This window comes from Pelophylax lessonae (genome assembly GCF_965119305.1).
Source record: "Pelophylax lessonae genome assembly, chromosome: 4".
Lineage (NCBI taxonomy): Eukaryota > Metazoa > Chordata > Amphibia > Anura > Ranidae > Pelophylax > Pelophylax lessonae.
This window is the reverse complement of record NC_138771.1, coordinates 92,041,113-92,113,201: the sequence shown is the minus strand read 5'-3', so window position 1 is coordinate 92,113,201 and position 72,089 is coordinate 92,041,113. Positions and strand designations below refer to the sequence as shown.

Genomic DNA, 72,089 nt, shown 5'->3' with positions numbered 1-72,089 from the left:
GCTTTCAGCGCTGTCGCACTTTGCATGATAATTGTGCGGTCATGCAACACTGTACCCAAATGGAATTTTCATCATTTTTTTTAAACAAACAGAGCTTTCTTTTGGTGGTATTTAATCACTACTGGGGTTTTTATTTTTTGCTGAACAAACAAAAAAAACCTGAAAATTTTGAAAAAAACAAAACTGTTTTTATAGTTTGTTATAAAATTTTGCAAACCAGTCATTTTTCTCCTTTGATGTGCGCTGATGAGGCGGCACTGATAGGCTGCACTGATAAGTGGCAGTGATGGGTGGCACTGATGAGTGGCAGTGATGGGTGGCACTGATAGGTGACACTGAGGGGTAGCACAGATTGGCACTGGTAGGTGGTAGCGGTGGGCACAGATACTCCTCCTCTTCAGGACTGATGTCCCTCTGACAGCAGCTGGCGATCGGCTTTTTGCGTGAGAAGAAAAAAAAAAGCTGATCGCCGGCTGCTGTTTACATCACGTGATCAGCTGTCATTGGCTGACAGCTGATCACGTGGTAATGGACGCCCTCCTGGCAATTAAGGTCCGCGCTGTAGTTGTCTTTCGGTTATAGTGCAGACAGGAAGAAGTTAATCTGTATAAAAATATTACATTTCCTGTAGTGATCTTGCTTATAAGTGCAAAAGAATTTGGTATGGTGACTGGTGAAATAAAGAAATATTTCTAAATATTCATATATATTAACAATTTGAAGGCATTTTCTCTTTCGCTCATCGCCTGACACAGCGCTCCATAAATCATAACTACTGGGTTATATTGCCTCCCCCAGGAATATGAATAGGCAGAACAAAAAACTTGGCTACGCCCATGGCCTGTCCTCAGCTGATATATAACTGATATATCTGCTCTAGATATTCAGTTTTAATCTGTCTAGTCAGGAGTAAAGACTTAAGCTCCTTGCTGGGATCTCTTGGTCCTAGAAATGTTTTCTCCTTCCATGCATCTTTTGTTTTTCCTCTTGGGAGAATCTACAATCAAATGCCGGGCTGGGCAATGGACTGGATAATCTAGACTGGATAATCTAGATCCTGTACCCCCCCCCCCCCAGCCTGCTAGTGCGTGCAGACCACAGCTATGCGCTAGGTCGGCCACGACATAGCCTCACGAACAGAGGCTGGCCCGTGAGTTAAACAACTGGCAGGGTCGCATATGACCGGGCGCTTTTCCAAGTCACAGCGTTCCCTTGGCCGACCGCTCCCCTGCTTTGGTGGTGAGGAGTTCTGTCTGGAGCGGCACCCACCACCATTGATCGGTAAGTACAGTCTCCCCTCTCCCCCTATGTGCGGTTTGGGGTGGATGCGGGTAACCTCCAGGTATGGTTGGAACTGACTGCAGGTTCCCTCCTCCCATCCTAAAATCCCTCGGTGAACTGGGCTTCCCCCCAACCCCCCGGCCAACTGGTGGGGGTCCCGGGGCAGAGGACGCAGCGGAGAATAGGATGGTGTCCATGGTGTTGCTGGGTCCGAATTGCGGCACTCCTCTGGCTGGTAGGGTGAGTCCTTGGGGGTCCCTGTGTATCTCTCTCACACTCTCTCTCTGCTGATAGGTACCCTGAGTATTGGGGGATCCTTTATTGGTGCCAAAAAATCTTTTGTACTGCAAGGTCTTCCTTTTCCCTATGGAGCCTCAGGGTCACATCTCCTCCACTGACCCCCCTCATGGAGGTTGCAGGTCCCTCGGAACCCCAGCTTTGGGCTGAGGACGGCCTACAGGCCTTAGTATCCCGGTGGAAGTGGCCTGTGGGCAAAGGCCCAGGAGATGGCGCTCCCTGCCTTCCCCTGCTTAGTCTGCCTCAGCTGATTCTGAGCCTGATGCGTCGTGGACGCCCCCCGATCTGTCCAATAGTGAGGATGATTCCTCCACGGGCACAGCATAGAATGAGAGAGCTGAAAGATGCACATATTACTGCAGTGCGTGAAACTTTAAAAATGGAAGATGCAGCTGATGTGGCCACGGACGTGGCTGTGTCATTTGGTACGCATAAGTCACATCGCACACCAAGGGTGTTTCCTTATCTGCCTTATTTTGACAGGTTTATCTGTAAGGAATGGGAACAACCAAAGTTACCCTTTGTAGTCCCCAATCTTTTTGCAGTACGTTACCCTTTTGAGGAGTCCCTTTTAAAAAAACAAGTCCACCAGTGGTGGACCCTTCGGTTTCCAGGTTGAATAAAGCAACCATGATTCCAGTAGAGGAATCCCCGTCCTTTAAAGACCCAGTTGACAGGAAAGCAGAGGCTGTGGCATGTTTACTATGCTGTTTGGCATTGCGTCCAGTCTTTGCCTCAGCCCTGCTGTCTCAAACCCTCACTAAATGGGCCAAGATTTTTCAGCAGGGCCCATTTGGATTCTGTTATGGGCATTGTGTCCTCTCTAGAAGGAAAGTGCAATGAGTTCTGGTTTTTCTGGACATGGTTTAACTGACACATTGTAAGAGAACTTTGTTGCTTCACGGCTCTTTGAATAAAGCTGGATGCACACAATACAACTTTTTGTTGTTTGATTTCCTTTAGATTTACCTTTAACTATTTAGTACAAGGGCCTGCCTGTTTGCATACAAATTGAAAGTGTTTAGGTTTGACCTCAAATGTTATGGTTTTGGTAAATCTAAAGGAAAAAATCTAAAGAAAACTATAAAGTGTGGGCTTTCTATGCAATGTTAGAAATTTTGCATTTTTTTTTTTAGATTGTCTCTTTTGGTGATTGTGGAATCATTATGTTGGTACTATCCTATTTTTTGTTTTTCATCCAGGGTTACATTACACTGGAGTCTCTTGGCAAGAGGGGTTATCGCATACCTCCTTCTGGAACCATACAAGTGGTAAGTACTGTATATTCCTATTTGTTAAAGTAGTAAGTGGCCTTGTCCAATTAGGAGACCCCTCCACAATGTAGAAAAAGTATTCAACTCAATGACCAGCTCTTATCTTGCCGAATAACATGTTAGAAATTTTAAATAGCAACAATAGGAGAAAGATGAGATGCAATCCTGCACTCTACTATTACAATTTCCAGGCTTTATTTAAAATGTATTTTTGGTACAGAGTTTCCCCCAGCCATTAACAATCATTTCACATGTAAAACCAATTACTCATGCGGCACACCCTCGTACTGGGTGTTTGGATTTGAAGTGTGTGTGTGTGTGTGTGCTTAACCGGTTGCCGACCGCCGCACGACTATATACTGCGGCGGTCAGCCCCGGCCAGGCAGAGTGACGTATCGGTACGTCACTCGCCTGTCACTGACTTGCGAGCCTATCGCAGGCGGGCGCGCGCCCGCCGAGGCTCGTTCACAGACAAGTCAGTGCGTGTGACCGGCGGACTCGATGTCCGCCAGTCACACTGCGATCGCTGCTGTGAAGGGAGAAAGACAGAGCAGCTTGTGTAAACAAGCTGCCTGTCAGTTCTCCCTGTGTAAAAGTGAAGATCTGTCCGTTCTACTATGTAGAACGGTTGATCTTTGCTTTTACACCAATAGGAATCTCCCTACACAGTAGAAAGCACGCCCCTAGGACACACTTAACCCCTCCCTGTCCAATAAAGTTAACCCCTTCCCTGCCAGTGTCATTTTTGCAGTAACAGTGCATATGTATAGCACTGATTACTGCAGTAATGTTACTGGTACCCCCAAAAGTGTCAAAAATGTCAGTCAAGGGTCCGATCTGTCCGCCGCAATGTCGCAGTACCGAAAAAAAATCGCAGATCGCCGCCATTACGCGTTAAAAAAAAAACACCAAAAATGACAAAAATCTTTCCCTTTGTTAGTAAACGCGATAACTTTTGCGCAAACCAATCAAAATATGCTTTTTGCGATTTTTTTTTTTACCAAACATAGGTAGCATAAAACAAATTGGCCGAAAAATGTTAAAACATTTTGATTTTTACTTTTTTTTTTTGGGGAATTTCATATAAAAAAATGTGAAAAATATTGTTATTTTTGCAAAATTTACGCTTTTTTTTTGTTTATAGCGCGTGATCAAAAAATCGCACAGGTGATCAAATACCACCAAAAGAAAGCTCTGTTTGTGGGAAAAAAAGGACGTCAAATTCGTTTAGGTACAGCGTCGCACGACCGCGCAATTGTCCGTTAAAGTCACGCAGTAAAAAATCGCAAAAAAACCCCTGGTCCTTTAGCAGCCAAATCCTCCGGGGCTTAAGTGGTTAAGTTTGAGACACGTCTGTGGACGCAGTCAGGCTTCAGAGAGAGAGATTTTTACATTTTTGTTCTAATTGTCCTGGTTGTATTTAACTGTTCTTTGGAAGTTCAGAGAAATACCTACTTAACCAAGTTCCAGCGCAACATTTGCAGCTCAACTCGAAATATAGTCACACTTAGGCTAGCCATGCATTATACAATTTTCTTATACAATTTTCCTTTAGACTTACCAAAACCATACAATATGAGGTCAAACCTAAACACTTTCAATTTGTATGCAATCAGGCAGGCCCTTGCACTACATAGTTGAAGGTAAATCCTAAAGGAAATTAATTAAGAAAATTATATAATGTATGGCTGGCTTAAATTTAAAGTGTTTATTTTATTATTTCAGTGTTTTCAGCTTCAAAGAACTGCTTTTACCCATTTTGCTGTGTGACGGGTCATTGTTGTGGATGAAAATTGCAGACTGATTGGGTGATGAATGCAGGGAAGAAATCGCATGTTGTTGAGGAAAGTTCTGATAAACATTTGCATTCACTCCGCCATGTAGCTTTATAAGAGGCCCAACTCCTGCTGCAGAAAACTTCCCCCAAACAACGACGCTTCCCCCTCCACCTTTCACTGACTTCTTTACACACTTTGGGATCAGTCTTTTCCCAGTTTGACAAGAAACATAATGTTTCCCATCAGACCCAAATAAATTAAACTTGCTTTCATCACTAAAGTGAACTTTGGACCAGTTCTCCTCTGTCCACACAACATGCTCCTCAGCAAAGGTTAGTCTAGCCTTTTGATTCTTTCTGCTAATGAGAGGTTTGGTCACTGCAGAGTGGGCTTTCAGTCCAAATTCTCTTAAACAGTGGGACACTGCATGAAGAGACCGATCTTATTTACTGGCGAGTAATCGCAGCTGCCGTGTAGAACTGATTGTCCATTGAGATTCTCCGCATTATCCTATCCTCTCTTGCATTTGTCTTTCGTGGATGACCAGCATTCTTGACTTGAATGAGTTTGTGACGTTGTAAAGAAGCAATGTTCTAGAAACTTTTCTTGCTATGGCTGAAAGGGTCATTCCTTTGGCCTTCATCTGGACAACCTGCTGCCGGAGGGTTTCAGTCACTTTAGAACGGCTCACCATCTTGCAAAGTCATTATAAACTGGAAAGTTAGGCTGCCAATTAAATAGGATTTGACCGATAATAACAGAAATTAGCACAAGGTGCTAGATTAACGCCAATAACTGGGAGGTATCTAAAAGTGTTCTATAATTTTAATCAAGGTTCTTTTTCAAATCTCATTGAAGTGTTTCAAAATATAGTATATGTAACTCTTAAAATCTGCTTTAAACTGCTCCTTTACTCCTGTTTAGATCATTTCAAAAAGGACTAAGCAGTGACCTTGAAATTTAGGAAATTGTAGGTTGTTCTCTAATTTTGATTTCGGGTGTGTGTGTGTGTGTATATATGTGTGTGTGTGTGTGTGTATATGTGTATGTGTATATATATATATATATATATATATATATATGTGTGTGTGTGTGTGTGTGTGTGTGTGTATATATATATATATGTATATGTATATATATATATGTGTGGCGGCACAGTGGTGTAGTGGTTAGCACTTTCACCTAGCAGCAAGAGGGTCGCTGGTTCGAATCCCAACCACGACACTACCTGCCTGGAGTTTGCATGTTCTCCCTGTGCCTGCGTGGGTTTCCTCTGGGTACTCCGGTTTCCTCCCACACTCCTAAGACATGCTGGTAGGTTAATTGGATCCTGTATAAAAAAAATTGGCCCTACTGTGTATGTATGTGAGTAAGGGACCTTAGATTGTAAGCTCCTTGATGGCAGGGACTGATGTGAATGTACAATGTATATGTAAAGCGCTGCGTAAATTGACAGCGCTATATAAATACCTGAAATAAATAAAAAAAAAAAAAAAATATATATATATATATATATATATATATATATATATATATATATATGTATGTGTGTATATATATATATATATATATATATATATATGTGTGTGTATATATATATATATATATATATATATATATATATATATATATATATATATATATATATATATATATTTTTTTAAATTTATTTCAGGTATTTATATAGCGCTGTCAATTTACGCAGCGCTTTACATATACACACATGCAGATCACAGCTACAGGGTATCCAGAGGCTGAGAGAGGACTGAAGATTTCAACTTACCACAACAGCCACCAGTGCATTCATTCATGAAAAGTGCTGTTTCTGGTGTTTGGGGGTTTATTTTATTTTTTTTAAACTTCAAATTTAAACAATACAATATTTATTTAAGCAATCCTTGACCCTTCTGTTTTTTTTTTTTAAATTTTTGTTATTTTGTATGCATTTTAGACCTTATTTAATCCAAACAAGACTGTGGTGAAGATGTTTGTGGTGAAATATGACTTGCAAGATATGCCAGCCAGTCACCAGACATTCCTCAGACAAAGAACATTTTCTGTTCCTGTAAATCGTGATAAGGGGACACACCCTGAGAACAACATAAAGACAGAGCGGACATTACGTTATCTCATCCACCTGAGGTATTTTACTTTATTTACATTGTATGTATGTTTTTTTGAGAAAACCTATTACATATTTCCAATTGCTACCAAATGTTAAATAATGAAACTGGGTTCACATACGAGCAGGGCCATTTGAAATTACACCTAAACCAGACTGAAAATTGTACTGGACACTTTTTAAAAACGCAATGCAGCCAGCCTGAACATATGTGAATCTGCTTCATAGAAAGGCGTTGGATTTTCATGTCCTGTGCATTGGATGCGGTTCAAAACGCATTTCAATTCGCATATATGTGAACTGGGGGGCTGAGGGTTTATTGTCGTCGTTGACCGCCGGAGTAGACTGCTAAGTCCAGCTGGAGAAGTTTTCACAATCACACTTTATTTTCTAATGTCGCTTTTTTTTTGCGACAAAATGAATGGCCTCCCAATGCTATGTTCATTAACAAAATGCAGTAGAACTAGGCGGTTTGAAGGGAAGAGTAAGAAACCTGTTTAAGTCATTTTGTAGAGAACACACTGTAGGACACGGGTTACAAATCCTGGAAGTCACAAGCACCTTATTGATGTCTAGTTTACGACATTTACTCTTTTCTTCGTAGACCAGATTTTCCATGGTACATTAGGATTCTTTCAGACGTTGTTAGTGGTTCCTTGAGCAGTTATTGCCTCTTAAGAAGGTAACCACTGACACCAATGATCCTTTTAGCTGTCTGAAGGGAGGGATTCTTCCCAACCACTGCAAATGTAAGGAGTAATCTTCCCAGTTCCCATCACACTAATGTATTGTGATCTTTAGATCTAGTAATTATTAGCAGGGGTTCCCTGAGACCAGTAAGTTATTTCAAGGGTTCCTCCGTGATAAAAAAAGGTTGAGACAGGCTGCTCTAGACAGTTGCTTGATAATTTGAATTGTTTCATTTTGCCATTCAGGTTCCATAGTTCTAAGTCGGGAAAGATCTACCTCCATAGAGATGTGCGGCTTCTCTTCTCTCGAAAGTCCATGGAAGTTGACAGCGGGGCAGCATATGAACTGAAATCTTACATAGAAACTCCAACAAACCCTCAGTTTTCACCCAGATGCTGAGCTATCGGCCAAGAAGATCTTTGGCTAAATTCAAAGAAGGAAAAGGCTTTGATTACACATTGAGCAGAGACTTTGGTGTGAATGAACATGACGAAAGACATGGACAAGCTCCAGAGATTTTCCTTCAGTATGTTCTGTGTATTTCATGTAGACTGGAAACAAATAGAACGTCCTAATCCATTTTTTTTCTACTATAATACATCTTGATTAGGTGTGTGCTGCATTAGCAATCCATGTTAGTTTAGTGTTTACACATTTTATTTTATTTTGTTTATTTAATATTTAATGTTTCAGTTACTACACAGTGATTGTTTGTCTTTGTGTTCTAATGTAGCACAAGGCCTATGTAAAATCATATAATGTATTTTTGACAGTAATATTGAAATCTAAAAATATATACAAATCTTTAATTCAGTGTGAGATTTTCTTAAGCATCATTAGACTTTATAAAATGAACCTATTCTGTAGTTTGGGAGAAGCGTTGATCGAGCGTTATCGCTAGCTTGAGTCGTACATGTCGTTAAAGTGGTAGTAAAGTTGTGAATGAATAAAAGAAAACTTTCCCCCCGCAAGTTAATGCCATGTCACAACGTGCTGCCGCACGGCATACCAGCACATTTTGAAGGACTTGCCCTAAAATAAAGCCCACCTGCCCCGTTGCACCGGCTATCATCTTCACCTGGTCTTCTACTGGGTTTGAGGGTGCCAAACCGCGATGACGTCACTCCTGCACATGATTGTGGAACTGCACTCTGAATGGACGGCACAGGCTGCTACAAATTGGAATATCTCCTAAACTGTAAATGTTTAGGAGATATTCCTTGTACCTACAGGTAAGCTTTGTTATAAGGCCTGTAGGTACTAGTGATCAAGCCGTGTTTAATACCGCTTTAATGAAACTTGAAGAGTTAACCCCAGCATCCTTCATGTATCATAGATGTTACCAACAATATGCAGGTGTGGAAATACCATCATGCATGTGTGATTCGTCACTGAAGGTCAGGATTCTGTAAAATGTTCCATACCTAAACGTCAGCTTTAAGGATAAGTGAACATGTATATCAAAAACCGTGCCGTGCAGTACTATGTAAAATATTAATAAACTAAATTATTATGAATGGGAGTTGTCACCAGTATGAATAAATATATAAAAAATAAGGGCACACCATACTATGCATAAATAATATTGTGTCAAACGATCTACATCCTAAAAAAAAAAAATATATATCTTTATACATATAAAACTAATCGTCCCTTTTGTCCCTATATCCTTCTTAAAAACTAATCTCAAGTGTGAATATGCGTGATACTATAATCTCCAAATGTGCCAGATCCTTTCTGAATTTTTCACTGTGTGAACAAATCTCTAAAGTGTTTCATTGCTTGTGCACATCAATTCACCAACACTTGTATGCTCTCACTTTATTCTGTGAACTAACAAATATTAGGTCACATGCACTTTCCCCTTTAAGTGGGGTCTTCAATACCAAGGCTGTAAATCGTCTCTTCAGCAAACTGATGTTCAACAATCCATCTCCATCCTCTGGGATCCTCCAGTCAATGTCAATTTGAAACTCAAAAAGAAGAAGGAAATATAGTGCTCTCTGTATAAAATATACTTTTGTTTTATTAAAAAGGTATGTACTTAACTTAAAAAGTTCACTATATCTGGTGCACAACAGTAAATAAGCATTCCAACCAGTAAAACCACCCACAAAAAGGCCTATCGTACACATACAACGTGACATCCCTGGCTCCTCCCAACGTGTTGCGTCACCTAATCACGTGACTTCATCACGTGATTAAATGACCTGATGAAGTACTGTGCGGCACTGTGTTTGATGTATATTTTTGCTGATACTTGTGGGAACACAGGAGGTGTGGACCGCAGTACTAACTATTGCATATTGTTAAGGATGATGTATATATATATATATATGGGTAGGGATTGGTGCAAGTAGAGTGTACCCTTTCCCCTATAGTGATCGTGCTTTTGTTTGTTTACAGTTAAGTGAACTAATAAAAAAACAAAATGTCCACATATCCTTTTAGCACCCCTTCCCTGACCCGACCTAACCCACCCTCCCCAGAAACCGATTTACCACAATGGAACAGCCACAGCCTCTGCTGTTTTTTGTTTTACAATTCAACTTTGCAAGTCTTCAGCATCGTGGACACTCCTGCACATTACAGCTGCATAGACATTTATAGGGGCAATGTACCAAGCATCTCTAGCTCCTGGAGAGGGCCTCGTAGAAGTCTGTTGGACATTTTTGCACAGGCTGGGAGACTTGTAGTACTGGAAGTAAACGGTGGAGGTTATGGCAGGCAGATCAAGAGAAGTATGTATCTGAGGGAGGATTAGGTTAGGTCAGGAAAAGGGGGCAAAAAGGATAAGTTCACTTATCCTCAACTTTTCCAGTAATAATGAAATGTGTCCTCTCCTGTCTCCTCAACCGTCACATTAAGGCCCCTTTCACACTTGTGCAACTTGTCATGTAACTTTGGACATCAGAGTTGCACGACATGTCATTCCCCCTGTGTTCCAATTATAACCACTTAAAGTTGCAGCAACTTCAAAGTCATTCATGCACTACTTTTGGTCTGACTTCCACGCAACTTGAGGGCCATAGACTTCAAAGTTAACTCTCAGAAGTTGCATTAAAGTCATACCTGAATGTTATACAATGCAACTTGTGTGCAACAGCTGTTTATTAAAACTGGTCAAAGCCAAAGTTGCACTCCAAATTTGCATTAAAGTTGCACTCCGAAGTGCAATTTTGGAGTCCTACAACTGTGAAAGGGGCCTAAAAGCCCATTGGGAATGGGGCAGGGCCAAGTTCCACTTTTACAACAAATGCCAAGATTTGCACAAAAATGTAGTTGCCTGCATCTCTAGCTATTTTGAATGTTCTGGCACGCAATTTCCACTAAAGGCAAGGTGCTTATGTTTATATTCCATCATGTGCTTAATTTAAATTGCACATGTTTTTGATGGGTTTACTGTAAGGCATCATTCACACTGTTGGATGTATATGCAAGGTGTCAAGAATCCAGTGTACAGTATTCCTGTGGCTTCATTCATACATATACAAAGAAATGACAGGCTGACAGTGATAGCAATGTCCATTGGCATTCAGATGTAGTTGGAAATGGAGTGGTTAGGGACATATAATCACCTCAGGACACAAGTTGTTTGCATCCAAGGGAGATTTTCTGTTCATAACCACACGTGGTCTTTCCAGGTTCAATTACATCCAAAACCACTTGGCCGCTGTTAGCCAGTCATTTGCTTTTAACAAGTGGAGGGGCCGCAGCTATCCATGTCCAACTGTAAATCCCGCCACAGGATTCTTGCTGCACCTCGCACATAAAATCCCCCATGTCAATGAGGCATAAAACTCCAGCATTTACCAAACTTTTAGGTTGTGTGACTCCTGAAGGGTCACCTAAACTTTATAATCTATCCAGAGGTTTCCTAGATCTCTCCAGTACTGCTGTGCAGAGGTCTTTGCTGGGTTTTGTAAGGAAGACCATAGATGAATGGATTTTCGGTGGTGAAAGGAAAGAAAAGCACTTGATTCCCCATCAACGCATTCAGTGTTGATGGGGAAATGCATCCCACAGTGCTAATGTATTCTACCAGCACGGGGTGCGGGGAACCTTCCTGGCCAGCAGAATAAAATTATTACTGCTAGCGGCTATAGTCCCTGGCAGTAATTGTATGTAGAAAAAAACCAACAGGCTGGTTGCACCCGATAGATTGAATTTGGTACAATTCGTCTTGCTCATCTAAATACGGCCAGTCCCTGCTGAACTAGCCAGATATATGTATGGCCAGGTTTAGTCTTCTGATGACTGAAGCCATAGGCCTTTCAAAATGTATGCATGGTAGCCTTTCACCTTCCATGCTTTTTATTTAAATAAAGCAAAATGAGGTACAATTATAATATTTTGTAGTACACTATTAAATAACAAATAGGTATTTCTCTTTCGTTCATTGACAGACACAGCTCCTGGTATTCATAACCATTGGGTTATTTATACTGCCCCCTACAGGAGTAGGACACTAACCAGAAAATAATTCTGGCTACACCCATGGGCACTCCCTGGGGGTATACTCCCTCTCTGCTATAGTGACTCAATTTTTTTTTTCTGTCTAGCCTGGAGTAAGGACCTAGTTCTTTGCTGGGATCTTTGGTCTTTTTTTTTTTAGATCTACAATCAACTGCCGGGCTGGATAATCTAGATCCAGTGGTCACCCCAGTCTGGCCAGCGAGCTGGCGCAGACCTCAGCTCCGCACTAGGTTACAACATAGCCCCACTGGACGGGGGCTGGCCTGCGAGATAAACACCTCATGAGGTCGCATACGACTGGGTCTCAGCCTGAGCGGCAGCGTTCCTCCTGGCGGATGGCACACCATTTTGATGGAAAGGGGTTTTGTCTGGAGAGATGCTTGCCCGGTTCCTGGTATGGTGAGTAGCTGCCTCCCCCTTGGGGGTTCTGGGTTGGACGTGGGCCCTTACTTGGGACGGTCGGACCCCTGGGTTCCCCTGCCCCCCCTCCCTTCCACATATGCTGGGGCTGTTTGGGGGGTCTGGCCACTGTTCCTGGGGTGGCCTTTTTGGTGGCTATCACCCCTGCGCGCAGGGTGTCGGAACTGGCGGCGTTATTCTGTTATTCACAGGGATAAGGTGGATCTTTGCCCCTGTTCGTCTTTCCTTCCAAAGGTTGTCTTTGATTTTAATTTGAATGAAGACAGCTACGGAGTCTTTCAGGAAGTCAGACTCTATTTGTGCTCATGGACAGACCTCAAAGGGTTTTCCGCTTCCTCTTTGACCATTTCCAGAAGGTTCACGCCTAATCCATTAGGGGTCAGGTTCCTCTTTTCCCTGTCCAGGCACACTCTACTAGGGCGCTTGGTGCCTGCTGGGCCTTTCGTCATCAGGCGTCAGTGACGCAGTTATGCAAGGCGGCCACCTGGTTGTCGGTGCACACTTTTACACAGTTTTATAAAGTGGATGTGTTGGCATCTGTGGATGCTTCCTTTGGCTGCATGGTTTTGCAGGCTGCTGTTTAAGAGGACCTGATCCTCTTTGAGGGTGTATTGTTTTTTTTTTTTCAGGTAGGCTCCAGTTGTTTTGGTTTAGCTCCTGTTGCCTGGTTGGCCTTGGAAATTTTTTTTTTGGTTGTTCCAGCCCCCCCCCATGTTTAATACTCTTTTGGGATGTCCCAATGTTTAAGAAGACCAGTAGCTCTGTCTGTCAATGAACAAAAGAGAAAATGGGATTTTTGACTTACCGTAAAATCCGTTTCTCTGATGTTCATTGATGGTCATTCTGACACTGCTTGTAACAAAACTGAGTGGCTATAGCAGAGAGAGGGAGTATACCCTCTGGGACTGCCCTTGGGTGTAGCCAGAATTCTTTTCTGCCTAGTGTCCTATTCCTGTAGGGGGCAGTATAACCCAATGGTTATGAATACCAGGAGCTGTGTCTGTCAATGAACATCAGAGAAATGGATTTTACGTTAAGTCGAAAATCCAATTTTTTTTTAAACATTCTGTTTAGAGCTGAATAATATCACCACAGTAAGACTTTACAAAGAATTCTTACATACATATGTAATATACCAGGCAGGTCTCCGTATGTAGGTGTTTTTAACATTAAGTAAACACAATAGTATCTTACAAGACTATAGGTACTTTATTTGCTGTAATTGTGGTGGAATCGCAAATCTAGGAAAACCCCCTATTGTTTCAACTAGGAAGTTACAGGGCATACTGTATACTAAATAGATTAACTCCATTAGGAAATACACAAACACTGGTCCTCTAAATGCAGTTCTCCCTTTTCTGTGTTTGCTGTGAGTTAATCGCAGTGATCTAATATGGGTGACTGCAGCTAGCCAGAATACTCTTCCATGGCTTTTAATGGCAAAGCTACATAGATTTCTAAATATAGTCTATGAACAATATTAAATCAGTTTCTGAAGCTGGGAGGGTTAGTAACTAGATCTAAATTGGACACAGAATAATTTAGTGTGTGCCTGCCTAGCTAAAGACCCTTATTTATAGAGGTTTAAGTTTTGCTTATGATGTGTTGGGAAATCATTTAGGTATCTCGAACTCCTTGTTGGAGTTTCTATTGGATCTTTTTTGGAGCTGTATTCAGGGTTATTGCTGTTTTCTTGATACGTATTTCTGATTCGCCACATGGTCAGTTCAGGTCCCGTAATTCAGAGCCAAGCAATGCCATCTGCAAAGTGGCAGTAGGATTGGCTGGCTCCTCCGAAGACAACTACTTGACCGTAACCAGGACTGTAGCCCAAAAGTGCTTCATAAACCAAGGCAGACATTTGCAAGGTAGTTTTTTTTTTTTTTTTGCTATTCTGGGAGTAGCACACTTCCAGATGAAGGAGATGACAATACTATCTAGTCTCCTGAAAAATGCATTTGGTATACATTACCGTTCAAAATTTTGGGATAATCTGGGCAACATCATGTTTTCCATTAAAACTCAAACTTTTTTTCATCAAATAAGTTGCAAAATGAATAGAAAATATAGTCAAGGCATTGACGAGGTTATTTTTATTTTAAATAATAATTTTCATCCTTCAAACTTTGCTTTCATCAAAGAATTCTCCATTTGCAACAATTACAGCCTTGCAGACCTTTGGCATTCTAGCTGTCAATTTGTTGAGGTAATTTGAAGAAATTTCACCCCACGCTTCCTCAAGCACCTCCCACAAGTTGGATTGGCTTGATGGGCACTTCTTACTTACGATACGTCAAGCTGCTCCCAATACAGCTCAATAGGGTTGAGATCTGGTGACAGCCCTGGCCACTCCATTACAGACAGAAAACCAGCTGACTGCTTCTTCCCTAAATAATTCTTGCATAGTTTGGAGGTGTGCTTTGGGTCATTGTCCTGTTGGAGGAAATTGGCTCCAATCAAGCACTGTCCACAGGGTATGGCGTGACGTTGCAAAATGGTGTGATAGCCTTCATGAATCAAAATCCCTTTTAACTTGTACAAATCTCCCACTTTACCAGCACTAAAGCAGCTCTGCACCATCACATTACCTCCACCATGCTTAACAGATGGCGTCAGGCAATTCTTCAACATCTGTTCACTTGTCCCGTGTCTCACAAACTTAGATTCTTCTGTCCATAACAATTTTTCCAATCTTCCCCTGTTCAATGTCTGTTCTTTTGCCCATCTTAATATTTTCCTGTTATTGGCCAGTCTCAGATATGGCTTTTTCTTTGCCACTGTGCCTAGAAGGCCAGCATTCCGGAGTTGCCTCTGCACTGTGAACGTTGAGACTGGCCTTTTGCTGGTACCATTTAATGAAACTGCCAGTTGAGGACCTGTGAGATGTCTATTTCTCAAACTTGATACTCTAATGTACTTGTCCTCTTGCTTAGTTGTGCATCGGGGCCTCCCACTTCTCTTTCTATTCTGGTTAGAGCCCGTTTGTGTTGTTCTCTGAAGGGAGTAGTACACACCGTTGTAGAAAATCTTCAGTGTCTTGGAAATTTCTCATATGGAATAGCCTTAATTTCTCAGAATAAGAATAGACTGTCGAGTTTCAGAAGAAAGTTCTCTTTTTCTGGCCATTTTGAGAGTATAATCAAAACCACAAACGCGATTGCTCCAGATACTCAACTAGCTCAAAGAAAGGCCAGTTTTATAGCTTCTCTAATCAGCACAACAGTTTTCAGCTGTGCTAACATAATCGCCCAAGGGTTTTGTACTCATGAATTTGCCTTTTAACCACTTGCCGACTGCCTAACGCCGATCTACGTCGGCAGTCAGCCCCTCACAGGCAAAGTGACGTAGGGCTACGTCACTAGCTTGTGAGGGTCTAGGGAGCGAGCGCGCGCCCCCGCTCCCGCGTGGTCACGGACCCCCCCCCCCCGCGCGTGTGACCAGCGGACCCGATGTCCGCCGGTCACTCGGCGATCGGCGGGGGAGAGGGAGAATGTCAGGCAGCTTGTGTAAACAAGCTGCCTGTCATTCTACTCGCTGTAAAGACACTGATAAAACGGATCTAGTATGTAGATCCGTTGATCAGTGTCCTTACAGCTCAAGCCACAGCCAATCACAGTAGAAAGCACGCCCCTAGGGATACACACAGCCCCTCCCTTCCAAATAAAGTTAACCCCTTCACAACCAGTGTATTTTTACAGTAACAGTGCATATGTATAGCACTGATTACTGTAGAAATGTCACTGGTAACCCCAAAAGTGTCACAAATGTCAGTCAAGGGTCTGATCTGTCCGCCCCAATGTCGCAGTACCGCAAAAAAAATCGCAGATCGCCGCCATTACGCGTTAAAAAAAAAACAACAAAAATGACAAAAATCTTTCCCTTTGTTAGTAAACGCGATAACTTTTGCGCAAACCAATCAAAATACGCTTTTTGCGATTTTTTTTTTTTTACCAAACATATGTAGCATAAAACAAATTGGCCGAAAATTTTAAAAAATTTTGATTTTTACTTTTTTTTGGGGGGGAATTTCATATAAAAAAATGTGAAAAATATTGTTATTTTTGCAAAATTTACGCTCTTTTTTTTGTTTATAGCGCGTGATCAAAAAATCGCACAGGTGATCAAATACCACCAAAAGAAAGCTCTGTTTGTGGGAAAAAAAGGACGTCAAATTCGTTTAGGTACAGCGTCGCACGACCGCGCAATTGTCCGTTAAAGTCACGCAGTGCCGAATCGCAAAATACCCCCTGGTCAGGGAGGGGGTAAAATCTTCCGGGGCTTAAGTGGTTAACATGATTAGCTAACACATTGTACCATTAGAACACAGGAGTGATGGTTGCTGGAAATGGGCCTCTGTACACCTATGTAGATATTCCATTAAAAATCAGCCGTTTCCAGCTAGAATAGTAATTTACCACATTAACAATGTCTGCACTGTATTTTTTAATTAATTTAATGTTCTCTGCATTGAAAAAAATAAAAAAAGTGTTTTTATTTCAAAAATAAGGATATTTCTAAGTGAACCCAAACATTTGAATGGTAGTGTAGGTATTGGTGTTTGCTTAAAAAGATATGTAAACCTAGGTACGATGGACATCTTAATAAGGTTAGCACGTCCTACTGGGTTTAGATGTAAGGACTTTCAGACTGCGCATCTTTGAGACAGGAGGGAGACCACCGGGTCCAAATTGAGAGAAATAAACTGCATGAGATCACAATGGATTTCAACACCCAGATAGCTGAACTGAAATACTCTGCAGCAGGACACTTGCCAGTGAAGGGACAGCTAGGGGATGGAGAGGAAACAAAACAGATTTCCCTCATTTGATACAGATACCTGAATATCGCCCAAAGAGCCGCCCTGAAGGAGTCATTCTCGTCCCTAAGATACAATCGCCAGAAAGAATTTTACAGGATCCATAACTGTGGCCTTAAGAGTTACAATGGGCAGTATTTGTTCTATGCAGCCCCCCTCATTATGATAGGTTGGGTTCCCAGAAGCCATTTGTCAATGTGGGTTGGAATAGGTTAGGGAGAGTTAATTGCTATTATATGCTAAGTAACTGTAGATTGCAGTATGGTGGGCTACATCTGCTGTGGTATTGCCACATTAGACTGAGAGCAATAATGCTAGCACAAGTCCTCCTCTGTAATTCTAAACTGGTAACATGTAAAAGATGTTAAAGCGTAGCCTATGGAGATTAATTACCGAAGTTTGGCGCCATTCCATGAGTCTGCGCAATTTTAAAGCATGACATGTTAGTTATCTATTTAATTGACGTAACATCATCCTTCACATTTTACAAAAAAACTGGGCTAACCTAATGGGTTTTTTTTCCAAACAAATTGCGTTTAAAAAATTGCTGCGCAAATACCGTGTGACATAAAAAAATTGCAAATACCACTATTTTATTTCCTAGGGTCTCTGCTAAAATAAATATATATGTAGCACTACCCCCGTGAGGGTTGCTGGTTGATGGGTGTTCGTCAGCACTCCTATGACCCTGTAACCGTCCAGCCCATCTGACATTTTAGGTCCTGACATTTGCAAATATGCCTTTAAGAACACACTGACCCAATATAAATGATTTTTGCCCTTTTACTTAGTGAAAGACAGGTATAATTATGTCAGTCAGCTGAATCCCACCTTAACCAGCAGGATTCAGCAGGACTGACGCAAAACAACTAGAACAATGAGTTGCAATATCAAAGAACAATGATCTAGAATGGTAACTGAAGATCTCTATGATAATGCTGCAATACTCAAATTAAAGAAGAACTCTGGACTATTTTCATACTCTTAATGTCCTAACTAGCAATACTTCAACATAATAAAGCGTGTCCCCTTTAGGAAGTAGTATTATCCATCAATGCCCCTCCTGTAGCAAGGCCTCGCTATATCTTCACCAGCAGTTGGAGCTCTTAAAGACTTTCCAGGGTGATTATAAAATAGCAGGAGGATCAGTTGTTCATTTGTAATCCCATAGGAAGTGATGTATATTGCTGTGTCTGCAGTCAGTATGTAGATGAAAAGGTTATACTTGTGGTCAGAACCCGACACAGGCACCCTCTCCCTCGGATGTCCACCGGTGAAGGCCCGTTAAGATACAGTGCCTTGCGAAAGTATTCGACCCCCTTGAACTTTGCGACCTTTTGCCACATTTCAGGCTTCAAACATAAAGATATAAAACTAATTTTTTTGTGAAGAATCAACAACAAGTGGGACACAATCATGAAGTGGAATGAAATTTATTGGATATTTCAAACTTTGTTAAGAAATAAAAAGCTGAAAAATTGGGTGTGCAAAATTATTCAGCCCCTTTACTTTCAGTGCAGCAAACTCTCTCCAGAAGTTCAGTGAGGATCTCTGAATGATCCAATGTTGACCTAAATGACTAATGATGATAAATAGAATCCACCTGTGTGTAATCAAGTCTCAGTATAAATGCACCTGCACTGTGATAGTCTCAGAGGTCCGTTTAAAGTGCAGAGAGCATCATGAAGAACAAGGAACACACCAGGCAGGTCCGAGATACTGTTGTGGAGAAGTTTAAAGCTGGATTTGGATACAAAAAGATTTCCCAAGCTTTTAACATCCCAAAGAGCACTGTGCAAGCGATAATATTGAAATCGAAGGAGTATCAGACCACTGCAAATCTACGAAGACCTGGCCGTCCCTCTAAACTTTCAGCTCATACAAGGAAAAGACTGATCAGAGATGCAGCCAAGAGGCCCATGATCACTCTGGATGAACTGCAGAGATCTACAGCTGAGGTGGGAGACTCTGTCCATAGAACAACAATCAGTCGTATACTGCACAAATCTGGCCTTTAGGAAGAGTGGCAAGAAGAAAGCCATTTCTTAAAGATATCCATAAAAAGTGTTGTTTAAAGTTTGCCACAAGCCACCTGGGAGACACACCAAACATGTGGAAGAAGGTGCTCTGGTCAGATGAAACCAAAATCCAACTTTTTGGCAACAATGAAAAACGTTATGTTTGGCGTAAAAGCAACACAGCTCATCACCCTGAACACACCATCCCCACTGTCAAACATGGTGGTGGCAGCATCATGGTTTGGGCCTGCTTTTCTTCAGCAGGGACAGGGAAGATGGATGGAGCCAAATACAGGACCATTCTGGAAGAAAACCTGATGGAGTCTGCAAAAGACCTGAGACTGGGATGGAGATTTGACTTCCAACAAGACAATGATCCAAAACATAAAGCAAAATCTACAATGGAATGGTTCACAGATAAACATATCCAGGTGTTAGAATGGCCAAGTCAAAGTCCAGACCTGAATCCAAACGCTCTCCATCCAATCTCACTGAGCTCGAGCTGTTTTGCAAGGAGGAATGGGCAAAAATTTCAGTCTCTCGATGTGCAAAACTGATAGAGACATACCCCAAGCGACTTACAGCTGTAATCGCAGCAAAAGGTGGCGCTACAAAGTATTAACTTAAAGCGGAGTTCCGGCCACAAAATCAACATAATCGATTTTGGGCCATCTGCTTGCTTTTGGTCAACTGAAAAAGAAATGGATAGTTACGATTTTTATTTTTTGTTTACTTACCTTGTTATTGAAGAAAAATATACTCACCTTTCTTCCACTTCCTCCCTCTGCGGCCCCGGCCCGCGCCATCACTTCCTCTTTGCATTGATTCCTGGGAGCTGAACGTCATCGCTCCCAGGAATCAATGCGCCTGCACCGGCCCCGCTCGTCACTTCTGATGCAGCGCCTCATTCCCTGCTAAACAGCTTCTGGGCATGCCCAGAAGCTGTGGAGGGATGATGCGCCCGCACCGGAAGTGACGAGCGGGGCCGGTGCAGGCGCATTCTGGGAGAAGAGGACACGCTGGCTTCAGCTGCCCACATCCGAGATGGCAGCGCTGGAGAAGAATTTTCAAGGTAAGTATTTCTTCTAAAAGGTAAGTGCGACCCGGGACAGTACAGAGGCTATACATTTTGGAATGTACTAGCCCTGACTGTCCCGGGGGTATATTTATTGAAAAAACTTTTTCGTGGCTGGAACTCCTCTTTAAGGGGGCTGAATAATTTTGCCCAATTTTTCAGTTTTTTATTTGTTAAAAAAGTTTGAAATATCCAATAAATTTCATTCCACTTCAGGATTGTGTCCCACTTGTTGTTGATTCTTCACAAAAAATTACAGTTTTATATCTTTATGTTTGAAGCCTGAAATGTGGCAAAAGGTTGCAAAGTTCAAGGGGGCTGAATACTTTCGCAAAACACTGTAGGCGATGTGCTCTCCCACACTCCGGCGTCTGGGAACCGGTGGCGCTCTGCCTTCTCAGGATGTCCGGCCGACCTCCATCCTCTTCCTCTTCAGCTATACTGTGACAGCGTCCACAGTATAGCTATTGGCATCCGCTCCGTTGAGGCTGGGTTCCGTGGGCAGGTCAGACCTCATGCACTAGGCCGCAGCTGAAGCCGGTCCTTCACACACAGCAAGTTGATGTGCACTTGCTGGGTCCCGGAAGCAAGAGAGCCTTCAAGCTGTGGAGCAGATAGGTTTATACTCCCTCCCATGGTCCTCGGCTCCCCCACTGCTCCTTGGGAAAATATTCCCCCCCCAGCAATCCAGATAATGATCTGCTATCTGTCCAGAACTATATCACCCACAATCATGTTCTTCCACTTCCTGTGAGAGAGGCCGATCTCTTCTGAAAGCAGTCTTAAAGAGGCACAGAGACCGCTGCAACAATACCGATAAGTATACATACATATTTTGGTAGTCCGATCTCGGCTACACATATATATATATATATATATATACACAGTAAACCCCCTTCCATCGCGGGGGTTACGTTCCGGACCCACCCGCGAAAAGTGAAAATCCACGAAATAGGAAAACCCTGATAAAATGCATTGTAGGCATGTTTTTTTTACTGTCACTGTACGTGTAATAGCATTTTAAGGTCTTTAAACACACTTTTAAAACAAGAGAAACTCATTTAAACACACAAAAGATACTGAGAGACAGAGCAAGAGCTATGAAAAACACAAAAATATTTCATTTTTAATGATTTATATATAAAATAACATTACAAAATAACATTACAGAAAAAAACGCAATTTACCAGGACCGCACAAACTGAACCGCGATGGAGCGGGGGTTTACTGTATATATATATATATTGTTTTGGGATTCTGAGTAATTTTCTAGCAACAAAATTATGATTTTTACATTTAGGAGAGGAGTGCCAGAATAGTCCTGGGCTTGAATTGGTTAAAATGTATGTGAAAAATAAAAACATTGCCCTGGTAGGCAAGTGGTTAATGTAAACCTATCAGCCCTGTGGTGCCTGTTGAGGCTGCTCAACCAGAGGATTAATTTTTCATTTAAGCAGTGTTAAACCCAAAACAAACATTTTAATACACTGTAGCTTACCAATCATGAGATGTGGTGGCTGCATTCGTTTTCTTTTTTAGGCTTTTTTCCCCTCTGTTTCACCTAGTGATCTGGCCAGTAACACACTACCTGTATTAGAGTGGATGAAGGAGCACAGGAGGCACCTTTGGACAGCAGAATTATCAGTCTGAGGAGAGGGGCGTATTAGATGGACTAGCAGATTTAGATACACTAACAAATTAAAGCAGAACTCTAACTATAACTTTATAAGCAGTTACAGCAATTTTTTTTCCTTTTGCGATAAAGGTTTACATAAAATTTAAAAAAGCTGATCGTTGTAAGCATCCCTGTCAGTCGTAAGGCCACACTCACATCTTGTGTAATAGGAATGCATAATTCTGCTTGTGACTTTCTTGCGATTTACACGTTTACGCGTGTCGCGATTAGGGCAGCCTATTCACTTGGATGGGCTACCTTATGCGTGTTTGTCATGCAGCAAAGCTCATGCACCTTTTGGGTGACAAGGTTCACGGAATTTTGTCAACAATCACAGCAAAATTGCACCCTCTTTCAGGCACCCAAACCTTAATGAATGGAACCCTAAGGGCTCTTTCACACGGGCGTTCCTTTTTTTTTTGCCCGATCAGGTCCTTTTTTTTTTTTTTTTTTGTAACGGACACGGATGACACTTGTGTCATCCGGTCCGTATGTCCGTTTTTCATCCCATCCGTTTGCGGATGAAAAACTGACATAATGCATGTCTATGTAAATACGGATGTCTGCGGATGACACCACTGACATCCGTTTTTGCTTCCGTTCCGTTTTTTGAAAGGAAGAAAAAATAGGGTTCTCCTCCGTTCAAAAAAACTGAACTGAACTGAACTGACAAAAAACGGATGTCAGAGGATGATCATCCGATGACATCCGTATTTACATAGAGATACATTATGTCCGTTTTTCATCCGCAAACGGATGGGATGAAGAACGGACATACGGAACGCCCGTGTGAAAGAGCCCTAACTCGAGTGTCGATTGTTTTGCCGCCATTTCAGCGTGATTTGAATTTGGGGCCTAAATGCAGGACAGCTTGTTCTTTTGAAAAACAACAGATTTACTGGCCACATCAGCTGGTGACAATAAAGGAAAGAAAGTCTAAAAAAGAAAACGAATGCAGCCATCACATCTAAGAATTGGTAAGCTGCAATATAATAAAAGTTTGCTTTTGGGTCTAATACTGCTTAAGGATCACTACTGGTGGCTGTGTGTTCTCCCTCAACAAGTCAGGCAGGCTTGTGTTATCAGACATACCCTATTAAAAAAGCATTGCTGGAGCACAGGGGTTGTCATTTCTGCATCTACTGACAGTAAAGTGATGACTAATGTGCCTTCATTCAGTGCCAAAATCATTTGTTATTCATTTTAGTCACAGACAATGCATTTTTTTTTCAGTTTATTTAACTCTCTGTGTTCTATCATTTTATAAAGAAGGCACAGCAAGTATACCAGTGTATGTATACTCAATAGGAGTCGGGCGCGCTCCCGCCCCCGCTCGTTCACGGGCATCCCTGCGCGAGTGACCGGCGGTTCCGATGTCCGTGGTCACTCGCGATCTCCCAATGGAGAGGAAGAAAGGCAGGCGGCTGATGTAAACAAAGCCGCCTGTTATTCTCCCTGATGAAACAGCAGAGATCATACGATCCTGCTATGTAGGATCGTATGTCTCTGTGGTTACATCAAAAGCCACACCTCTTTACAGTTAGAAGCACACCCCTAGGGACACATTTAACTCTTTGCTCTCTTTCCTGCCAGTGTCATTTTTACAGTAACAGTGCATATGTATAGCACTGATTACTGTAGTAATGTCACTGGTACCCCCAAAAGTGTCAAAAATGTCAGTCAAGGGTCCGATCTGTCTGCCGCAATGTCGCAGTCCCGCAAAAAAAAATCGCAGATCGCTGCCATTACTAGTTTAGGAAAAAAACAATAAAAATGACATAAATCTTTCCCGTAGTTAGTAAACGCAATAACTTTTGCGCAAACCATTTAAAATATGCTTATTGCGATTTTTTCACCAAATATATGTAGCGCAAAACAAATTGGCCTAAAATGTTAAAAAATTTTGATTTTTACATTTTTTGGGGGAATTTCATATTAAAAAATGTGAAAAATATTGTTATTTTTTCAAAATTGTCGCTATTTTTTTCTTTATAGCGCAAAAAGTTAAAATCGCACAGGTGATCAAATACCACCAAAAGAAAGCTCTGTTTATGGGAAAAAAAGGACGTCAATTTCATTTGGGTACAGCGTTGCACGACCACGCAATTGTCCGTTAAAATCACGCGGTGCCGAATCGAAAAATAGGCCCTGGTCTTGGAGCAGCAAAATCCTCCGGGGCTTAAGTGGTTAACAAACATACATATTACTAAAAGGGAATCTAAAAATGTATATAAATATTAACATATGATATATGAATGAGTGAAAAAATTATATAGAAAGATGAAGGACACAATAAAATTGCAAAACGAAAAATTCAACGTGACCATCCCCAACACCAATGATAAGAAGTTCTTCTAGACTGATGCGTCTTCTTGTTGCTTCACCATGAGTGCTTAGAGGGTAGATGGCAACTCACCAGACTGCCCCTCCTTTGTAGAAGTTGCCATGTGGCCTCAGGTGGTCGTCCTGAGTGCCTGGGAGAGTCAGAGAGGAGCTAAACCCAGAGGTCCTGCAGAGCTGACTGGAAGGGAGAGGCTTGAAAGAATCTGATTCTGCATACAGTGAGTACAGATCTGTGTCATGAAGCCTGTCCTGAAAGAGCCATCCCTTCAGCTAGAAGAGTCAGTGGACGGATGTCAGTCAATGGAACGCTAGAGAGTGTTCTGAAGTTAAAGTAGTTGCATTAAGTCTGCTGCTAGGGAGAGCAAGAAGACTTAATTCTTCCATACAAGTGGCAGTATGGTTAAAGCACTGTTACTGCTTCCACAAATAATCTGGTGAGGCCAAGTGAGAGTTGTCCTTATCAAATGTAAATAGTTCAAATTGGAGTATCCCACTATTCCCTTCTCCCATCCAAGTTCCACAAAAAATATAAAACCAGAACCCCTGGACTGGATGGATGTGTGAACTGTGACTGTCCCTAAGTGACTGTGCTGCACGCGACTTCACAGGTTGCCCCCTAAGTCGGAGCGACCTAATGTAAACGGAGGCTTAGGCTTCTTTCACACGGCCACTCAGTTTATTTCGTCCGCTGCAGCACTTTTTTTTTTTTTCTTTTTTTATGGACACGGATGATACTTGTGTCTTCCGGTCCGTATGTGCGCATGTCATCCCATCCGTTTGCGGATGATATACGGACATAATTTATGTCTATGGGATTGCAGATGTCAGCGGATGACACCGCTGACATCCGATTTTGCGTCCTTTCCATTTTTTAAACAGAAGAAAAATAGGGTTCTGTTCCGTTCCAAAAAACAGAACAGAACTGAAAGGACGCAAATCGGATGTCAGCGGATGGTCATCCGCTGACATCCGCAATCCCATTGACATGCATTATGTCCGTATATCACCCGCAAACGGATGGGATGATATACAGACATACGGAATGCCCGTGTGAAAGGGGCCTTAGGCTTGGTTCAGCATCCCATGACTTATCTTGCGACTCGAGAGTTCAAATTGCATGACAAGTCACACCCCATTAACAGTAATAGAACCGTTCTAATTGGTGCGACTCAGAAAACGGTTCCTGCACTACTTTGCACTTTCCTGCACTACTTTGGGACGACTTTATCCCAACTTTCATTGACTTCTGCTAATGAAGTTGCAAGCAAGTCACGATAAAGTCATGCGACTTTAGAACCACGTAGATGTGAGCCGGCACTAATAATTTTAAATCCTCAGCATTTTTTAGTTAACAGTTCATACAATACAAAAACATTCCACAGCAAACTATTTGTTAAAACTATTACCTCAGCATTTGCAATTTACAACTTTTAATATTGCTATCTCCTGCTCTCTCAGTGCTACTTCCCTGTACTTCCAGTCTTTACATGAATTAGTTAACAGTGGACAGTGCAGTCTTGAGTCAGTCTTAGCTTGGAGGAGGGAGGGGAAGGGGAGTTCCTTGTCATCCTAGGCTATGAGGATTTGTGTTTCTATTGATGCACACAGTGTAGGGAGACTGCATAGGACTATGCAAGAGAATGGAGCCACTCTTAAACAGGAAACCTGGGGCAGCAGTCATGGTACTAGCATAAACTGGAACATAAGTTTTGACCTTTGCTACAATTATGCATTACACCTGCTACCAGCCACCAGTCCTGACTTTTTTAGAGTGTTTTTCATCTTGTTTCTCCCATTGCTGTAAATCTACTCTTCTCTACATTGGGTTGGTTAGGGACGTTCTACAGACCGAGTATATAGTTTTGTGTATTAAAGTAGAGTTCCGGCCTATTTTGCAACTTTAGTGATTCCTGGAGTGCTCGCTATGCTGATCAACAATTGGGCATTTTCAATTTTTTTCAGGGGTCCCTTACCTTATTTTCAGGGCATTTTTGATTGTACTTCCTCCTTCTCCCCCCTCTGTGGCCACAGCCCCCGACATCACTTCCTCCTTTGCAATGCATCCTGGGAGCTGTTTGTCATCACTCCCAGGAGGCTGGAATCAAGAAGAACTCCAAGAACACTCCCTGGAATCAGGAAGAAGGACACAGCAGATTACACTGCGGCTTCAGATGCCCACATCCAAGATGGCCGCACCAAGACAGCGGTTTTAAAAGTAAGATTTTGACTAAAATCCAATACTGTATACCTTATAAGTATGAGAATAGCAGTTCTGTAAAGGGGATGGATTCGTATTATTGGGGTATTTTTATTTAAAAAAGGTATTTGAGGCCGGAACTCCGCTTTAAGTTCTGGGTGAGAACGTCCTACCAAAGAACCCTTTGTCCAGAAAGTGAGCAAAGCCAGAAGTAAGTTGGTGGGAAGTCCAACCCTGGCCCGATCTAGGGGGGTTCTGGGGAGAGCTGCACCCACCAGATTTCACTTGTGCCCCCCAGGACGGCCACATCATGGACATTCTGCCTGGCCGTTGAGCTCCTCCCCTCTCCCAATCCACCACTAAGCTCCACTCCCCATCCACCAGGACAAGGGGAGGGCAGCCTGGTGCAGAAAGCTAAAATGAAAAGTCTGGAGAGAAGTGACAGCGGCATAGAGGTAAGAGCAAGGAGGAGGTTCGGGCTGTGCCATGCTCTCCTCCTCTGTCATAACATCGCTCTTCCATGTAGCAGGTGACACAGGATCGCTAGGTCAGACTGTGAATGGTTTGCCCGCCCCTGTCCACATTTCCTGCTGCCGGGGGATGTGAGTGTACAACCTGATGTAAGAGCGATCCTGTGTCATCGGCCGCATGGAGGAGGGCCGTTAGGACAGGAGAAGGGAGATCACAGCACAGTGCACCTCCACCCAGCTCTGTAGCGATTTCCAGTCTGTAAGTTTGGGGGGGGGGGAGTGGAACTTACAGGTGAGGGGAATTTTACTGGGAACACAATAGGGGGAGGTGGAGGGATATGAATCATTTGGGAATGGGATAAGAGGTTTGTGGACTAGGGGGGATGGGGGGCTTTTTGTGCTGGGGAGGAGGGTTTCTGCTAGGAGGGGGAGGAATTGAACGATATTTGCTAGGAGGGGGGATTTGTGCTAGGAGGGGTTGGGGGGATTTTGGCCAAGAGAGAATGGAAGGGGGGGGGGGGTTTGACCTCCTGTACCCTGCCCTGCTGACCCTCTGTTCTCCATCCTGGTGACTTAATCCTTCTAACCCCAGTACACTGCCCAACTGACCCCCTGTCCTCTGTCCTGCTGAGCCCTGTACACTGCCCTACTGACCCACTTTACACTGACCTACAAACTAATGGCCTCTCTACACTGACCTAAAAACTGCTGACCCTATCCTCTGCCCTGCTGACCCCCCATACACTGCCCTACTGACTCCTATACACTGCTCTGCTGACCTTGCATCCTCTGCCACCTGACATTTTTTGTTGCACCCCCACTGAGTGAATAACTGACCCCTCTTTGCATAGGAAAAGTGACTGTGGAGTGCTTTGTTCTCCCATGGGAGTGGAGGCCACTTGTAGTGCAAGATGTCCTGTGGGATAATTATCTTGCCAGTCCAGAGTAGCCAAGAGCTAGCCTATGCAAGACAACCAGCAGTTGTACTTTACTGCACAGAAGTTTACCCGGGTACATCCAGCAGTTATGCATTATAGTCGAGAGAGTGCAGTGCAGCCAAAGCGTGTGCATTACAGCCTGAATTTTGTACTTAGCAGCCAGAAGCCAAGCAAGTCCTCAAGTTGTACAGTTCCTCAGTTCCAGGGTATCTCATGCTCCCTGTCCCTAGCCGAGTTCCTGTTCCAAAAAAAACTTCAAGGACGGAAGAGTAAGGAAATGCTGTGTGCCTGGCTGTGTGTTTTGAGGGGGAAAATAGGACCAAACTACCAGCGGCTCATGCGGTGATTGCGCTACATGTGCTGGAATGTAAAGTGAGCTGCGTATGAATGTTGGATATGAATACAAGGTCTCCAACCTCCAAAGTTTTTACAACTCCTAGTAGATCTGTAAAGCTTTCGAAATACATCTAGTAAGCTATGTAAGAGAAGTTCAACCACATAGACATGCTGCAGCATGTATTGTAATACACATAGCCTCTGATGGAAAATTAAGGGGGCGGTTGCCATAATGCAGTTTGCTACAGATTGCCTAAAATTCTGTTTTTATGATAATATCAGATCATACCTTTCTGGTTATGCAAATTCAGCCAAGACAACCAACACAATAGTAACACCCTATGAATGTGCGCCAATAAATTTTATTACTCAGCAGTACTGGAACATGCACAAACACAACTGGTTGTTTAAAAAAAAGACGAACAAGAGCCCGCATATCAGTGTTTAATTACAAAAGACAATCAAAACCCATTCGTTTTCTATCATTTACACTGCAAGTGGATCTAGAATGCTTTGTAGTGGTACATATTATACCTCTCACTCATTGAAGCCTCATTCACCCAGGGACGGATGTTCTAATGCAGTGGTTCCCAGGGCCTGGTAAATTCTTCCAAAACCTTCCATGCCCCAACAGTAAAAAAAAAAAAAAAAAAACACAGCAATCTTCATGAAATTGAACCTTATTGCAGTACAATGTTGCTCCTGATGACAACATCATGATGAAACGCGTAGGGCGGGGCTTCCTTGGAGTGTTGTCATCCTGCGCAGCCTGTCTGCTCCCAAACTGGGTTCGCAGCTAGAGCTGGTAGAGCTTTGAATGTCTACAATTTTATTCTGAGTGTTTGGTAGACTGCAAAATGTAAGTGTGCTCCATGTTATGTGCGTAACAAAACATTAGGATTATATACTATTGGTGCTTCTCTGTTGCTCACTTATGTGAGATGAGAGTGTGCAGGCTTTACCCCCTGATGGGCTGGAGATGAACAACTCTTTGTGCGCTGGAGGAGTTTTGCTAAATCTGATGGAGTGACCTTGTTGGCGTACTGAACATAGATTGAATTACTTTTGCTGCATGCTTTGTGCCATTATTTATCTATTTATTCCATTTGGAATTGTTTGTGTACCCAGAGTAGCAGAATTTCCAGGCATTGGGCCTGATGTGGGTCTGCCATTGTTCCGGGAGCACTTCCAACACATTTAAAGCGGAGTTCCACCCTGGATTTTTTTTTTTAATACCCCCGGGACAGTCAGGGCTAGTACATTCCACAATAGCTAGCCTCTGATCTGTCCCGGGTTGCACTTACCTGTTAGGACAAATACTTACCTTGCAAACGTCTTGTCCAGCGCTGCCATCTCAGATGTGGGCAGCTTGAAGCCAGCGAGATCCCCTTTGGCGTCTTCTTCCGCCTTCTTTGGTCCCACGATGCTCTGCGCCGGCCCCGACGTCACTTCCGGGACACGCGCGTCATCCCTCTACAGCTTCTGGGCATGCCCAGAAGCTGTTTAGAAGGGGATGACGCGCGCGACCCGGAACTGACGTCGGGGCCGGTGCAGGCGCAATGATTCCTGGGAGCTATGACGTTCAGCTCCCAGGAATCATTGCAGAGCCAGGAAGTGACGAAGGGCCGCGGCCGAGGAAGGAGGAAGAAGGAAGTAAGGTAAGTATTTTTTCTTCGCTACGAGGTAAGTAAAAAAAAAAAAATATGCGATTATCCATTCCTTTTTCAGGTGACCCGGAGCGAGAAGATGGAGGTAAGTATAAAAATAGGGTGGAACTCCACTTTAAGTTGAAAACCCAAGTGTGAGAGCTGAGACAATGACCATTCCGGCATCTTTGGTTTGTGTTGTTTATTTTATAATGGGGATGGGAGAAGGGAATGAGTGGGATACTCCTCTGGCTCAAGTAGGTTTAACTGGGACACTTTATAGAAAAAAAATGCCTGTTAGCGCTGTCCTGACGCCAGCTGAATGCCGACCAACGCTTCCTGGCGCTTGACATACTGTTCTGCTGAAAGTGCTGAAACTTCGACTTTAACTCTTTGTTTAACTCAGAAGATCCAGGACTGTACCGCTCCTTGACTCTTGACACTCTGTCTAGCTCAAAAGTCCTGCAGATGACTCCCTCCAGCCCTTCACTGACTGAGGTAGCTTCTTGTGACTGCTTGTGCTGCTGCAACTCCTAACACTGCACACTTGACTCTTCAGGGCCCAACCGCTGGCACCCCTCTCTACACTTCCAGGGTCCTCTCACTAGGCAACCCCCTTGACACTTCAGGGTCCTCTCACTAGGCAACCCCCTTGATACTTCAGGGTCCATTCACTAGGCAACCCCCTTGATACTTCAGGGTCCTTTTACTAGGCAACCCCCTTGAGACTTCAGGGTCCTCTCACTAGGCAACCCCCTTGATACTTCAGGGTCCTTTCACTAGGCAACCCCCCTTGACACTTGCAGGCTCCAGGATCCCTGGGACCTTCACCGGAGTGGTCCCCTCTACACTAGGCAGACCCCCAGGGGCAGTTCACAGTACTCACGACCTTGGAAGGCTTTCCTGGAACTGAACCCCTCTTCCTCCGCTGGTCCTCGGCACACCGGATCCTCTCTGCAACTGAGCTCAGCTTTCCCTCCTGGATTCTCAGGCAGCCACCCGAGACACCCGATCCTTCTGACAGGAGGAGAAACAGCCGTACTCTCCCTCCTGGGACTCTGCTTCCCGCCAAAGATGCTGCGTCATGCGCTCCCTTCAAACATATACCCACTCCCAGAATCCTCTGTGGCAGAATCTGCCTTCTGGGGTAGATACAGGCCTGAATGGGCCACTGATTGGGTTTCCTCCACTGCCCAATGAGAATCCTCTCATGGAGCCAGCGGGGAGACTCCCCTCTCAGCAGCCACACCTGGGAGACATGACAGTCCAGCTGAAATTCATGGCCCTGCTGTTAGGTAGCCGAAGCCCATTATGCTTTTACCTAGCACCTACCTAATAGGGTGCTACACCAATTTTTAAGGTGATGGACACTTGGTGTGGATGAAGCATTGAGAAGATTTTATATATATTTTTGCACAAGAGCACCACGGTACTTTATTTGGTGGATTGAAGACACTTTATATAAACCTTTGCTATACGGATGAACTCGAAACTTTGTTGATGAACTTTATTTTTGATGAGCTTGTTTTGGAATTGGTGAATTTTTGTACATTCATTTTTTTTCACACATGAATTACTCACATTTATGTATTTTGCACATTTATTTATTGTTTGATATATGAATTTTTAGATTGAGTAATACACGTTGGTATTTTGTTATAGGAGGTATAGCGTGGTCACGTTTTATTTTATTCTTAACACCTTATTGGGTTTTAGTGACTGCAGCTGTATACAGTGATATATATGTATATAGCTGTATATGGTGATATATATGTGTAGGGTAACATATATATTTTACTTTTTACAGATTAATTCGCTTAGTTCTTGTATACATATACATATTCACTTAGAGCAGCGCCAACACCCACCTTTCTTCTTGCAGACTCCCTTTTCACAGACACCACTCTGGTGGTTAGTCAGGGTTGGGGCCGCAGCTATATATCAGCTAGATCCATAGCGCAGAAACATATATCCATAATGTATACAGTATGTGTTTTGTAGGTCTATGTGGTGCAGACCAGTGGCGTAACTACCAGGATTGCACAGGTCGCACTTGCAACCAGGCCCTGGCATTCCATCCCTGTGGGGGGCCCAGGCCAGGGGTCAGGAGTGCTCTTTATTGCTTCTTGGACCGGGTCCCGAAGTTTCTAGTTATGGCTCTGGTGCAGACCATTTGAAAAAACACAATGCAACGTATTGATGGAAACAGATCTTGTAGTTAACAATGTATTTTGGCATTCCCATGCTTTTTGTGTTTGAAATTGCGTTGAAATGTATGTAGTATGAATAAGCCCTAAGAGAGATTTGAGTGGGGCTGTTTAAATGGCACATCTGCTAAGTAAGCTAAACACCACTGAAGTTTCAAACGTAGGTTCATAACCATGTCATAGTGCATCTTTACAGCAGGTTCCATTTTCAGTCAGGGGGTCTTCAAACTTTCTTCTCAAAGGGTCAGTTTACTGTCCTTTCGACTATAAGGGGGTCAGACTGTGGCCAGTGGGAGTAAACAATGCCTCAGGCTTGGAGGTCAATGAAGAAAAATAACTACATAACACAATGTCCGTGGGAGGAACAGTACCCCATCATTGGTGTCAGTGGAGCTACTAGTGCCCCATTGTTAGTGTCAGTTGAGGTAATAGTGCCCCATTGTTAGTGTTAGTGGAGGTAATATTGCCCCATCATTGGTGTAAGTGGAAAGGATAGTGCCCCATTGTTAGTGTCAGTGGAGGTAATAGTGCCCTATCATTGGTGTCAGTGAAGGTAATAGTGCCCCATAGTTGGTGTCAGTGGAGGTAATAGTGCCCTATCATTGGTGTCAGTGGAAGGGATAGTGCCCCATTGTTGGTGTCAGTGGGAGTAAGAGTTCCCTATCATTGGTGTCAGTGAAGGTAATAGTGCCCCATAGTTGGTGTCAGTGGAGGTAATAGTGCCCTATCATTGGTGTCAGTGGAGGTAATAGTGCTCCACTGTTGGTGTCTGTGGAAGGGATAGTGCCACATTGTTGCTGTCAGGGGGAGGCATAGTGTTCTATCATTTATATCAGCGGGAGGATTAATGTTCCATTGTTTATCTTAGAGGGAGGAAAAGTGCTGCATCAATGAAGTCAGTGGAAGGGATACTGCCCCAACGTTGGTGTTAATGAAAGGGATAATGCCCCATTGTTGGTGTCTTTGGAAGGGATAGTGGCCCATTGTTGCTGTCATTGGAAGGGTTAGTGCTCCATCCTAGTGGCTCATTGTTGGTGTCAGTGGAAGGGATAGTGCTCCATTGCTGATGTCAGTGAAAGGGATGGCGCCCCATAGTTGATGTCAGTGGAAGGGATAATGCTCTCTCGTTGGTGTCATTGAAAGAAATAGTGCTCCTTTATTGGTGTCAATGGAAGGGATAGTGCCTCATTGTTGATGTCATTGGAAAAGACAGTTCTCCATTGTTGGTGTCAGTTGCTGGGATAGTGCCCCTTAGTTGGTGTCCGTGGATGGGATAGTGCCTCGTCAATGTCAGTGGAAGGGATATTGCTCCATTGTTGGTGTCAGTGGAAGAAATGATGCCTCATTGTTGATGTCAGTGGGAGGAATAGTGCCCCAAGGGCCAGAGGGCCAGATAAAGATAAGCAAAGGGTGACCCACAAGTCACAGATTAGACACCACTGTGTGGTACGACCAGAGGTTTGTATGCAAACAATTTGCCAAAGCAATGTAGAATGTATAAATTATTTTTAAGAGCTAAAATACATTAGATAAACTGTATTCAAAGTAAAAAAAATTGGTAGTTTTTGGCTATAGTAGGAAAGGGTTAGAACTCCTGTCAAATTTTTTTTTGCTGTCTGTGAACCCACTGCAGAGATTCACTCTTTCTGTTTGTTCTAGGATATTGTTACCAAAATTGATAAAAATGGCAGATCTGGAATGTTACAGTTGTCACCAGAACAGAAAAAGAGGGCAATTCTGGGTGTAACTGTTTTAGTAACAACTAGCTAAGGACAAGTTCACATGAGCGGCTAGAGAGTGGTAGATTTAGGCACTTGAGCTGTGGTTTTACTACCTCCAATGGCACAAGTGCAAACCCACAAAGACATGGCCGCTCACCTAAACTGACAGGCCGGGCAAGGAGAACATTAATCAGAGAAGCAGCCAAGAGGCCCATAGTAACCCTGGAGGAGCTGCAGAGATCCACAGCTCAGGTGGGAAAATCTGTCCACAGGACAACTAATAGTTGTGCACTCCACAAATCTGACCTTTATGGAAGGGTGGCAAGAAGAAAGCCATTATTGAAAGAAAGCCATAAGTAGTTCAGTTTGCAGTTTGCGAGAAGCCATGTGGAGGACACAGCAAACATGTGGAAGAAGGAGCTCTGGTCAGATGAGACCATAATTTAACTTTTTGGCCTAAAAGCAAAAAGCTGTGTGGTGGAAAACTAACACTGCACATCACCCTGAACACACCATCCCCACCGTGAAACATGGTGGTGGCAGCATCATGTTGTGGGGATGCTTTTCTTCAGCAGTGACAGTGAAGCTGGTCAGAGTTGATGGGAAGATGGATGGAGCCAAATACAGGGCAATCTTAGAAGAAAACCTGTTAGAGTCTGCAAAAGACTTGAGACTGGGGCGGAGGTTCACCTTCCAGCAGGACAACGACCCCAAATATACAGCCAGAGCTACAATGGAATGGTACAGATCAAAGCATATTTATGTGTTAGAATGGCACAGCTAAAGTCCAGATCAAAATCCAATTGAGAATCTGTGGCAAGACTTGAAAATTGCTGCTCACAGATGCTCTCCATGCAATCTGAGCTTGAGCTATTTTACAAAACGAATGGGCAAAAATGTCACTCTCCAGATGTGCAAAGCTGTAGAGACATCAAGACTGCTGTTAGACAAGGCCCCATACAGCCTTCCTGACATCCACTCCCCCCCCCCCCCCCAGCTAAAACTGACTTAGGACATAGATTTATCAGTCCCTTTCTTTGCAGCCTCAGCAGCACACATTAATGAAACGCTCTCTGAGAAAACGCTCTGAAGCTTCCTGCACATTCATAAACTGAAGCATAGTAAACACAGCTTACTATGCTTCTGTGGTGAATGGACGCAGGGGTGTTTGGTACCGATCGCTCACTTTGTTCATTCAGGAAAGGATGGGCCAGTAAATTACATTTCTATCCTAAAACATCTCCCTTTTTTGCCCGCAGTAGAGGGAAGCCGGAGGTGCTGTGGGGGAAGGGGGCCCGGGCAGCAGATGGAAGGGGCGCATGTGCTAGGACCAATCCCCCTGCATTGCAGACGGAGGGAGAAACTGGAAGAAAAGCTTGCCGTGCTACAGGGGAAGGCAGAAGAGGATCGTGGCTGCAATAAGACTCAGGGGGGTGAATACATATGTACGCCACACTTTTCTGCATTGTGCACTACAACCCCCCTCCTTCCTCCTCCTGTCAGCTCTGTATGGTGCACTACAACCCCCCTCCTTCCTTCTCCTGTCAGCTCTGTATGGTGCGCTACAACCGCCTCCCTCCTCATATCAGCTCTGTATGGTGCACTACAACCCCCTCCCTCCTCATATCAGCTCTGTATGGTGCACTACAACCCCCTCCCTCCTCATATCAGCTCTGTATGGTGCACTACAACCCCCCTCCCTCCTCATATCAGCTCTGTATGGTGCACTACAACCCCCTCCCTCCTCATATCAGCTCTGTATGGTGCACTACAACCCCCTCCCTCCTCATATCAGCTCTGTATGATGCACTACAACCCCCCTCCCTCCCTCCTCATATCAGCTCTGTATGGTACGCTACAACCGCCTCCCTCCTCATATCAGCTCTGTATGGTGCACTACAACCCCCTCCCTCCCTCCTCATATCAGCTCTGTATGGTGCACTACAACCCCCTCCCTCCTCATATCAGCTCTGTATGGTGCACTACAACCCCCTCCCTCCTCATATCAGCTCTGTATGATGCACTACAACCCCCTCCCTCCTCATATCAGCTCTGTATGGTGCACTACAACCCCCTCCCTCCTCATATCAGCTCTGTATGGTGCACTACAACCCCCTCCCTCCTCATATCAGCTCTGTATGGTGCACTACAACCCCCCTCCTTCCTCCTCCTGTCAGCTCTGTATGGTGCACTACAACCCCCTTCCTCCCTCCGCCTGTCAGCTCTGTATGGTGCACTACAACCCCCTTCCTCCCCTCCTTATATCAGCTCTGTATTGTGCACTGCATCTCAGCCTGTAATCACATTTTCACCATTCCTGCTATAAGAGACGGGCAGGCAGAGGAGGACTACGTCTCCCATGAAGCTTTGCGGCTGGTGACGTAGCCCGGTCTCGCACGCTTGAAGAGGATTCCCCCGCCGTCCTGACGTAAAGCTCCGGGTGACGTAGCCGGTGTGGCGGCCATCTTGGTGTAGGAGGAGTTTGGAGGTAGATTGGGGGCAGACAGTGTTCTGAGGCCGCCGCATCCTCTCCGCCATGTCCGCCGAGAATATGGAGAGCAAAACGCCGGAGGAGGCCTCCACTGACGAGCAGAAGGTGAGGTGATGGCGGACATAGTGCCGGCCGAGGGGGGAAGGGCGGCTGTGTGATGGAAAGATCCAGAGAGCGCCGGAGGATGAGTCAGAGCGTGCTGTGTGCCGGTGACTGCCCATGTGGGGGCCCCAGTACTGTGTGCCCGGATCCCTGCCCGCCCTTCTAGGAGATATAGACTTACCCCAGACTACCAGAGGGGCCCAGCTACACCCCTCTACAGGGGACCCACACTGCTCTGATCTCAGGGGCCCAGCTACATCCCCCTCCACAGGGGCCCCACACCTCCCTGATCTCAGGGGCCCCGCTACATCCCCTCTACAGGGCCCCACACTTCTCTGATCTCAGGGGCCCCCCACCACTCCGATCTCAGGGGCCCAGCTACACCCCCTGTACAGGGGCCCCACACTGCTCTGATCTCAGGGGCCCCGCTACATCCCCTCTACAGGGGCCCCACACCTCTCTGATCTCAGGGGCCCCCCACCACTCTGATCTCAGGGGCCCAGCTACACCCCCTGTACAGGGGCCCCACACCACTCTGATCTCAGGGGCCCAGCTTCACCCCTGTACAGGGGCCCCACACCACTCTGATCTCAGGGGCCCAGCTACATCCCCTTTACAGGGGCCCCACACCACTCTGATCTCAGGGGCCCAGCTACATACCCTGTACAGGGGCCCCACACCACTCTGATCTCAGGGGCCCAGCTACATCCCCTTTACAGGGGCCCCACACCACTCTGATCTCAGGGGCCCAGCTACATACCCTGTACAGGGGCCCCACACCACTCTGATCTCAGGGGCCCAGCTACATCCCCTTTACAGGGGCCCCACACCACTCTGATCTCAGGGGCCCAGCTACATACCCTGTACAGGGGCCCCACACCACTCTGATCTCAGGGGCCCAGCTACATACCCTGTACAGGGGCCCCACACCACTCTGATCTCAGGGGCCCAGCTACATACCCTGTACCGGGGCCCCACACCACTCTGATCTCAGGGGCCCAGCTACACACCTGTACAGGGACCCCACACCACTCTGATCTCAGGGGCCCAGCTTCACCCCTGTACAGGGGCCCCACACCACTCTGATCTCAGGAGCCCAGCTTCACCCTCTGTACAGGGGCCCCACACCACTCTGATCTCAGGGGCCCAGCTACACCCCCTGTACAGGGACCCCACACCACTCTGATCTCAGGGGCCCATCATTGCAGGGAGGGGAGGACACGTGCGCTGTCCGTCCGTCTAGGATCCTCCATACTCCAATGATTGGACCTACTTTCAGGTGCCCACCTTCCTCTCTTGTAATGGTCATATAGGGCCATTTGCCACTACGGGATCCCTTGCACCCTGTGGGACCGCAGCCCTTTCTACTTTTAGGGGTCCCCCAGATCATTGTCTTTTTGGGGGACGGGGACATCTGGCATTCTAGGGTCCCTTGTATTCCTATGATGGTGGCTCCAGACCACTCTGCTTTCAGGGGCCCACCTTACTTTATTTTAATGCTCACGTTGGGCCATATGCCAATATGGACTCCTCTGCAACCTATGGGGCCCCAGCCTCCCTTCCACTCTAAGCACATTTCTTCTGTGTCAGCTGCTGGTTCTCAGGGGCCCATCTTGTTCTGTCATCCCAGTTCACTCTACCTTTCCAGGGGCATCTGGGATGTCTGCTACCCATATTTATGGGTCCTGAATCTTTGGGGTTTCTATTTGTCCCCATGTATCATTGTCTTTTTGGAGAGAGGGGGGCATCTGCTGTTCATGAACCCTCTGTACTCCTATGATGGGGCCTCAGCCCCCTCTACTCTCGGGTCCACCTTCCTCTTGTAGTGCCCTTGTAGGGCCATTGACAAATATGGGCTCCCTTGTGCCTTTTTGAGGCTCTAGGCCCCGTAAACTCTGTAGGTCTGCTTGCTATATTGGTTAGGGAGAAGTCTGACAATTTGGGATCCCTTGCACCCAATTTTATATGGGCCCTAGCACTTTCTGTTCTTAGAGCCCAACCCTCCTCTTAGTCATCCTGGATTATTGCTGTTTTGCCAGTGTGTCTGCCAGTCTTGGATCCCCTATACTGCTATGATGGGGCCCCAGCCGCTTCTACTCTCAGGGGCCCATCTTCCTCTCTTGTAACGTTGTTTGCCAATATGGGCTCCTCTGCACCCCTGAGGTCTGAGTCCCCCTCTACTGTAAGCTTGCTATGCCTTTTAGGAGGTATCTGGCTGTTTGGGTTGTATATGTAACCCAGTTCCCTCTGCTCTGATCCCCACCTTCATCTGTCATTTCATTTCACCCTGCGTTTCCAGGGGCATCTGCTCACCTGTGATGCCTTGCACCCCCATATATGGACCCCAGACCCTTCTACTCATGAAGGCCTCCTTCCTCTGACATTCCGGATTATTGTCTTGTTTAGGTGAGGGACCTCTGTACTCCTATGATGGGGATCCCTTCTTTGGGAGGAATCTGACAATCTGCCTTCATATTTTATGTTGATGATCTTGGTCTCTGTGTATAAACCTTGGTGCCCCTGGAGTTACACCAGACACATGTATAAGGAGCAGGGCATAAAAATATGAATGGGGTGAGCACATGGCTGGAGTGGGACTTGCATTACATGTTCTCATACTAATGCATTCTTTATGAAGGGGACATGAATGGTGACTATAGTAGCTGATGATGTATGACATTAGATCATTAGGGGGAGGGTTACCAGGGATAAGTGATGAGATCCTCCTCCTCCTGCTGTGTTCATGTGACGCTGCTGGATGGGAAATGTGACCAGCCATGGTCTCTGTGACTCTCAGGCTTCTGGAACTGGCTGGGTTATCCCAGTTACTGTGCGTTAGCCCCACCTAATCTGCAGTAATGAAGAGGTTACATGGAGTCCCTGCAGCAGGTTTATTACAGCCTCACCCTCTTTATTATAATATCTTCTCCCTACAGTGTGCAGACTCTACAATCTTCCTGCATACAGAACAATAGTTGTTTTTTTTTTTTTCTCATGCAGACTTCATTTAATTCAGTTATTAGAATTATTATGGGCTAACATAAATGCTGCAATGTATACAGATTCTATAGTTGTTTGCACTCAAGCAAGCCTTCAGGATGTGCTCATATTTTCTCATTGTTTTATATTCTAAGTGAAAGTAATGGGTAAACACTGGGCACTCTGCCTTCCGGCTCCTCGGTCATCGAATTGGTTCATACTACCTGTATCAGGCCTCTTGCACATGATACTCCTATTTGAGCAGACTTTTTTTAATGTATTTATGCGCATTCTCGCATATATGCATTCACGTGCATTTTTGAGTAAATGCACAAAAACGTATTCTCGCATTCTTGTTTGGGACAATATGTAAATGGATTTTTTGTGCGCACCAGGCGTAAATTACTGACCATAAAACCTGATTTTCTTTCTTCTGAGGAATGCACTGTGCTTCTTTACCCACCTGTGTGCATGGGCACATTACTATTATTGGGCTGTATTTTTTTTTTTTAATCTTTTTTTATTGAATTTCAAACAAAGAAAAGAAAAAACAACAAACCACGGTGCTAAGGTTCACACTGAACCGAACTACTCAGTATTACAGACAATAAGGCACGGTACCCACGCAGGGGTTCAAATGAGAAGCAAAATCAACATGAAGGGCAATTACCAACATCCCATGGGACACGTCATCCACCCGGGGATCATTAAAAGAATTGCTTGCATTCCAGAGACATAGGGGGGATACCTCAGAGTAGGCCGATGCGAGTGTCCCCTGACGCCCTAGGGCAAGGGGCGAGACCCGCCTCAGTCACTTGCAGCCATGGAGGCATCAGAGAGCCATTTGGCCCACACCCGGTCATACTTCTTCGGGCAGCCTCTATGTACATACGTGTCTTTATAGAGAGGGAGGACCGAGTTCACTAAGAGCTTCCACTGTAGTATCATGGGTGGAGATCGCCGTCGCCAGTGAAGTACAATGGTTTTCCTGGCATAATAAAGCAGCAGACCCAGCAACGTCCGATCTGCCACCTGGGGCACCAGGTCATCAAGCAGTCCCAAGAGACATTTCCTTGGGCAGGGATCAAGTTTAACAAGAGAGACATTTTCAATCAGTTGAAGCACCCTGGACCAAAATGCAGATAAATGAGGGCAGGTCCAGAAAATGTGAAAGAAATCACCCGGGTCCTGGCCGCACCGCCAGCACTCCGGGGAATGGGAGACATGCTTGGGCTGTATTTTAGCTCAGTTACAAAAAAGAAAAGCTGTACTGAGCTTTTTTCAAGCTTCACTGTGCAAGAGCAAAAATGTAATATTGGCACCTTGTAAGGACTGTAGTCTTTGGGGTGGCTGCATTAGTGTGGTCTATCCCCCCCCCAGAGATGAGAACACTTTTAGTAGGCACATAAGATCTGTGTTATAAGAAATACCTTGTTCTTGTCACTTTCTTTGGTCTGCACTCAAAAAAATATCTTCCTTCCTAGCCATCTTCTGTAAACGAGTTGCCATGCCCTCCATGTAATGGGGATGAAGAGGGAAGGACGTGTTTTGTAGTTCTTAGCAGAAGAGCAGCCTAGAGTGACAACCTATGATCCCTCCATAAATGGAGGAGTGATGTAGCCACCCAGGGGCAGGAAGTTTTTATTTCTAGGATTTTTTTTTTTTTTTCCAGAACGGAAAGCAAACGAAGCTATAAAAAAATAAACTGCCACCAAAGAACTAATGCTGCAGTATATTACAGGTTTGGTTTATGTACACTTTGAGTTTGTACAATTTTTCCAGATCTACTTTGTTCATCTCGCACAGCTCAGAAATATGCTGGAGAATGGACTGACCCTTGGATTGAATTTTATGAAAAGGCCCTGCAAGTTATTGTGTTAGTATCTTGCTGGAAGAAGCAGACTAATGGGCCATACACACTATAAGATTTTCTGAAGACTTTCCTTTAGACTTACCAAAACCATATAATATGAGGTCAAACCTAAACACTTTCAATTTGTATGCAATCTGGCAGGCCCTTGCACTACATAGAAAAGGTAAATCTGAAGGAAATCTAACCACAAAAGTTGGATAGTGTGTATCCAGCTTAAGGGTTAGCGTGTGCTGATATCAGCTAAAAACATGACAGACAGTGATGTAGAACAATGGTGGTCAGTTTGCTTAGTGTAGGGACCCCGAGTACAGCCTCTGACACATGCAGTACCAGTGGCTTAGTGGTTAGCGGTTCGGCGCCCGGTCAGGACCCTAGCAAAATTAAGTTCTCATGTTTTCCCTGTGCTTGGTTTTCTTTGGATGTATGGCTTCCTCCCACACTCCAGACGTGCTGGTAGGTTAATTAGCTCCTGGTGAAAATTGGCCCTCGTATAATACATTAAGTGTGCCCAAGATGGCTGCCTCACCATCTGCCCCTACAGCAGATAAAGCTTTTTGAGTTGACGTGGAGATACGTTTTTTAACGGAGCTCTACTTCATAATTCAGCATCTCCAATGCTGTAGAATAGGCTTCTCTAAAATTTCAGTGTGAGGACCATCCTGTGGATTTTACAAATATTAGGCTGGAAAAGAAATCCAGTTTTATAGAGAGTGCCCCTTCAGAAAGGCTAAGTGAAGGTCATGGCTGGCAGGCAATGGATGCTCCAGATTTTGATATACAGACCGGCACATCCACTGTCGGCCAGCTTGCGTATTTTCACAAGCATTTGCTGTGCGCCTAAACAAATCTTATAGCGGGCTGATGTGGCCTGCGGGGCCATAGTTAAGAGACCTCGGCTATAGCAAACATTCTGCTGACTTGCTACGGGAGACTGCTGGAGATCACGGCCATTACATATCACCTACAAATGGTTGTCCATTAGAGCTGCATGATCGTTAAATCTCGATTCACCCCCCTCAGGATCTTAAGTTCTTAACGGCATGTCCTTGATTCTTACAGAGCTGTTCTCAGCTCTCACAGTTTCTGGAAAATGTTTATCAAGCAAGGCTGCTAGATAACTATAAAATGCAATGCTTTACAATGTATCTTTTCCTTCTTTTAGATCAGGGTTTCTCAACCAGGGTTCCTACCTGAGGTTGCTAGGGGTTCCTTTAGCAATGGGCAATTTCTGCCACTCAGATAAGTTTCCAATGACACCATTTTTCCTTTAAGCTATCTGTAAGGGGGTAATTCTTCCCAATGATAAGAGTAAGGAGCATTTTTCCCCCTAACTGCCACACTGTCATGAGTTGTAGATTTAATATTTTTAGCAGGGGTTCCCCAAGACCAAAAATCTATTTCAAGGGTTCCTCTGTGTTGAAAAGGTTGAGAGGCTGTTTTAGATCAAAGGAATGAACTTCCGTCTGTAAGTGAGGGCAGTTTAACCTCCTAAAGACAATCTTTTTCTGACTCTTGTTGCTTTACAAGTTAAAATCAGTATTTCTCTTTTGTTCAGACACCGCTCCTGATATTCATAACCATTGGGTTATTCTGCCCCATACGGGAGTAGGACACTAAGCAGAAAATAATTCTGGCTACACCCATGGGTGGTCCCTGGGGGTATACTCCCTCTTTCTGCTATAGCCACACAGTTTTTTTTTTTTTTCCCCCTGCCTAGTAAGGAGTTAGGACCTACTTCCTTCCTGGGATCTTTGGTCCTGGCAATTTTTTTTTTTTTCTTCTCTTACTGAGTTTTTTATCCTGTGAGATCTACAATCAACTGCCATAATGGGCGAAGGCTGGGTAATCTATATCCAGTGGTCACCCAAATCTGGACAGCGAAGCGCACGCAGACCTCAGATCTGTGCTAGATCGGGGCCACTGGGGCTGGCCTGCAAGTTAAACGTCTGGTAAGGGTCGCATACGACCGGGTCTCGGCCTGTGTCCCAGCCTTCCTCCTGACTGACATCCCCCCATTTCGATAGAGAGGGTTTCTGTCTGGAGCTGTGCTCGCCTGGTTCCTGGTATGGTGAGTAGGTGTCGTTCCCCCATCCCCCCCCCCCCCCCCCCCCCCAGAGGGTTTTGGGGTGGACGTGGGCACCTCCTTGGGACGGTTGGACCCCCGGGTTCCCTTCCTTCCCACAGCCGCCCCCAATTTGGTCTGGCAACTTTCCTGGGATGGGGGCGGAGCGCTAAGTGGCGATGGGTGCCCCACCGGCGGCGACCGGATGATCGACTATCTGGATCTGTCCTTGAGGCATGGTCTCCCTCCTGGGTCACTGTAAGCCTCATGGTGCCGTGTGAGGCCGCCATTTTTGTTGTAGCCTGTGTTTCTATACGATATGTTTCATATATGGTGAGTCTGGTGGGGTCCTCTCCCTCTCTGCTGAGGATCGCTTGGTGCTTTGTGACTGGCGACCGGGTGGTGCTGCCAGCGCAGTGGGGGTTGTACCTTGGCACTGTTTCTTTTTTGTGGGGTCCCCCTGGTGACTCATGGAGTCTTTGGAGAACGGTTTCCCACCTGATTCCCTGTGAAGCTGCAGGGCCCTTTAGGTCCCAACCATCCATCTATTCACTGATGGCGGTCCTGGAGTCCTTTGTGTCCCAGGTGCAGGTTGTTGCGGGAAACGGGCTAGCAAAAAGCGCCCCCTGCTTTCCCCTGTCTCCTCAGATCCTGAATCTGTATCGGCTGCCGCAGACGTGGGTCACCCTGCTGGGTCTGCATGGGTCACGTGCCTGGAATCCTCTGATGGTGAGGTTGAATCCTCCACGTCTGCGACCGCGCACGAAAAGGCGATGGTGGATGCACTGATTCTGATTCTATCTGTGCGTGAGACCCAGAAGATGGAGGACACAGCTAAAGCTGTGACAAAGGCGCAGGTGCCCTTTGGCACTCACATGCCATCCAAAGCGGCAAGTGTTTCCTTTCCCTGCCTATTTTGACAGAATTGTTGCAAAAGAATGGGGATGACCAAAGTGTTCCAGTGGGGATACAAAGTGCTTTACCCCCTATGAGGAGTCTCTTCCTAAGAAGTGGACTGTCACCGGTGGTGGACCCTCCGTTTTGCCAGCTTGAACAAGGTAACATGATTCCGGTTGAAGAGTCACTGGCCCTTAAGGATCCAGCTGACAGGCAGAGGCTGTGGCCCACACTATGTACACTTTGGCCAGTATTCACCATTGCCCTAGTGTTGCAAATTCAGACCGAGTGGGCTAAGCTCCTACACTGTGACCTGGGGGGGGGGGGGGGGGAGAAGAGTAATTTTTCTTCCGCAGGCTACTAAGGGCAAGGAATCTCGTCATAGACGGGGGGCCTTCCTTCTCGACTAATGTGTTTTTTTTTTTTTTTTTTTTTTGTTCCTCAGGGTCAACTGACAAGGGCTCGAAGCCTTTCTGGGCCTCTTCTGGAGGTACCAAACAAACCTGGTCTGGCAAGCCAAGATTGGTTTTCTCCAGACCCGTGGACAAGGCTCCTATTGCATGAAGGAGCTTATTCACATGTATCAGGGGTGGGGGCATGTATATGCTGTTTTCCGGACCCGGGGACTTCTGGATGCAAGACATATGGGTCCACGAAGTAATTCGGTCCGGCTACAAGATCGGTCCGGCTACACACGGAGTGGCCGTGTGAAAGAGCCCTAAGTCGGCAGGAGTTTGACCATAGGGAGTGGTCCCCCCATCCGGAGGGATTTCATCAGCTGTGTTTCCGGTGAGGCACCCCTGAGATGGATCTGTTGGTGTCTGGGCTCAACCTAAAGGTGCAGAGGTTTGTGGCTTGGTCAAGGAATCCTCTGGCGGCTGCCACAGACGTGCTGCTGGCCCCTTGGGGTCAGTATTGTCTGATTTACACCTTCCCTCTCAAGCTTCTACGCAGGAACGAGGCAGTAGGGATTCCGGACTGGCATCGCCGGACTTGGTACGCCGATCTGGTGTTGACATCGTACCCACGCATCTGGAGTTATCATTCTCCTGACACTGCTTGTAACAAAACTGTGTGGCTATAGCAAAGAGAGGGAGTATTACCCTCTGGGACTGCCCATGGGTGTAGCCAGAATTATTTTCTGTCTAGTTTCCTACTCCTGTAGGGGCAATATAACCCAATGTTTATAAATATTAGGAGCTGTGTCTGTCAATGAGCAGAGAAATGGATTTTACAGTAAGTCCATCCTTTTTCTAGCAAAAAAAAAAAAACTTAGAACCCCCCAAACTATATATATATATATATATATATATATTATGCAGAGGCCCTAGGGAATAAAATGGTGATCGTTGCAATCCTTTGTTACTCTGTATTTGCGCAGAAGTCTTTTTTAAATGCAGTTTTTTTTTTTTTTGCCAGAAAATACACTTTTTAATTAATTTTAAAAAAACTAAACCGTAAAGTTAGCCCAAATTTCTTATAAAAGAAGTTACGCCGAGAATCGTGTTCTTTATTCTAAGCAAACAAAATTGTGATTCTCATTTTATCCAGAATTGTGCAGCTATTTTGTCCACATACTAATAGAGATGCATACCAGTGAGTCTGCTTGACTCACTGGAGTCAAAGAAAAGGGAAAGGTGCTCTCCACATGTGAAAACATCTTTTTACTGTAAAAAAATATTTACTTTTGTTTTTTTGAAGGAAGGGTTATATTCATCAGATTTTGGTCACTGTACAGTAAAACCTTGGATTGTGAGCATAATTCGTTCCGGAAGCATGCTTGTAATCCAAAGCACTCTTATATCATAGCAAATTTCCCCATAAGAAATAATGGAAACTCAGATGATTCGTTCCACAACCATTTATTCATAAGTCCTTCAGTTTATAGTCCATATAAAAAGATTATAGCATTGCGATAGGTTATATAACCATAAAATGTCCATCCACAAATAGCCCCTTCCACAAGGGGATAAGAAGCAAAATCCAGTAGGAGCTACAGAGTATCAAAGAGAAGAAAGGCGCCTCTAAGTGTAGCAATATGGTTACATTTAATGAAGGTACAACATTTAGCAACTCACATGGTTGATGAATAAAACAAGCACATCTAAGTATGCAGGCATCCGGGGTAAAGCTGTCCACATGGACTATCTTCTGCACCGCCGGCTGCCAGTCTATAATCCTGACCGGGAAGACCACCCTGCAGTAAAGGGATCTAAAAGCGAGGGGCAGCATGGAAGGGATGACGTAGATGGCGGTGCAGAGGATGGTCTATGTGGACAGCTTTAGCCTGGATGCCTGCATACTTAGATGTGCCTGTTTTTATCATCAACAATGGGAGTTGCTAAATGTTGTACCTTCATTAAATGTAACCATATTGCTACACTTAGAGGCGCCTCTCTTCTCTTTTATACTCAGCTGTGACTTGAAGCTACTTGTATATCAAGACATCGCTTGTAAACCAAGTCAAAATTTATTTTAAAATTTTGCTTGTCTTGCAAAGCGCTCTTAAACCAAGTTACTCTCAAACCAAGGTTTTACTGTACTTGTATTTCCCTCATTTCTTGTCCTAGTTTGACAAAATGGAGGGGAAATCTCACTTGGCTGGAGTTGGGCCTTTAATAATACTGTGTATGGTGTCGTCTTTCCTCTAATTCCTGTATGAGAAATTGAGAATACATCTGAGTCATATCGCCTGAGTGACAACTGCATTCACTTCAATGGTGCTCCTAGAAGCTTAGCTGTGCTGTCAGTCTGTATGGGGAAAACCTGTGATTTTTACACTTTTCATTTTTAATTAGATGGATATCTTCTGATTGATTTAGGACAGTGGTTCTTAACCTGGGTTGAGTCAGTCTCAGGGGTTCGGCGGGGGGGCAACAGGGCAATTGCTCCCCCCGAGCAAATATTACTGATTGTGAGGCCAAACCCCCCCCCCCCCCCCCCCCCCCGGGAAATCAGAGTTGCGGTCCGGACGACTCACAGCCATTACACATGGACACTTGACGCTCTGCCCCCTGTACCTCCCCCAGCAGGTTTCCAGCCTATCTCCTGCAGGCTGCTTGCTGCTTGAGTGGGCGGGATGGGGATGTACCTGACCACGGAGATCGCGCCCGCCTGGAAGAGGGAAGTGTGAGCAGCTGAGCAGAGGGAGCCGAGTGAATGTTCCTGGAGGTAGGCTTAGCTAGCTGTACATGGTGGATTAGTTTACAAGGACCTCTATGCTAAGTCTGCTAAGTTACTGCAGCTTAGCATAGAGGTGATGTTAGCTAGCAAATGGAAATGCATGTCCTTTTCATTTAGCTCAATAAGCATTGTGAATGCCCCCTGGTGTGTGCCCTCCTGATACCCCATGGTATGCCCTCCCAACACCTCCCCCCCCAGTGTGTGTCCTCCTGACACCCCATGGTATGCCCTCCCAACTCCTCCCCCCAGTGTGTGCCCTCCTGACACCCCATGGTATGCCCTCCCAACCCCCCCAAGTGTGTGCCCCCCTGACACCCCATGGTATGCCCTCCCAACCCCACCCCAGTGTGCCCTCCTGACACCCCATGGTATGCCCTAGCACCCCCCCCCCAGTGTGTGCCCTCCTGATACCCCATGGTATGCCTTCCCACCCCTGGCTCCCCCAGTGTGTGCCCTCCCAACCACTGATGTGTGCCCTCCTGACACCCAGTGTGTGGCCTCCTGACTCTCCACTGGTGTGTGCCCTCACTACCCTCCCCCACAGTGTGTGTCCTCCTGACCCTCCCCCCAGTGTGTGCCCTCATAACCCCCTGGTGTGTGCCCTCATAACCCCCCGGTGTGTGCCCTCCTGACCCCCTCCCCTGGTGTGTGCCCTCCCAGCCCCCTGGTGTGTGGCTTTACTGATCCCTGTACACTGTCCTATCCTCTGTCCTGTCAACTCCTGTCCTCTGCCCTATTCTCTGTACACCGTCCTACAGCCTACTGACCACTCTATCCTTCCCTACAATCAACTGACTCGTATACACTGCCCTACATGTTACTGGCCTCTGTACACTGCCCTACATCCTACTGACCTTTCTACACCGCCCTAAAAACTACTGACCCCTATACACTGCCCTACATGCTACTGACCTCGCTACACTGCCCTACAAACTACTGAGCACTGTACACTACCCTACAAACTACTGACCACTGCACACTGCCCTACAAACTACTCACTACTGCACACTGCCCTACAAACTACTCACTACTGCACACTGCCCTACAGCCTACTGACCTCTGTACGCTGCCCTACAGCCTACTGACCTCTGTACGCTGCCCTACAGCCTACTGACCTCTGTACGCTGCCCTACAGCCTACTGACCTCTGTACGCTGCCCTACAGCCTACTGACCTCTGTACGCTGCCCTACAGCCTACTGACCTCTGTACGCTGCCCTACAGCCTACTGACCTCTGTACGCTGCCCTACAGCCTACTGACCTCTGTACGCTGCCCTACAGCCTACTGACCTCTGTACGCTGCCCTACAGCCTACTGACCTCTGTACGCTGCCCTACAGCCTACTGACCTCTGTACGCTGCCCTACAGCCTACTGACCTCTGTACGCTGCCCTACAGCCTACTGACCTCTGTACGCTGCCCTACATCCTACTGACCTCTGTACGCTGCCCTACATCCTACTGACCTCTGTACGCTGCCCTACATCCTACTGACCTCTGTACGCTGCCCTACATCCTACTGACCTCTGTACGCTGCCCTACATCCTACTGACCTCTGTACGCTGCCCTACAGCCTACTGACCTCTGTACGCTGCCCTACAGCCTACTGACCTCTGTACGCTGCCCTACAGCCTACTGACCTCTGTACGCTGCCCTACAGCCTACTGACCTCTGTACGCTGCCCTACAGCCTACTGACCTCTGTACGCTGCCCTACAGCCTACTGACCTCTGTACGCTGCCCTACAGCCTACTGACCTCTGTACGCTGCCCTACAGCCTACTGACCTCTGTACATTTTACTTTGTATGATACGTTTAATTCAGTTCTGTAAACACCTTATTTTCTGGCAGTGCCCCTCCCGAGACTAGACTCATAAAATCATATTTTATTTTTCCAATTAAGAAGGGTTCGGTGAATGCACATATGAAGCTGGTGGGGTTCAGTACCTCCAACAAGGTTAAGAACCACTGATTTAGGATGTTCTTGTTTCACATACTATGAACATCATTTTTTTATGTTTTGGGAGAGTGGAAAGGCACTGCTCTAAGATATTTCTTCTTAACCACTTAAGCCCCGGAGGATTTTCCTGCTCAAAGACCAGGGCCTATTTTGCGATTCGGCACTGCGTGACTTTAACAGACAATTGCACGGTCGTGCGGCGCTGTACCCAAATTAACCACTTTACCACCGGAGGATTTTGTTGTCTTACGTCCAGGCCACTTTTTGCGATTCGGCAGTGTGCGACTTTTACATCCTTTTTCTTTTTTTTTTTTTTCCTACAAACAGAGCTTTCTTTTGGTGGTATTTGATCACCTGTGTGATTTTTTTTTTTTTTTTTTTTTTTTTTTTTTTTTTTTTTTTTGCGCTATTAACAAAAGAGCGTAAATTTTGAAAAAATAACTATTTTTCACTTTTTTTTTTTATGAAATTCCCCCCCCAAAAAAATTTTAAAATCTAAATTTTTGGCCAATTTGTTTTCTGCTACCTATGTTTGGTAAAAAAAATCGCAGTAAGCGTATTTTGATTGGTTTGCGCAAAAGTTATTGCGTTTACTAAGGGAAAGATTTATGTAATTTTTGGATTTTTTTTTTTTTTTTTTTTTTTTTTTTTTTTTTTTGCGGGACTGCGACATTGCGGCGGACAGATCGGACCCTTGACTGACATTTTTGACACTTTTGGGGGTACCAGTGACATTACTACAGTAATCAGTTATATATATATTAAAAAAGAATAGCGCAACCATGCAAAAGAAATGACTATCAAATATGGAGACCATCCATAAATAAAAATGGGGATTTAGTTCCACCATATGGCCATATCGTGCTCAAGCCCACCACTGCGTCAAAGTACCCCATTATCGGTGGGTATATATATATATATATATATATATATATATATATATGCACTGTTACTGTAAAAATGACACTGGCAGGGAAGGGGTTAATTTTTATTGGTGATCAAGGGGTTAATGTATGCCTGGTGCTTACTGACGTGTGTGGGGGGAGGGGACTATGTGACAGAAGGACAGATTGCAGGTTCAGCTATGCTGAACGCTGCAATCTGACCCTGCCTGTCACTTAGGAGATCCGCCCGCTTTGTTTACACAAGCGGGCGGATCTCCACACTCGATTCCCCGACGATCGGGGAAGAGCAGCGGCGATCGCCACCGCTCCTCCCCGGGCCCGACTCCCGCTGTGACTGAAAGCGCGAGCCTCCGGCGGCACGCACGTGCCGCCGAGAAGGGGGAATGTCTGGTGACGTAGGTCTACGTCGCCAGACGTTATTGAGCCACTTTGCCGCGGTATAAATAGAGCTTTCTTTTGGTGGTATTTGATCATCTGTGCGGCTTTTTTTTTTTTTTTTTTTTTTGCGCTATAAACAAAAAAAGCGTCAATTTTGAAAAAATTAACTTATTCACATTTTTATATGAAATTTCCAAAAATAAATGTATAAATTAACATTTTTTAACATTTTAGGCCAATTTGTTTTCTGCTACATATTTTTGGTGAAAAAAAATTGCAATAAGCATATTTTGATTGGTTTGCGCAAAAGTTATTGCATTTAACTACGGGAAAGATTTGTAATTTTTTTTTTTTTTTTGCGGGACTGTGACTTTGCAGGGGACAGATCGGACCCTTGACTGACATTTGACAATTTTGGGGTTACCAGTGACATTACTACAGTAATCAGTGCTATACATATGCACTGTTACTGTAAAAATGACACTGGCAGGGAAGGGGTTAACTTTATTAGAGATGCAGGGGTTAAATGTGTCCCTAGGGGCGTGCTTCTAATTGTAAAGGGGCGTGGCTTTCGATGTAACCACAGAGACATAGATCCTACATAGCAGGATCGTATGATCTCTGCAGTTACACCAGGGAGAATGACAGGCGGCTTTGTTACATTAGCCGCCTGCCTTTCTCCCTCTCCACCGGGAGATCGCGGGTGACTGGCGGACATCGGAGCCGCCGGTCACTCGCGCCTGCACGTCAGGGAACGAGCGGGAGCGCGCTGGCGGCGCGCGCGCTCGCCACCTAGGGGCTTGTAGTCGTCTTGCCTGTACGGGGCTGACTGCCGCAGTAAATAGTGGTGCGGAGTTCCGGCCTCAAAAAAAAAATTAGATAAAAATACCCCCCCGGGACAGTCAGGGCTAGTGCATTTCTGAATGGATAGGCATGCCCAGAAGCTGTTTTAGCTGCTTAGCTTTTTTTTTTTTATCTTCTTTCTGCGAATAAACTCCCATTATCGGTTAACACACTTGATAGGCACTGGAAAGATCTCAGCCGCCTTAAGTTATCCATTTATTAAATTCTTTAAAATGCCGCTTAGTTCACAATTGACGCCTAGCTCCTTAACCACTTTAGCCCCGCTTACATTGAGGCTACTGCGGCAAAGTGCCGCGATCCCGTCCAGCGACGTAGACCTACGTCGCTGGACTCCGCCCCTTGTGGGCGGCGCTCGCGCGCCACCGGAGGCTCGCTCCCGCTGTGTTCATTCACAGCGGGAGTCGGGCCAGCGGAGGAGCAGCGGCGATTGCCGCTGCTCTGCCCCGATCGTCGGGGATCGAGTCTGGAGATCCGCCCGCTGTGTGTAAACACAGCGGGCGGATCTCCATAGTGACAGGGACTGACAGATCGGAGTGTTCAGCATAGCTGGACATCCGATCTGTCCTTCTGTCACACAGTCACCTCCCCCCCCCACACGTCAGTAAGCACCAGGCATACATTAACCCCTCCCTCTCCAATAAAATTAACCCCTTCCCTGCCAGTGTCATTTTTACAGTAACAGTGCATATATATAGCACTGATTACTGTAGAAATGTCACTGGTACCCCCAAAAGTGTCAAAAATGTCAGTCAAGGGTCCGATCTGTCCGCCGCAATGTCGCAGTCCCGCAAAAAAAAATCGCAGATCGCCGCCATTACGCGTTAAAACAAAATAACACCAAAAATGACAGAAATCTTTCCCTTAGTAAACGCAATAACTTTTGCGCAAACCAATCAAAATACGCTTATTGCGATTTTTTTTTTTTTTTTTTTTTTTTTACTAAACATAGGTAGCAGAAAACAAATTGGCCAAAAATTTAAAAAAAATTTGATTTTTGCATCTTTTTTGGGGGGGAATTTCATATAAAAAAATGTGAAAAATATTGTTATTTTTTCAAAATAAACGCTATTTTTTTGTTTATAGCACAAAAAGTAAAAATCGCACAGGTGATCAAATACCACCAAAAGAAAGCTCTGTTTGTGGGGAAAAAGGACGTAAATTTAGTTTGGGTACGGCGTCGCACGACCGCGCAATTGTCAGTTAAAGTCGCACAGCGCCGAATCGCAAAAAGTGGCCTAGACGGAAGACAGCAAAATCCTCCGGTGGTAAAGTGGTTAAAGTGTTACCCCAAAAAAAAAGATCCTGTTCCCTTATAGCAGAATTATCAGCACAGTGCTTGTAAGCTGTAAAAAAAAAACCTGGCTGATCCTGCCACATCCTGTGTCCCTCTGTGTCCTGGCCACAATAATGGCTGCTGAGCCCTGATCAGCCTGCCTGGCTCGTGTATCTCAGCCCCCCCCTCCTGCCACTATTAGTAGAAAATAAAATATTACAAATTGTCACTGCCAGCCCCTCTACTATATCTAGGCATACACACGTGTTTTTATTGAAATGAAGCTTGTAAATACTTTTCTCTATCGTTCATTGGTGGACACAGCTCCTGCTCTTCATAACCATTGGGTTATACTGCTCCCTACAGGAGTAGGACACTAGGCAGAAAATGAATCTGGCTACGCCTATGGGCAGTCCCAGGGGGTATACTCGCTCTGTGCTATATATACTCAGTTTTTTGTTTTTCCTGCCTAGTCAGGACCTAGTTTCTTGCTGGGATCTTTGGTCCTGGCAATTTTTTTTTTTTTTTCTTTTCTTTTTAGATTTTTTTTTCTCCTGGACTTTTCCTGTAAGATCGACAATCAACTGCCGGACTGGGCAACGAGCTGGATAATCTAGATCCAGTGGTCACCCCAGTCTGGCCAGCAAGCACGCGCAGACCTCAGCTCTGCGCTAAGTCGGCTGCAACCTAGCCCCACTGGACACGGGCTGGCCTGCGTGTTAAACTCCTCGCAAGGTCACATACGATTGGGAGGGGTTCTGTCTGGAGTGGTACCCTCCTGGTATGGTGTGTAGCATTCCCCCCTCTCCCCTGGAGGGTGTGGACGTGGGCCCCTCTTTGGGAAGGTCGGACCCCCCTGGGTTCCCGTCAGGTGCCCCCCTTTCATCTTTCCCCCATCCTACCCCTTCACTTATGCTGGGGATGTGTGCGGGGTCTGGTCCACCTCCTGGGGGGTGGGGGCAGGGCGCTGTGCTGGCGATGGGGGCAGTGCTGCGAGGGGGTGGGGGGGTTTGTACCTGGTGGAGGCTCCTTCCAGGGCCCCCTATTCTGCCTGGGCCTGTCTTTGAGGCCTAGGGATCCCTCGTGGGGCAGCCATTTTGCTGTAGCCTGTGTTTCTATGCACGACGGCCATGTTTGTGTAGTCCGGCCATTTTTCGGATGTTTGCTATTTAAAATAGCGGTGGCCATGACAATGGAGCCCTGTGGGTGGTGATTTCAGCGGTGGGAGCCCCTCATCCCCTGGTTCTGACTCCTGGATATTTTCACTTCCTGATCGTTGCTCATGGTGTGCAGATTATCCTGGTGGTTACACATGCCTGTTTCTGCTGGGTGGTAAGTCTGGTGGGGTTCTCTCCCTCTCTGCTGAGGATCGCTTTGTGTCTGGCCACCAGGTGGTGCTGCCACGTGGTGGGGGTTGTCCCTTTGCAGTGTGTTGCACTTTTTGTGGGTTCCCCCGTGACTCATGGAGTCTTTGGAGCACATCTCCCCACCTGACCCCCATCTCTGAGGATGGAGGGGGCCCTCCAGGTCCCAACCATCCATCAATGCACGGACGACGGTCCTGGAGTCCTTTTGTGTCCCGGGTAGAGGTGGTCTCAGATAGTGAGGATGATTCCTCCACACTTGCAACCACGCACGAAAAGGCGCTGATGGAAGCATTGATTGTATCTGTGCATGAGACCTTAAAGATGGAGGATGCAGCTGCAATAAAGGTGCATGTTCCCTTTGGCACTCAAGCCATCCAGAGCGGCATAGGGGTTTTCTTTCCCTGCCTATTTTGACAGAATTGTCGCTAAAGAGTGGGGATGACCAAATTGTTCCCTTGGGGTCCCTAAGCGATTTTACTAGGCGTTACCCATACCAACCATGATTCAGGTTGAAGAGTTCCTGGCCTTGAAGGATCCGGCTGATAGGAAAGCGGAGGCTGTGGCTTGCAATATGTACACTCTGGCTGGTTTGGCACTGAGTCCGGTATTCACCATTGCCCTGGTGTTGCAAACTCTGACCGAGGGGGAACAGTACCCCCCCCCCCCCGTCTTTGCTCAGCTGGCAGACCAGCTGGTCAAGGAACTGCTGTTTTTATCTGTGATGCCTATTTGGATGCGGATCCTCTGATGGTTCGGCTCTGTTTCGACAGTGGTCTTTTGGCTCAAATGCTGGTCTGCGGACCAGACTTCTAAAAAGGCCTTGACTGATCTCCTCCTATTTCAAGGGGATCGCCAGTTTGGGGCTACCCTGGATGACATCATTAAAGGTCTCACAGGGGGAAAGAGTACTTTTCTTTCGCAGGCTACTAAGGGCAAGGAACCTAGTCATAGACCTGGGCCCTTTTCAGGTCCTAAGGTGTGTTTTTTTTTTTTTTTTTCCCCTCGTCCCTCAGGGTCGACTGACAAGGGCTCGGAGCCTTTCAGGCCAGCCTCTGGAGGACCCCAACAAACCTGGTCTGGCAAGCCAAGAGTGAGCTTCTCCAGACCCACGGACAAGGCTCCTTCAGCATTAAGGTGCGCCCTCAACCTTATCGGGGTGGGCGTCTTTGTTGGTTTCTGAACCCGTGGACTTCCTGGTACAAGACAAGTAGGTCTATTTGGTAATTTGATCCGGTGTAACGTTAAAAAACCATACCCCGTGAAGAAACCATACCCTCGTCACTTCCGGTCTGAAACAGCTGAGCAGCGCAGTAGTGCGCATGCTCAGAGCCCCGGATACGTGATTGAAGAAAGAATTTGAGAAGTGCGCATGCTCGGTGGGCATGAAATTATCACGGCACTGTTTCTAATGTTATACTTGCGGCGGGTACATTAAAACACTTCGGGTGCAACATAAATCATGTCCTCTCCTATCGCTGTAACATCCCTCATCTCCGGTAATAAATATAAAAGCGGCGGCGGGTGTATGAGTCGTAAATGTGACGGTGATCGCGGCTCCGTGATCCGCTTTTATATATATTACTGGAGATGAGGGATGTTACAGCGATAGGAGAGGACATGATTTATGTTGCACCGAAGTGTTTTAATGTACCCGCCGCAAGTTTAACTACCGTGAGAAATCCATACCCTCCGTAGCGGAACCGGAAGTGACGAGGGTATGGTTTTCTCACGGGTATGGGTTTTTCACGGAACACCGGCTACAAGATCGAGTTTCACTCTTGTCCCCCCTCCAACTTGCACCTGTCCCCGGATCGTTTACAGGGTCCTGTTTGAGGCAGTACAAGACCTGTTGCTTCAAGGGGTGATTGTCCCAGTTCTGACTTCGGACCGTTTTTTAGGGTTTTTACTCATACATGTTTACAGTTCCCGGGAAAGAAGGCAAGGTGCGTCCAACCCTGGACCTCAAGGCGCTGAATTGCTTTGTGCAGTTGCAGATGTTCAGGATGGAGTCCATTTGCACGGTGGGGGCATCCCTGCATCAGGGGGATTTTCTTGCCTCTAGTGTCATAAAGGATGCTTACCTTCACATTCCAATATGTGCCAGTCACCAGCGCTTCCTCCGCTTTGCTGTGGGAGAGGCACAGATGTGAACAAGACCCATAGAAAATCATGTTAAATGGGCTGTAGTGTTTCTGCAAAATTGAAAATACACTAAAAAATGCATAGGTGTGAACCAGGCCTAACTGTGTGAAGGACTGCCATATTTATTCATTACGTATACAAACTATTTGATTTTTAGTAGTGTTACACAGATGGTCTAATTTTCTTGTCTTTCAGTAACTATAATATATCCGATTTACAGACTATGCATTTTCTGTTTTGAGGCTGTTGCTTATCCTTCAACCTCGAGCAAGTATATGGAGGGTCCTAACAACCAATATGTGCTGGCTTATTGCTAGACCAGGTAGTGAAGGATGAGGATGATGGTTGAAAGCCATGCACTTTGATGGCATCATTGTTACCTGCAGTCCTAAGGCTTTCGGAGATCTATTCCTAAGTTAATTTTAAAGGCTACATTCACCTCCCTTTCACCTTGAAGTGAAAGCCATGCCCCTTTACAGTTAGAAGCAAATTTATTTGCAGCAAAAAAAGTGCATTTATTTTTTTTCCCCTAAAAGGAGGCCGTAAATCATTGCACCTGAAATCAGTGAAACAGCACCAGGTGAACTTGGCCTTTAACCACTTGCCGACCGCCGCAAGTACATATACTGCGGCGGTCGCCCCCCCCCCCCCCCCCCCGGCAAAGTGACGTATCGGTACGTCACTCGCGAGCCAATAGGGGGGCGCGTGCGCCCGCCCGTTCACTGCATCTCCGCGCGAGTCCGCCGGTCAATTGCGATCTCCCGCTGGAGAGGGAGAAAGGTAGGCGGCTAATGTAAACAAAGCCGCCTGGCATTCTCCCTGGTGTAACTACAGAGATCATACGATCCTGCTATGTATCATCGTATGTCTCTGTGGTTACATCAAAGCCATGCCCCTTTACAGTTAGAAGCACGCCCCTAGGGACACATTTAACCCCTGAATGTCTAAAGGTAACCCCTTCCCTGCCAGTGTAATTTTACAGTAACAGTGCATATGTATAGCACTGATTACTGTAGTAATGTCACTGGTACCCCCAAAAGTGTCAAATGTCAGTCAAGGGTCCGATCTGTCCCCTGCAAAGTTGCAGTCCCGCAAAAATTTCATATAAAAAATGTTGTTTTTTTTTTTTTCAAAATTGTCGCTCTTTTTTTGTTTATAACGCCAAAAAGTAAAAATCCCACAGGTGATCAAATACCACCAAAAGAAAGCGGATTGTGGGAAAAAAAGGACGTCAATTTCATTTGGGTACAGCGCCGCACGACGGCGCAATTGTCCGTTAAAGTCACGCAGTGCAGAATCGCAAAATAGGCCCTGGTCTTTGAGCAGCCAAATCCTCCGGGGCTTAAGTGGTTAATCGCCTAGGACAAGTTGACAGTGCACTTTTGTCTAAAGCCAGCCAAAGGCCCATTCACACCAGGTGCATTTGGGCAGCTTTGCCCATCGGTCCCAATGGTTGGACAGGGCAAATATATTCAGTTAGCAGCACTGGGATTTAGGGAATGTGCAATGTCTTTTTTGTGACATTTAATAAAATTAACTGCTTCCGGTCCGCGCTATAGCCTATATACGGCTGCAGCGCGGACTCACATTTTCGGGAGGCCGTTTTTAAACGGCCTCCCAGAAACAGTCTCCCCGCGCGCTCCCGCGAGCGCGCATCGGGGAAAATCTGTGTCGGCCGTGTCCCTTGGACACAGCCGATAACAGATCGTGGTGAATGGCCAATCACAGCGGCCATTCACCACGTGATCGGATCGTCCAATGAGAGATGATCTCATATGTAAACATGAGATCATCTCTCATCGCCAGCGCTCCTTCCTCACACGGAGACTGCAGTGTGAGGAAGGAGGGAGAGCTGCCCAGCGCCGGGGACACAGAAGAATGTAATCGGGGCACTGATCACCAGTGCCCTGATTACAAAAGGTAAGACATACACAAATTGCCCACAGTGCCTGCCTACAGTGCCCCCCCATCAGTGCCCATAGTGCTGCCAGTCAGTGCCTGCTCATCTAGGCACTGATGAGCACTGACTGGCCACACTATGGGCGCTGTGTGGGCACTGATGGTGCTGCCCATAAATGCCACCTCATCAGTGCCCATAAATGCCACCTCATCAGTGCCCATAAGTGCCACCTCATCAGTGCAGCCTATCAGTGCAGCCTCATCAGCGCACATCAGTGAAGGAGAAAATTTTTTATTTATTTTCAAAATTTACTCGCAGAAAATTAACTTTTTTTTTTTTTTCAAAATTTTCTTTCTTTTTTTTTTTTTTTTTGTAAAAAAAAATAAAAAACCCAGAGGTGATTAAATACCACCAAAAGAAAGCTCTATTTGTGTGGAAAAAAATGATAAAAATTTCATATGGGTACAGTGTAGCATGACCGCGCAATTGTCATTCAAAGTGTGAGAGCACTGAAAGCTAAAAATTGGTCTGGATGGGAAGGGGGATGGGAAGGGGGTTTAAGTACACAGAAGGCAAGTGGTTAAAGTGGTTGTAAAGGCTCAAGTGTTGTTGTTTTTTTTTTTTTTCTTCTATCTATCTATCTTCATTCTATGCATGAACCTGTGTTCGGCTCCTCCCACAGACCCCCTCTACTTATCTGAGCGCCATCACTTCACGATCCCGCGATGTGCACATGAGCCTCAGCTTTCCGGGGACTCACTCCTCTTTGGCTCCTACTGCTGTCAATCACAGCCAGTGAGCCTGAGCAGAGGGGTTGGGACCGAACTGCCGCTCTGTGATTGGACACTCTGAGTCTGCTTGTGTGCCCCCATAGCAAGCTGCTTGCCCTGGGGACAGGAGGGAGGGGCAAGGAACGCCAGCGGAGGATTGGGGCTGCTGTGCAAAACCACTGCACAGATTTAGGCAAGTATAAAAACGTTATTTTACAAATGTGTCTTTTTAATATCAGGTTAAAAAAATAAACAGTGCACTGTAATCAGCATCACTGTGTACTCCACAGCGCACACCAGTGGCCACATTGCAACATAGGTGTTGCTGTGAACAAGTTGAGTTTTTAGATTTGCAGAAGGAAAGTCTGCAAACGTCAAGATTGTTCTGATAAATAAGAGTAGGCTGGAAATAATTGACATACTTAACAGAAATGGAGTATTTGATTTTATACTTTGACCATACCTACACTTCAAATAAAGTCGCTACGAACCTGTTTTCTCCAGATGTTTGTCCCAGGGGGTCTACAAATCACTAGAAGATGTCTTGAATAACACGACACGTGCAGATCGATTAACCCAAATGGCACATTCATAGATTTGAATATCAGCCCTGTGTTCACCACAAGTCTATGGATGGGCTGTGATGGCATATTTTAAAATCGGAGGGAGGAGAACATTATGTAGAATATAGAGCCTTGTCACTATGGTGATCCGTAGAAAGCATCTAATCTCCTTGACACCAGAAGCAGACTTCAGAGTAGCTGACACAGGGGACTTGACCGTCTTTGTTTACAAAGTTCACGCAATGCTGTTGCTGTGTTAAAATACAGTTTAAGGTTTTGCTTTAACTATTGAATTTTGGTAATGTAAAGTACTTAGGTCTTTGGCAGCTTTCTTTTCAACCATTGCATAGGCTGAAATATTACTGTACCTAAAGCTGTCCATACAGATTTTTATTCATTCAACCTTCTGGCATAAGAAATAAATAGCTTTCTCCATCCACACCAACAGTGCAGCTGGTCAAATCTATGCTGTATTCTATTCCCACACAGTGCCTGCATCGTATTTGATGGCCATTCATTTTCCACCCAGATCTTTTGACAAAAGTTGATTGGAAAAATTTACTTTAGAAGATCCAGGTGTTGCCAACACAAACAGCCTAAATTGTGTGTGTGACTGGCTTAAAGCGGAATAAAGCTTTGTCTGTAACTTGTACCTTTTTAGATAAGCCTATAATAAGGCTTACCTATATGTACTGTAAATGTCTCCTAAACTTAAATCATTTAGGAGATATTTACTTTGTATGCAAGCCGGTCACTGGTGCATGCGCTCTAAAGGAACGGCTGACCATGCCATTCCTTCAGAGCCCGGTGCTGTGAAAGGTGGGTCGCATGCGCGGGAGTGACATCAGGGCTGCGGCTAATCAGATGGCCAGAGGACACGAACCCGGAAAGAAGATGGGTTAACATGTCGGCCGTGTAAGTGTTGTGCGGGCTTAGTTTTAAGGTATTTCATAATGAGCTAGTTTTTTTTTTTTTTTTTTGGGGGGGAAGTTTACAACCTCTTTAAGAGCAATGCTTACCAAATGCAACTGAATTCTGTGCAATTTAGAAAATATGAACTCCTGACTTGTTCATATAACCTGTGTTTTTTTTTTTTTTTCTAGGAAGTGGACGATAAGGTAATAAGTCCAGAAAAGGCAGAAGAGGCCAAATTAAAATCAAGGTATCCTCATCTGGGTCCTAAGCCAGGAGGCTCAGATTTCTTGCGGAAACGGCTTCAGAAAGGGGTAAACGACTTTAAAACCTATTTTTTATTTCACTCCAAGAGGATTCATTCAAAAGCTCTGGGGAGTTAGTAAATTACCTCTGTGGCATCCACAATGCAGTTTTAAAACTATGCTCCTTCACGCATGCTTCTGGATTTTGCCCTCTTCTGTTGTGTTTTGAGATGGAAGTAGTCATTTCCGTAGTAGTAGTAGTAGTAGTACATGACCTAGAAAACACTTGATCATAAAGCCATCTAGCCACTTAAAGCCCAGTTAAAAGTTTCAGTTTAAAGGCCTGCAGGGGAACTACATTTTTCCTTAAAGCAGAGCTCCACCCAAAAAGGGGAAGTTCAACTTTAAGGCTTCTCTTCTCCAAATGGCACTTTTTTGGGGGGTGGGGGGCGCGGATACCTGGTTTGACAGGTACTCGCTCCCACTTTGCCTGGGCGGTCCGAGTGGGAAGTTCTCCCTCCCCACAGTCACCCGGGACACAGGTCCCAGAAGATTGCGGGACCAAAATTTACAAGTCGGCATCTGCAGTTCTTGTAGCTACTGACTTTTTTTTTTTTTTTTTTTTTTTTATTTCTTATTGAAAAATTGAGATGTATAGGTAAAAAACATATCAATAACGCCTCCTATTATATAACCCAAAAAAGGGGGGAAAGAAACCACACACCTTCCATACACCTTGCTTTGTCATTCTCTTATAAAATTGCTTCAAGGGTTGATGCATTATAAGGAGATTCCTCTTCCCTCTCAACCATCAGAATAATGTATCAGAAGAATATTAACTTGTGCTTAGAATCCTACCTGAACAAATGTAATGCATATCCCTGCAGAGGAATACATTGGTCTCATAAACTAAACCTTATCGGGGGGGGGGGGGGGGGGTGAATGAATTCAGTCTGTGAACTCCTGACCATCTGTTGTACATGCCAGACCTTCTCAAATTTCTTAGGGCAACCCCGGGACAAATAAGTAGCTTTGTATAGGGGTACAACCTTATTGATTAAACCAGGGCTTGACAAATTTGCCTGAAATCTAGGAGCCAGCTAAAAAAGTTAGCAGTCAGTGTTGTTTGTTAAAAAAAAAAAAAAAAAAAAAACATGCTTTGTTTCCAAAAAAAAAATAACATACTAAATTTACACATAGATGACTAGAACCCCACTCTTCTCTATAGCGCAATGGGATGGAAACACAGTCTGTTTCCATCTGATCCAATCCAGGGGATGGATAGAAAATAGAACCACCATCCCTCTGTTTTTGGCAGACAGGATCAGATGGCGGCAGATTACCGCTCCATAGAGGATACCGAAGGGTCCGATCAGGTCTGCCTGAAAAACTGACAGGCGGACCTGATCAGACAAGCCCGTGTGAAAGGGGCCTATAATATATATTTATTTTTTTTAAAAAATAAATAACCACACTCCCTGTCCACTTACCTTTTTTAAGCAAAGGTAAGTGGACAGGACTATGAAGCCTGCAAAAACTTCCTTCTCATCTCCTCTTGGGAAGGAAATGGATAGGCATTGAGGACAGGCAGGGGAAACAGCCAATATTGACTGCTTGTCAAACTCCAGGCCACCACGAGAGGGCGCCAGTTATTTCACTGAAGAAGGCCGAAAAGCTGCGGCCTCAATTATCGGATGGCGCAGTAGTCCGTGCACTCGGGAAGTGGGTGGGGGGGGGGGGCGCAAAAGGGACAGGACACCTCCTGCAGTGCACCCCAGGCGCCAGGTCGATAATTCGTCGTCAATGCAACCTGGCACTCGGGGGTTTGTCGAGCCCTGGATTAAACGCTTCCAGAAGGGCAGATGAGGGGCTTTGTCTGATTTTTCACTTGAGCGCTATCGCCTTCCTGCCATAAAATAAGAGCCCAAAGAGAGTACTCATCGCCCTACTAACAGCCAGAGAGTCAACTAACCCCAGGAGGCAAACGCCAACTTTTACGCCAGTACCTACTAATCTGAGTGCACTCCCAAAAGATATGGGCAAATCCAGCAGGGTCTCTAGAGCATCTTCAATGGCAAGAAGAGGAATTAGGGTAGTGTTTGTGTAAAATTCTGTGCACTATTTTAAATTGAATCAGTCAGCCTTTACTTGATATTAGTGCTTGAAATGGGCTGTCCCAGAGATCTTCCCAGTCTTCATTGTCCAAGTCCTGTTCCTCCGAATGCCACACAGTTAGCAGGACATCTAGTCCCACATGAACAGAGGGAAGTAGTGACTTGTAGATTAGTGTGTGTTTTTTTGAGAGCGTCATCCCGGAGGAGAACCTCCAAATCATCCTGCTCCAATCTAAACAAGTAGGCCCCAAATTGCGCTACATAGGCATGTTGGAGTTGCAGGAATCTGAAGAACAACGCATTAGGCAGTGAAAAAGAGATACTCTCTCTCGATGGGGGGATCCTTTAGTGGTGCCAAGATTGTTTTTGTACTGCAAGGTCTTCCTTTCCTTATGGAGTCTCAGGGTCACATCTCCCCCACCGACCCCCTCCATGAAGGTGGTAGGTCCCTTGGAACCCCAGCTTCCCATGGTTGCACTGACGGTTGTCTTGCCGTCCTTAGTGTCCTGGGTGAAAGTGGTGTGTGGGCAACGGCCCAGGAGGAATCATCCCCTGTCTTTCCCTGCTCAGTCTCTCATCTGATTCTGAGCCTGATGCAGCCATGGACGCAGCCCGTCCAGGGGGGCTTAATATCTCACCCCCAGATCCATCCAATAGTGAGGATGATTCCTCCATGATCGCAGCAGCAAATTTAAATGCGCTGGTGGACACACTTCTCACCGCATTGCGTAAGACTTTAAAAATGGAGGATGCGGCTGATGTAGACATGGCTGTGTTTGGTACGCATAAGTCCCGAAGTTGTTTCCTTATGTGCCTTATTTTGACCGGTTTTCCTATAAGGAATGGGAACAACCAAAAATTACCCTTTGTGGAATAAAGCAACTATGATCCCAGTAAAGGAATCCCCCCTCCTTTTAAGGACCCGGCTGACAGAAAAGCAGACTCTTTGGCACGCAGCATGTTTACGATGGCTGGTTCGGCATTGCGACCAGTCTTTGCCTCAGCCTTGGTGTCTCAGACAGACCCTAACTGAATGAGCCAAATCTTCCCTGGGACGTTCCAAGCAACCTTGGTCTGGTAAGCCTAGAGCTAGCTTCTCCAGACCCGCAGACCAGACCCCTTCAGCATGAAGGTCTGCCCTCACCCATTATTGGGGTGGGGGGGGGATCATCTTCCCTGGTTTCCAGCCCCGTTTACTTCTTTTGTGAGCGTCAGGAGATCCGTAAGGTTTCTTTGGGGGGACCCAAAAAGGGGGGCAAAGTTTGTTCTTTACAGATTTTTTTAGGTCCTGAGTCTCCTTGTGTGGATTGAATTCCTGAAAAGGTTCTGGTAATATCTGAACTACCTAGGGACCCCCCTATCACTGTCCAGGGAATTAAATTACCTAGGTCTGATTTTAGTTCTAACCAGGGTGGTCCTTCCTCTGGACAAATTTCAGGAACTACAGGCCATGTTTAACTGGCTGCTGTCACACCGTTCTCTCTCCCGATTTGCGTACAGGTTCTGAGTCTGGTGGTATCCACCTTCGAGACAGTTCTGTTTGCACAATCCTACATGCAGCTCCTTTAGCAGGTTCGGCTCCACAGGAGAATACCGAGGTTCGTGGCGAGATCACACGGGTTCCTCTGACAGACGCTCAAGGGCCATGGTAAGGCCAGCATCCTCCTCAGGTCAGGTTTCTTCCACAGTTGTTCCTGCGAGAAATCAAGAGCGAGGATCTACCTATCATCCTGGTGGCCATAAACGTCCCTTGGTGGCTTCCTCTCAGAGAAGACCAGTTGTCCCAAGGTCTAATCTACCATCCTGCTTTAGTTTTAATGGCTTAGCTATTAAAAGCCATATACTGAGGGGTAGAGGTTTGTCTGGATCCGTGAATTCTACGATGGTGAAGACGAGGCAGTCGCTTCAGCAAGATATGCCATTGTACGTGGAAAGCGTACATTTCTTGGTGTGAGTCGATGACGCTTAGCCTCGATCCTTTTCTGTGGCACGGATCTTAACCTTTCTTCAAACGGGGCGTTGATCAGAAGTTGGCCTTGAGTACCATCAAGGGCAAGGTGTCTGCCTTGGCAATCTTCTTTCAGCAACCCCTAGCCACGCACTCTTTAGTTTGTACCTTCATTCAGGAGGTTCGACATGTGGCTCCACCTGAACAGTCTGTTATTTCTGCCATGGGATTTAAATTTAGTGTTTTCGATTCTCCAGAAACCTCCATTTGAGAATATTTGGGAGATTCCCTTGTCTACGTTATCCTAGAAGGTGACATTCTTGGTGGCTATTCCCTCCGCCTGCAGGGTATCGAATTGGCATTATCCTGTCACAGTCCCTATTTGGTGGTCCATAGGGATAAAGTGGTTCTTCGTCCCTGTCCATCATTCCTGCCCAAAGTTGTCTCTGACTTCCATTTGAATGAGGACATTGTGTTGCTTTTCCTTGTGTCCTGAGTCGGCTCATCCCAAGGAATTTGCTTTGCATACCTTAGATGTGGTTCTTGCAATTTGGGTCTATCTGACAGCTACTGAGTCTTTTCGGAGGTCAGACTCTTTTTGTGGCTGCTTCTTCGGCTACCTTCTCAAGATGGATCAGACAGATGGTTGCTCATGCCTATTCCATTAAAGGCCAGGTTCCACTTTTCCCGGTCAAGGCACATTCTACTCGGGCGCTGAGTGCTTCTTGCGCCTTCCGTCATCAGTCATTAATGTCGCAAGTTTGCATGGCAACCACTTGGTTGTCAGTGCATACCTTTTACAAAATTCTTTAAGGTAGATACTTTTGGCATCTGCGGATGCTTCTTTTGGCCATAAGTTTTGCAGGCTGGTGTTTTAAAGAACAGCCCCTCTTAAACTTTTTTTTTTTTTTTTCCAGATGGGGCTCCGGTGACTCAGTTAAGGCTCCTGTGTCCTGGTTAAGGGCTCTTATGTTTAGGCTTGGGTTATTTTTTCCTTTTGGCACTGCTTTGTGAACGTCCCAGTAGTTATGATTTATGGAGCGCTGTGTCCCATCGGTGAACGAAAGGGAAAATGGGATTTTTGTACTTACCGTAAAATTAATTTCTGAGTTTGGTGGACACCGCACCCACCCCTCTATGGTGTTCTAATACGGCTTGCTACTAAACAGATTACCTAGAGCAGAGAGGGGGGGTTAGACACCATGCTTTGGACTGCCCATTCGCGTAGCCATGTGTTTTTTTTTGTTCTGCCTAGTCCTACTCCTGGAGGAGGCAATTTAACCCAGTAGTTATGATTTATGGATTTTACGGCAAGTCAAAATGACCATTTAGTTTATAAAGTCACAGACCTCTCTAAAATACTGCTTTCAGTTTGTCATTATAGGGTACTGAGTGTAGATTTAATGAGGAAAAAATATGAATTAAAACAACTCTAGTAATCAGGCTGCAACAACAAAACATTGAAAAAGTCAAGGGAGTCTGAATACCGTGTGAGAAAAAGTGTGTGAGATCTATATCTCTATCTTTGTTATAACTGCAACGACCATGTTAGAGAGTAAGCCAAGTAACCTGTCTTCTTTTTTTCCAGCAAAAATACTTTGACTCTGGTGACTATAACATGGCAAAAGCAAAGATGAAGAACAAGCAACTTCCTACTGCTGCTCCAGACAAGACCGAGGTTACAGGGGATCATATTCCTACTCCACAGGATCTTCCTCAGAGGAAACCTTCCCTTGTGGCCAGCAAGCTTGCTGGCTGAGCTGGCCTGACTGCATGAAATCCACCTCATTCCCATCTCTCTTCCTTTTTAACCACCTGTTATTCTCTGATCCTCCTCCCTGTACACTAATAGTCAGTCTGACAGCTTAGCAGGCAAGAGTAGTGCAAGCTGCTGTCTTGAGTGTAGGAAGAAATTCTCTAGTATCAGATTAGTTGTTTAAACCGATGCACTGATAAACAGGCCTGTTTCTGGTATAGCAATGTAAAGAAATTTACTTGAAAACAGAGAAAAATTTACAAATGTACATAATGCCTATTCCTACTGGTAGGACACTTTGGGTTTTACCATTTTAACGTCTGCTTTCCTTCAAATAATGTTTTCCTCATACTGTACTAAGTTTTTCTATTTAAGATTTTTTTGTTCCCCATTTGTTTTGAAAGTTAAAGAATTTTGTTTAAGAAGCAAAGCAAAATGTCAAATCAACCTGGGTTCTAAATTTTTTTTTTTTTTTTTTTTTTTTTTTTTTTTCTTTATTCTGCCCTTTTAACTTGAATGGCCTTAAACCTTTCTCAGCTTTAACGACAGGATTGGACTTGAGCAATATTTGCTCACACTGCTGTAACCTTTCGTGAACCTAGTACACAATGAAAGTGGCCCCGTTGAAGCTGGCATCTTTCCTGGTGAATAGCATAGAAACCTTATGTTGAAGAGTTGGATGATGTGTGCATGTGCATAGACTGTTGAATTCACTTTTGTGCCATTTTGTAAATACAATAGTTTTGCACAACCTTTTTGCAAATGTGTACTAATTTTTACAGTTTACAAGATCTATATGTAAATCTGTAGCACACTTTAGCTCCTTAAGTCCTGGCAGCATTTTATTTCCCAGAGTTATTTCCATCATTCAGAATTCACGTTTTGTGCGTGAATTTAAAGCCGCAAAAGTTGTTGGGTTTTTTTTTTTTTTTTTGTTTGGTAAGGATGCAAACCTTGAACAAAAATTCTTGTTAGATATGTTGGAACTGCACCAAGGCCTGTTCATGCTGCTGTAAGATCACCTTAATAAGGGTGAAGCAGGTATCCTTTATGTAGATCTGGCTTGTATTTGTAGTAACATCACCCGATTGTTGGTTTGCCTGTCAGCATAGTGTGAATTGCATGCGTTTGCACCCGACTCCATTCACAGTGGTCCTGCATGCCACTGTTGTGATCCGCATGCACCCATCTGCGGCAAAAAGGGTATTTGCCAGACTGCAGCACTTACTAGGCCATGAAGGTTGATCTTCATCACTGCAGATATTGCTAAGTAACATCTTCCCTGATGTACAGTTTTCTTGGAAATGGTGTTCAGCAACAGTGGAGTTGCCCAGAGTTGTGTGTAGAGGATGTACACATTGCATCTTGTAAACACGGAGTTTGGAACAGGGTTGTGACCAGCATTGGTATGGGTGATCATTTAGGACACAGATAATATTTAAGCAAAACAAATATCCGTAATTTATTGGTAAAGAAATCTTATTGTTTTGTTTCTCTGCTAAACCCTTGAGGTGTATATTATTACAGTGCTTATTGGTGTCCTGCAGTTGTTAACTGGTATCAACACTTAAAATAGTTTAATGTTGCATAAGACCTCCAATCATGCTGGATATACTGAACATTTATGAATATTGTTAATAAAGATTGCAACTGTACGGTCTTGTTTCCAATTTTCTTTTTCCTCTTTTACATGCTTTAGGAATTTACTTAGAATTTAGAAATTACTAGTTGTCTGGCTGTCTAAACAATGCTTTGCTGTCAATACATGGGTTGCCTTACTAAAGGCAAATGACTGCAGTTGCACTCATTTCTCATTTTCACCAGAGTTTAGTGAATGTGCTGCTTGCACATGATTGGATAATGGAAATCTGCAGAGCTTCAGTATATTTACTAAGCTTTGGGGAAAAAGAGTGCAATTGTACTTGCAAAATGCACAGTCTATTTGCCTTAAGTTAATCAACATCAATTGAGTCTGACCTTGATCAACATCAATTGAGTCTGACCTTGAAGAAGTAGAGATATAAGAATTGCTGACACTTGCTGCATTGCTTGGATTCAAAATTGGGACTGCTGAAGCCAGAACAATACTATAGGTAGAAGAGTACAGATTGGTGACTGGTACAGGTGCATCTAAAAAATGTGTATCTATTTTATTTCCGTAATTAAATTCAAAAACAAAAAGTGAAACTCTTATATTTTACATGGATGCATTACACACAGAGTGATACATTGCAAGAATTTGTTAATTTTTGATTATGGCTTGCAGCTAGTGAAAACCCAAAATTCAGTATCTCAGAAAATTTGACTTGCATAAGACCAATAAAAAAATTATTTTTAATGCAGAAATGTTGGCTTACTAAAAGGTATGTCCATGTATAGTATGCACTCAATACTTGGTTGTGGCTTCTTTTGCATGAAATACTGCATCAATGCAGCGTAGCATGGCGGTGATCAGCCTGTGGCACTGCTGAGATGTTATGGAGGCCCAGGTTACGTTATCGGCCTTAAGCTTGCCTGCGTTGTTGGGTCTGGAGTGTCTGATCATCTTCTTGACAATACCCCACAGATTCTCTATGGGGTTTAGGTCAGATGGGTTTGCTGGCCAATCAAACAAAGTGATACCATATTCATTAAACCAGGTATTGGTACTTTTGACAGTGTGGGCAGGTGTCAAGTCCTGCTGGAAAATGAAATCCGCACCTCCATAAAGCTGGTCAGCAGAGGGAAGCATGAAGTGCTGTATAATTTCCTGGTAGAGAACTGTGCTGACTTTGGACTTGATCATACACAGTGGGCCAACACCAGCTGATAACTTCGCACTGGACCTCATGCAACTTGGTATCTGTGCCTCTACTCTTCTTCCAGACTCTGGGACCTTTGATTTCCAAATTAAATGCAACATTTTCCACTATCTGATGATTTGGGGAGCCATGTCATCTGCTGGTGTTGGCCCACTGTGTTTATTTTATCAAGTCCAAAGTCAGCGCAGGCCTCTACCAGGAAATTCTAGAGAACTTCATGCTTCCATCTGCTGTAAATATCTCTTGTAATAGAAATAAGCAGGATAGGTCCTCTTTAATGTGAGATCTGGGATCAAAAAGACCCCAAATCTCACATCTACACTTTAAAAAAAAAAAAAGTATTTTTTTTTCTCTTGCGTCCTCTGACAGTCGCCGCCCACTCATACAGTCTTCACTTATGGGTATTGACCTCTTGTCCACAGGAGTAAGCTAGGCAGAAGATTTTGTTAGAAACATTCACAAAAAGCTTTGCATAGACACACCTATAGGGGGCTGTCCCTCTGGTCCAATACCCCCCTGCTAGCAGCATTCCCAATTTAATTTGTCTTTTGCCTAGTTAGGCAGGCTTCCCTTAGCTGGGCTACAGTCTCAGCCTTTTTCTTCTGTTTTCTTAATTTTTTATTTCTAAGTGTTTTCTTTACACTGATAGCTTTTTATTTGTTCCTGCGCTTAGTCAGGCTTTGGAAGACTACAGCGTTTGCGGAGCTGGGAATCGGACTGGTTATCCTAGAGCCTTACGGAATCCCAGCCCGCTACTTCGCTAGGATGTCTCAACTGCGGTACGCCACGTGTTGCTAGCGTCCTGTTTGGCTGACGGCACCCCCACCCGGGGTGGGAGGCTTCCCGTCACACAGCGGCACCCACGCTTTCACTGGATCGGTGAGTACCATGCTACCCCTCTATCTGTCGGGGGGAGTATGTGGGGCCTCTGTTATGGGGATTGGAGTCTGTGATATCCCCCTCATGTCTGTATGTATGGTTCCCGTGTGTCCCTCCCAGTCCCTGCAGGGGTGCTATTGTGGTCATGCCGCAGGGTGGGGGGTTTGCGGGGGGGTCCCGGAGTCCCTTGGTAGTGCTTGTGCAACGTTGGGATACAGACGTGTGTGGGGGCCGCATCGGTGTAAAAATGCGGGGCTGCCATTTTGGGTGTGGGCAGGCTGTTCGGCTTCATGTGAGGGCAGCAGCCTTTTTCCCCTGTAGTGAATTGGTGCCCTTTCGGGTTCCATCTTTAGTGTGGCAATGTTTGTTCCCATGTGCTCGGCAGCCCTTTTCCTGGAGCCTCCCCATAGACTTACATTGGCAACCATTTTCCTTTTGGCTCAGTACTATGTTCGGTCTTTAGTGGCGTGACATTTCCTTCTCTCCAAGCATTAAGATCGAGCTGGCAGCGCGGTTTGTATGGGGACACTTCTGGGGGGCTTTTCTGCTGTTTTTCTGGGAAAATATCCTTGCTGGCAGTTATTTAGTTTCAGTGTTTAGTAGCACAGGCTGCCTAATTGCGGTGCTTTGCAGTGAAAACCACTGCTATTGCTGATTTAAAGGGCCAGCGCCATAAAATTTCTAAGTGTGTTCTTATGGAGTCCCAGGACCGCAAATTCCCCCCCAGCTCTAGTGGAGGGTTTAGGTTCTCCTGAATCCTCTGTGATGGGCTCCCTTACTGCTGCACTTGTGACTTTAGCGTCTAAAGTGGATTTGTTGATGTCTGAGCGGGCTTCTAAGAAAAGGCCCAGGCTTTCTCAATCTTCTGATTAAGAGCTAGTTATGGTTGCCATGGACAGTGTACCCCCTGAGGGGTCTCAGTTGGAAGTTGAGGTGGAGGACTCCAACCCCCCCCCCCCCCTCCGGGTCGGCCAGGGAACGCGCTACAATGTCTGCGCTCATTAGTTCTGTTAAAAATATGCTACATTTGGAGGATGAGCCCCACCCGCCGGGTTAGCGGGCTTCCTTTGGGACCTGCAGAACCCAGAAGTTGGTTCAGGCATTTCCCTGTCCCGCTGAGTTTCACGAAACAGTGACCGAGCAATGGCACAATTTACAGCGCAATTTTGTGGGGCCTAAGTGGTTCCAGTACCGTTGTCCTTTTGCGTCTGACGGAGTCGCGCTGGTCTGTGGCCCCTAAGGTGGACCACACGGTATCCAGGTTAAACAAGGCCACTCTGATGCCCACGGAGGATTCTCCGGTGTTTAGGGACCTGGCGGATAGACGGGTGGAATCTCTTACCCGCCACTCCTATATGGTGGCGGGTTCCTTGCTGAAACCTGTGTTCGCCTCAGTTATGGTCTCTCAGGCTGTGGTGGAGTAGACTAAGGTGCTCAGGCGCATCCTTGTGGCTGATTCCGCCCCTCCTGCTACTCTGGAGATGGCGGACTAAATTATTCAGGCTGTTTTATACCTGTGTGACGCGGCCTTGGATGAGGCCCCTTTAGTCTCACGCTTATCTGCAGTGGCAGTGATAATCCGTCGGATTGTGTGGTTGAAAAGCTGGTCGACTGACCAGACTTCCAGTAAGACGGTATCTGACATCCCTTATGCAGGGAATCGCCTTTTTGGGGACTCCATGGACGAGTTGGTTAAGGGGGTCACTGGGGGTAAAAGCACGCTGCTGCCCCAGGTGTCCAAGGGTAAGGTTTTTTTTTTTTTTCCGTGGTAAGCGGGGCCCTTCGTTTAAACCTAACCAGGGGTCCTTTCATGCCTTTAAGGCACAAGACAAGGGCAAATCTTTCAAGGCCTCTGGTGGCCAGAAGAAGCCTTGGTCGGGCAAGTCAAAAGCTGCCCACTCTAACATGGTGACCCAGTCCGCCTCAACCTGATGGGGCGCCCTCACCTG

At 45.3% G+C, this 72,089-nt stretch overlaps 2 protein-coding genes across 2 annotated transcripts in view; both read left to right on the top strand.

The window, feature by feature from the left end:
* The window catches only part of ATOSA (atos homolog A), a 111,342-nt gene extending 103,091 nt beyond the window's left edge, over positions 1–8,251 (top strand). Inside the window, exons 10-12 of the mRNA XM_082255638.1 lie at positions 2,781–2,849; positions 6,582–6,772; positions 7,688–8,251. Coding sequence (XP_082111764.1) covers positions 2,781–2,849; positions 6,582–6,772; positions 7,688–7,841 — 414 coding nt within the window. The 3' untranslated portion in view covers positions 7,842–8,251. The remainder of the gene's footprint in view (positions 1–2,780; positions 2,850–6,581; positions 6,773–7,687) is intronic.
* Positions 8,252–36,218: 27,967 nt separating this feature from the next.
* On the top strand, positions 36,219–68,115 carry ARPP19 (cAMP regulated phosphoprotein 19). The gene is made up of 3 exons (XM_082254052.1): positions 36,219–36,376; positions 60,589–60,711; positions 66,293–68,115. The coding sequence occupies exons 1-3, from the start codon at positions 36,317–36,319 to the stop codon at positions 66,461–66,463; spliced, it is 354 nt and encodes a 117-aa protein (XP_082110178.1). The 5' UTR covers positions 36,219–36,316; the 3' UTR covers positions 66,464–68,115.
* The last annotated feature ends 3,974 nt before the right edge of the window (positions 68,116–72,089 follow it).

Bases quoted from the DNA above. Each gene is read 5' to 3' on its own strand.
- ARPP19 (XM_082254052.1), top strand. From the start codon at position 36,317: ATGTCCGCCGAGAATATGGAGAGCAAAACGCCGGAGGAGGCCTCCACT. The intron at 36,377-60,588 runs GTGAGGTGATGG...TTTTTTTTCTAG, and splicing joins CCTCCACTGACGAGCAGAAG to GAAGTGGACGATAAGGTAAT. The intron at 60,712-66,292 runs GTAAACGACTTT...CTTTTTTTCCAG, and splicing joins GGAAACGGCTTCAGAAAGGG to CAAAAATACTTTGACTCTGG.